We start from the raw sequence: 60,948 nt of genomic DNA on the forward strand, positions 1-60,948 counted from the left end.
CATCTTTCGGGTTTGTAAAAGACTTCTGGACGCCGTTAAGCTTGAAAGATAGCACTGCAGGGAAGTTCATCTGGAAACGAATGCCTTTCTTGTTAAGTTCAGCGCAGACTGGGTTGAAAGCTCTCCGTGCGGACCGGACCACCGGGGGGATGTCAGCAGCGATACGGAGGGGCTGGCCCTCATACTGGAGATTCCCTTTCTCTGGGGCGATGGATCTTGATGATAACAGGGCGTGGGCGACCATCCGCAGGGGCACCGGGTCCTCTGTGTGCGCGATCAGTTGTGACGCTTGTGACTGGAAACTCCAGCACTTTAGGGATAAACTCTTCAAAAAAATGTAAGGGGCTCGCTTCCCTCAACTGACTCCTTGAGATTTAAGATCCTAATATTGTCCCGCCTGGAGCGTCCCTCCAAGTCTGTAACCTTTGCCGATAGCCCTGCGTTCATTTTCTCCAACTCGGCACACTTCCCGAGCAGCGGGGCTATTCCATCTTCCAAGGCCGAGATACGCGCCTCCGATTCAGTCTGACGTGTAGTGAGAGTCGGTAGCCGCCGCCACATCGTCAACACGTTTGACCACGCTGTCGATTTTTGCATCCAGTCTCGTCTCAGATTTGGTGAAAACCTCACTGAGCATCTTTTGAGTTCGCTGGTCCTCTTCTGCGACAACGTGGGCGACGCGTTTAAGCAGAGCCTCCGACGAGATCTCAGGTAGCATAGCGCTAACGTTAGCTACAGGCCCGATGCTAGCGTCACTTGAGTTAGAATCCACTGTTGTTTCACGGGCTTGGTCCATTTTACCTTGTGTTTGGGGTTTTTGGCGTGTTAATAGAGCGTTTCAGATAATTTTCTAAAAGCTAGGAGAGGTGCGGTAGTTAATAGAAATGTTTGGCGGGGAGAGACGAAGAAAACACGGCTGATCACAGCGACGCCATTACCCGGAAGTCCGGGTTTTTTTTAATTACAATTTTATCGCTCTACCAAGTTAATTAGGAGCGAGACGCCCTAACTTATGCTAAAAGCTGCTAAGCTGAATATTCAAATATTTTGAAGATATGCGCAAATGCTTCATAAAAGATAACACATGATACAGTTAAAAGCAGCTTTTTTAAAAAATTGTTTATTTACCTATTTCTTAAAAAAACGAGAAAAATAGTGTTCTTAAGACTTTCCAGAGGATATTTGTCACGTGGGGCACTTTATGTATGCTCCTGTTCACACTGTTACCTGATTCTACTCCTATGTTCACATTTTTCTTAAAGGTTTGAAGTTTTCATTCCAATGTTAATACATTCTCAGGGTCCGCACGTTTTCTATCTCGTGTACTACCATTTACTTGGTCTAAGCTATGTAATATTGGATCATTTTCCTCAATAAATAAATCACCAAGTATCAAAGTTCGATGAAAGTAACTTTACTTTTTGTCAACATCTTGAATTTGATCCTGTAAGTGAGGAGGACTGTTTATCATGTCAAGCTCCAGTATCAGAAGATGACATTAAGGAGGGCATCATTCACTCAAAAACAATAAATCGCCTGGTAATGATTGTATCACTGCTGAATTTTACAAGTTATTCTCTGATTTACTCACACCATTTCTTTATAAGGTCTATTCAGGAAGTATCCAGAATTCCTCTCTTCCTACTACAGTGACACAAGGAGTAATATGTTTAATCCCTAAACAAACAAAAAAAACAAAACAAAACAAAAAAAATCTGCCTCTGCTGGACAATTGGAGACCAATAACTACTCAATAATGATTATAAAGTGTTTGCTATTATTTTAACTAAAAGGTTAAAGCAGACCTCACACTCAGTAATTGATGAAAATGAATCTGGATTTATGAGCGGTAGACATATTAACAATATTAGATTGGTCTTAGACGTCAGAGACTATTCTGATCTAATTCTGGACAAAAAAAATTCATATTTTTCCTGGACTTCTGCAAAGCGTTTGACTCTGTAGAACATCCTTTTATTTTTTATTGTCCAGAACGCTTTGGTTTTGGAACATATTTTTGTAATGCTAAGAACATTCTCTATGTTAATGTTAATAGCTCAGTTAAACTAAAACATGGGACAACTCAAAGATTTTCTCTACAGAGAGGGGTGAGATAAGGCTGCCCTGTTTCTGTTTACCTTTTCCTCCTGATGGTTCAGGTTTTTCCCCATTATGTATTAAATCCAGTAGGTTAGAAGGTATCTCTGTTGCTGATAATAATCTTCTTATAAGTCAGTTGGCAGACGATATAACCTTATTTCTTAAAAATGCTTCTCAGGTATAATCAGCTATAAAGATTATTGATTTATTCTCTAGAGCTTCAAGTTTATGCCTGAATTTGAATAAATTTGAGTTATTTGCACTGAAAAACTGTAATGAGGTGTCAATTTGCAACATTCCTGCAAAAGAAAAAGTAACTTATTTGGGGACTGTTGTAACTAAAAAAACCCAAGGACAGAATTACCTTAAATTACAACCCAACGATTAGGCTTATATTGCTTCATCTGTATTTTTGGATGACAAAATTGCTAATGCCACTGATAAAATATTGATGAATTTTCTATGGAAAAATCGAGTCCACTATATCAGGAAATCTGTAGTTGTCAACTCTATTAAGAATGGTGGTTTAGATTTTCTGGATTTTTCTTCTATGAATTATACTCTGAAGATTAACTGGTTAAAGTACTTCTTGACTAACAGCTCATCCATGTGGAACATTATCTCTAGAACTGTCTTCAATAAGGTTGGGGGTCTTCCCTTCTTGTTAATGTGTAATTATCAAATTGACAAAAGCCCTCTTAAACTACCAGCCTATCATAAGCAAGCCTTACTGGCATGGAAATTGATTTAAAAGCACAACTTTGCGCCACACCCTTACTATATATGAAATAACTGCAATAGTTTATACAAGCACAAGAGTGTTTTCTTTAGTAACTGGTTTGATAGAAATATTTTATTGGTAGGACAGCTGCTGAACTCTCAAGGTTATCTCATGACATATGACGAGTTTCTTGTACATTATAATTTTCCTGTAACACCCAAAGAATTCGATGGCAGCTATCCCCAGTGGTTCAATGTCCTAATAGCAAGGTACTCAATATCCTTTCCGTTATTCCTTTAGTGCGTCCAGATTAAACAATGTGTGGAAGGGATTGCTGCACTGAAACCATAAAAAACAATAAGGCTGTCCGTACTCTTTTTCATAGGGAGTTTAGCACTTCTCCATATGTTGGAACTTACTGATCCCAGTTTGATCAGAATATTCCATGGGAAAAAAGTTAGACATTATCTCATAGATATATCTTCTCACAAACAAAGTAAAAGATTCACATGTGTTATCCAGTTAAGCAATTTCTTTCTAAATGTGGGAGAGATATAAATACATTATGCTCGTTTTGTTCTCTCCATCCAGAAACAATGTCACATATCTTTTGGTACTGCCGGTATACAAAAAAACTGTGGCGAGACAAGTCAATGTTCATTAGAGAGAAGCTATTGGACAACTTTGTTTTTCATAAATATATTTTGTTTAGTTTTCCTACTCAGGATAAGAATTTGGGGAAAAGCGCTTTTGTGATTAACCTCATTCTCTTTCTGGCAAAATGTCACATTCATCGATACAAGTTTTCTAAAAGGACTCCTCTTTACAGTGTTTTCACAAAGGACTTGGAACATTACTTGCACACAATATCTTTAAGTTACAATAAGAAGGCTGTAAAAACAGTGACTTTATTCAATGATTTTTTTTGTTATGGGAACAGAATTGATAGCCTTGCTGGGTATATTACAGTTATTTTTCTTTTCTTGGCTGATTTTATTGTATCTATTTTTCACCCCCTGGCATTTATGTTCTTGAATGTTCTCATGTTTGTAAGTTAATAAATGTTGTTCAGCAAGAAGGTATTGGGTTCGAGCCCCGGGGTAGTCCAACCTTGGTGGATCATCCCGGGTCGTCCTCTGTGTGGAGTTTGCTTGTTCTCCCTGAGTCTACGTGGGTTTCCTCCGGGGGCTCCGGTTTCCTCCCTCAGTCCCTAGGTATGAATGTGTGTGTGTGTGTGTGTGTGTGTGTGTGTGTGTGTGTGTGTGTGTGTGTGTGTGTGTGTGTGTGTGTGTGTGTGTGTGTGTGTGTGTGTGTGTGTGTGTGTGTGTGTGTGTGTGTGTCGGCCCTGTGATGGCCTGGCGGCATGTCCAGGGTGTCTCCCCGCCTGTCGCCCAGTAACTGCTGAAATGGGCTCCAGCGACCCTGAGAGCAGGATAAGCGGCTCAGAAAATGGACAGATGGATGGATGGATAAATAAAATTTGCATACGCCATTAAAAAAAAAGAAGAAAAAAGAATAGGGCGTCTCTGCAGACCGGAGACTTCAGCTGCGTTTCAGCAGTGGTTTAACTCGCCCTCGTTGACTTCCTCTTGGCCCTTGCCCTTAGGGAGTCCTCGCCTCCATCATAAGCGTCGTTCTACTTTTCTGAAAAAAAAAAAACTGAAGCGAACGTGATGAGATCGACCCACCGAGTGCGGAGGGAGGGAATCGACAACGAGGGACACGCTAGAGGTGTATAACACCCACAATGCCTGCATTTATCAATTTGGTGCAAGAAAATACAGACATCGTTAGATGGCAGTAATGTACGTAAATTCTGGTTGCTCACGACTGAAGAAGACGATGAATAAATTGAGTAAGGTAGGTTAGACCACTTCAATTTATTGTCATCATACTATCCCAGTATAACAAAAACTCTTGTACACCAGTCTGTCCGGTGCAACATAAAAGCACAGTGCAGACACTGACACAAAAATACATAAATAAATAAAAAGAAACACACAGACAAATTTAGACATGAAATACAAAAACAAAAGTAAATAAAACAAAAAAATAAAAAATTAAATATGCTTTCTCTAAATCCACAAAGGCACAATGTAACTCCTTTTGACATGTCCCCCCTCACCACATCCATAAACCCCTTTGGCCTTCCTCTTTTCCTCTTCCCTGGCAGCTCCATATTCAGCATCCTTCTCCCAATATACCCAGCATCTCTCCTCCACACGTGTCCAAACCATCTCAATCGTACCTCTCTTGCTTTGTCTCCGAACTGTCCAACCTGAGCTGTCCCTCTAATATACTCGTTCCTAACCCTGTCCTTCTTCATCACTCCCAATGAAAATCTTAGCATCTTCAACTCTGCCACCTCCAGCTCCGCCTCCTGTCTTTTCATCAGTGCCGCTGTCTCCAAACCATATAACATAGCTGGTTTCACAACCATCTTGTAAACCTTCCCTTTAACTCTTGCTGGTACCCTTCTGTCGCAAATCACTCCTGACACTCTTCTCCACCCACTCCACCCTGCCTGCACTCTCTTCTTCACCTCTCTTCTGCACTCCCCTTTACTTTGAACAGTTGACCCCAAGTATTTAAACTAATACACCTTCACCACCTCTACTTGCATCCTCATCATTCCGCTGTCCTCCCTCTCGTTCACACACGTTGCTCCTACTGACTTTTCATTCCTCTTCTCGCCAGTGCATACCTCCACCTCTCCAGGCTCTCCTCAACCTGCACCCCACTCTAGCTACAGATGACAATGTCATCCGTGAACATCATAGTCCACGGAGGCTCCTTCCTGATCTTGTCCGTCAACCTGTCCATCACCATTGCAAACAAGAAAGGGTTCAGAGCCGATCCTTGATGTAATCCCACCTCCACCTTGAACCCATCTGTCATTCCAACCGCACACCTCACCACTGTCACACTTCCCTCATACATATCCTGCACCACTCCTGCATACTTCTCTGCCACTCCCGAATTCCTCGTGCAATACCACACCTCCTCTCTCAGTACCCTGTCTTATGCTTTCTCTAAATCCACAAAGACACAATGTAACTCTTTCTGGCCTTCTCTACACTTCTCCATCAACATTCTCAAAGCAAACATCGCATCTGTGGTGCTCTTTCGTGGCATGAAACCATACTGCTGCTCGCTAATCGTCACCTCTCCTCTTAACCTAGCTTCTACTACTCTTTCCCAGATCTTCATGCTGTGGCTGATCAACTTTATACCTCTGTAGTTGCTACAGCTCTGCACATCGCCCTTGTTCTTGAAAATCGGTACCAGTATACTTCTTCTACACTCCTAGCCATCCTCTCACTTTCCAAGGTTGTGTTAAACAATCTAGTTAAAAACCCCACTGCCATCTCTCCTAAACACCCCCATGCCTCCACAGGTATGTCATCTGGACCAACTGCCTTTCCACTCTTCATCCTCTTCATAGCTGCCCTCACTCCCTCGCTAATCCACCACATTTCCTGATTAACTATCCCCACATCATCCAACCTTCTCTCTCTCTCTCATTTTCTTCATTCATCAGCCCCTCAAAGTATCCCTTCCACCTTCTCAACACACTCTCACTTGTCAGCACATTTCCATCTCTATCCTTGACCGCCCTAACTTACTGCACATCTTTCCCAGCTCGGTCCCTCTGTCTAGCCAATCGGTACAAGTCCTTTTCTCCTTCCTTAGTGTCTAACCTCTCACACAACTCACTCTACATCTTTTCCTTTTCCACCCCTCTTCACTTTACACTGCATCTCCTTGTACTCCTGTCTACTTTTTTCATCTCTCTGACTATCCCAGTTCTTCTTTGCCAACTTCTTCCTCTGTATACTTTCCTATACTTCCCCATTCCACCACATCTCGCCTTCCTTCCTCTGTCCAGATGACACAAGTACCTTTCTATCTGTCTCCCTCACTATTTCTGCAGTGCTTGCCCAGCCATCTGGCAACTCTTCACTACCACCCAGTGCCTGTTTTAACTCCTCCCTGAACTCCACACAACAGTCTTCCTTCTTCCACTTCCATTTGATCCTGGCGCTGCCTTCCACCTGGTCTCTTGCACACACAGTATATCTACCTGTCTTCTTTCCATCATATCAGCCAGCTTTCTCCCTTTACCAGTCATAGCGCCAATATTCAAAGTTCTGACTCTCACCTCCACACTCTTACACTTCCTCCTTTCCTGCTGCCTCTGCACATGCCTCCCCCCTTCGTCCAACAGTAGTATAGTTTCCACCGGCACCCTGCTGGCCAGCAGTACTGATGACGGTCCTTGGTAACCTGGGCCTCAGCCAATCAGGTATGGAAATCTGATTTATTATCCGCATATTCGGTTTGGTTAAGATTTTACGTTGGATGACCTTCCTGATGCAACCCTCTCCGTGCAGCTGGGCTTGGGACTGGCCCTAAGAATGCACTGGCTTGTGTATTCTCAATGGCTGGGATGACATATGATAAATTAAATGTTTTATTTTATATTTTGGGACTTGTTTTGATTTGGGGGTTTTTTTTAGGTAAAAAAGGGTAGGCATAATAAGCTAATGCTTCAGCCTACATCTTTTGGGTCAACAATGTTTTTCTTTGTTTGATATTTTCCATGTATGTGCATTCCTTTGTACACTGTTAAAATAAGGACTGAATGAATATCGCTATTACACAGTGCAATCACCTTTTACTTCTTAATGTCAAGATATAAGCAAAACTTTAATAGTTACAGCAATATGTGAAACAATGTTATGTATGCATACAAAAACTTTTAAACTTTAAAATAAGACAGATCTTCATGCTATGACTAGAAAAAAAAAGTTGTCATCCCGATTAGATGGGTTATTTCAAGACAAGGAGCTATGCCTCTCCCCCATCATTTCCTAGTAATTTAAAAAAAAAAGTCTCACACACCTTTAAAATGTTACGGATACCAAAAACTAGCAATCTTCAACTACTATGAGACCCTTCCCATCACAGCCAAAGATTTAAATGATCACTAGCTCTTCAGGCACAAAATGGTCATTAAACTTGCAAGCTTATGTTAGTCAGCTTTGTCACCCAAGAGCTTGAATCTAAAGAATGATCGATCAGGAGATTCAGTTTTCAAAGGGGGAAATTAATTGGAGACGCGGACAAAAATGGCACAAGTTTCTGGGGCAGAGAAAATGGGGGCCCACCCAGTCTTTTGAGGACAGCAGGAAAAGAAAAAAAAAGAAAAGCACTATGACACTAAGAAGAACTCGATTAGGACGAAATCAGAGTCATCCTCCTTGTCATCGTCGTCCTCCAAGTCCCAGAGGAGGGTCATGGCAATGACAAAATCAAGTAGTTGTTGACCGTCCAAGTTTTCTACATCCTCCGTACGACTCTGGTGATAATGACAGAACAGAAACTTAAACTTGACCACTGGCATTCAGGATTTGAGTGAGAAAGTTGAAGTGATTGCAGACTTAAGGTAAATTGAAGTTTATTTACCAACTGCGATGTGCGGCGCCATTGAGATTTATCATGCCAATAAATGCATTCAGACTTGAAAGGGCAGTCTCCACGTCGTGTATAAAAAACACATCTTCTTTTACTGTAGCAACAGATTAAAAACAAAATACAAGATTGAGAATTCAGTGCATAATTGTAATCTGACCACTCCCACTCATGTTTGTCATTACAGACAAATGAGAGTGAGGGTAAAAGCAGTGTACATATTTTTGAATGCAATCATTTCCAAACACCAACTCTTTTCAGGTGGAACAAAAATCACCCCCCCCATCTATATAAAAAGGCCTAACATGACTATATCAGATTGCTAGCAGCTGTACTGCACCATTTTCAAAACAGTATTTACATTCAGCAGCCCACTAGGTCTGAAGAGTAGATACCAATTGTAGTAGTGTCCAGTTTGTGTCAATACTAGGTCTGAAATGACCCTGGAAAGGAGACCAAAGGTCATACCTGCATTTCTCTTTGAAGGTAGTAATGAGGGCTTCCTTTGCCTGGCCTTCAACCCAGTATTTGTAAGGGACATAAAAAGCAGACTTCACTCTGCACTGTGGGCAGCTCCTGAGGAACGAAAATAGCAGTATTTCAAGAACAAAACCTTCAGGGGTTTGCAGTTGATGAGCCAACTGTTGGTTTTAATCATTTTGCCAAAACCCACTTTATTACTTCCTCTTGCAAGTCCTTAGTTTTCCTCCAGGTAACAATGCATTCTAAACAGTAAGAATGATTGCAGTTTGGCAAGATGCCGAAGCGGCGTGCCTCTGGACTTGTCTTGTCATAGACCTTCTCCATGCAGATGCTACAGGTCACATCTTTACTCTGGAGGAAGGCCTCAGTTTGTCTCTGGTCAGGAGAGGAGAAAGCCGCAGCACCAACCTCTGCAGTCTTATCCAATAAAGTCTCCTTGGCACAGACAACTTTGCAGTTAAAGTCAAGTCTCTGACTGGTAATATACAACTAAGCTTAGTGTAATTAAATATATTTTAAAGTATGCACAGCAAACCTGCCGACTGCTGCCATCTGATGCACCTGCTTCAGTCGCCGAGCTCTGCGATTCCTGGAGAGCTTTTAGATTAGATTCAGCACCTGTCCAAAGAAAGAAAAAAAAGAGGAGGGGGGGTCCAATGTTGTATCATTGAGACCAAAACCTCGTAGAGTAAACTTAATAAAAGCACATGCAAATACCCTGCTGAGGTAGATGCGCTCTTGACCGCTCCTCAAAGACGTTCGTTGTCGTCAGATGTGAAACATTAAATACAGAAGCCCTGTGCGCTTGGCTGGACACCGTTTGGGCTTGAGAGAGCACGGGCTCAGACCCTCGTCGGCCGGGCAGTGCATTTCCAACACAAGAGGAGTGGATGTGGGGTGCTGAACCCCTTCTACTGGCAACAGCTGCATCACCATCAGACTGAAGGACATGGAGATATCTGAACAACAACAGTGAACGGGTTATGTAGTGTTGAGTGAAGGTCAAGTTCAAATTTTTAAAAAAAGCAACTTATTCAGGGTCAATCCAAACAAGGCAAGAAAGCAGAACCACTCACCTGCAGCCGTCACCATACCAGCATGCACCTTTCTGAAAGTATCTGCATATTTGTGTTGACGGCATCACTGAACAATCATGAAGATAACGACACCTTGACCCAAATCTGCAGTAGCCGTTCACGAACTGCCTAAATATATATATAAAAAGAAAAACTTGGTAGAAACTCCCAGATATTTGACTTGACCAGGTAACTTTTCATCAAGCGGGTGAGCCACAGTGTGTACAGGACCAGCAGACATGACAGCAACATTCATGAAAGACGTAAAGGCATAAAACTGGAGACTAGCTCGATATTCAAATCTCATTCTTAACTGCCAGTTGTGCTACCATCAGCTAACAAACAGACATCATCTAGTCCAACGAGCAGACGCACCTGCTGAGATCACTGTCAAAACCGGCACCGAAGTAAACATGTGGGTATGGACAGCCATGCCGAGCCATCTATCACTCGTCATGAGAAAACTTGGCGGAGAAGCGGTACGGGTGAATTTAGAGTAATTAACAGTCGGGACGCCAACGACCACCAGTTAAAAGCTGGTCGCTTCACTCCTTTTAATTACCTTTAAAAATCAATACGCACCTCGCGTTCCACCGCGTAACTGCACCTTACGTTACGTGATCCAACAGTGAAACGCATCACGTTTTGAAATGATACTTTACCAAATTTGCTCACCTACAAATGTCTCCCGCACGGACGGCTGGGTACTGCTCCATTGTCCGTCTTTACAATACGCCTCTGTAACGAAGTTCACTTCCTCCACCTAAATAGAACACAGGCGTTACATTTTGCCCAATTAGTTGAGGGCGCCAAATGCTCTTGAGTCGAGTTTGGTAATGGTAACGTGATGTCTCAGTTTAGGCGCCGACTACGTAGACCCGGGCGCGAGGTTTTTATTTGTCCCCCGGTAAAGCAGAAGTCGTTCATATTTAGTTGCGCACGAGCGGCGTTATTTCCCCCCATCCGTATTCCGACGAGCACCATGGCAACCCAATGTTGATTTTACCCTAATTTGAACCGTAAACACAACCATTACCTTACCTTAACCACGAATTCACCGTTTCACCCTAGTTTTAAACTATCACTGTTTAAAACTTCATCCTAAACCCACCCAATGTCAATGTATTATCGCAACAACTCGGTGATTTGTTTGCGCTGTAAATTACTCGCGTTTATGAATCATTCACGACCCTTTCTTCGCCATCGAAACGTGCTGTGATTTTTCAGGGGTTGGAGTAGACCAGGGAAGTTACAAGGTCCATCCATCCATTATCCCAACCGCTTATCCTGCTCTCAGGGTCCGCGGGGATGCTGGAGCCTGTCCCAGCAGTCACTGGACGGCAAGCGGGGAGACACCCTGGACAGGCCGCCAGGCCATCCCGCAAGTTACAAGGTCACACTGGCCCAAATGTATACTATGGCGTCCTTCCGTATATTTGAGAAGATAAGTTTTAAAAAATATCTTGACACTGGCTATGCATGTTGAGCTATATACTAAATGCCATGGGAAAGTAAAGGATAAATTATTCCCTATGATGGCAAAAAAAAGAGACTTGTTTGTCCTGTTGGCATAGTTAGGGCTATCATTTTTGTAAGATTTGTTTCCACCACTTGAGTCTGAGCGTCTCGATGCGTGCTCCAGGTGTAGAAATCCCAGAAAAACTGAATCAGTGCATGTCCAGATTAACTGATTCAGATTAGTCAGAACATTCACTTCTTTGTTACAAGGCTTGTTGTGTTCAGTGGCAAAAAAGCTTTAGTTTATTTGTAAAGCGTTGAACTTATTGTCATCCATCTCTCTGCAAAATCTCCCAACTCCGCTTTGTTCCCATGCCCTCAATTTAAAGTGGTGGGTGATCAAGAAATATAGCCTATATGGTTTAAATATGGAGAAAAAAATGCAGCACAGAGAAATCCAAATACTTATTAGCAAAACAGGGAAAATGAAATCACGCAGTTATTGTTCTCGTAGGTTTTAACTTGACTACTCGGGTTACAGATAGGTCACACGTGGTTCACGACAAGATATTCTCAGAGATTACGGACAGTTTCATGAATTATCAGTGAATCGATTACTTTCACTGTAGCAGAGGTAGTTTAACATCAAGATGTATGCTCCTTTTCATTTTTCCCCCACACACTTTGCTCGGACCATTGTACATCAATAATAAATTTGCAATGTGTACTTCTAGCAGTACAGTAGTTAAGGCAAAACTGTCAGAAATATGATCATATGGAAGCATAATGCCACTGAGTGAGGCAACATATACCATATAGAGGTAGTAAGACCAATGAATAGAAAACAAGAGGAAGCTTTCCATTTAACTCATCAATGTAGAGCTTGTTTTCACAATAACCAATCAAGTTCACCCAGTACAAAAAGAAACTGTAAAGCAAATAGAAATAGGAAATAGAAAGCAAATAGAAACAGCAAATAAATCGCTGTAAATAATAATAATTTGCTGTAAAGCAAATAGAAACAGGAAATAGAAACAGGAAATAGAAAGCAAATAGAAATAGGGGTGAAATGTTTGCTTTTGGACTCAAGATCTTGCATATTGATTTTAAGACTCTCCAAACTACAGATTTGTAGTATACTGACATTAATGACTTCAGTCTCTATGCCCAAACTAAAAATAAGAGGTTTTTTAGTAAGCTGTGACAGAAAAGTCTAGAAACTGATCTCTCATCTTCATTGGTTTTCTAGAATTAAAAACCAGCGATGATGGTACACCGCTCTTGGTCTGTCTACTGACAATGTATGCCAATTTCATATCTTCAAAAGTTATTTTTTATACTTGATCTATTAGGTGCAAATCTACAAACATGCAATATAAAAGAAAACTTGTACTCAGTATAGAAAAACAATGATAATTCAGTTTTGCTCTTACAGACGGCATCATTTCAATAATTACAATTAATTAGTAAAATAGTTACAAAGAAGAAAATTTGAGAAACCTTTAAAGTTCACGATTATTTGTTTAGCTAAAAACATGTCCCCTTCTCGAGCAACAAGTATTTATAATGTCATTAGGTTTGGAAAACTATAACTGTGCAGCACGATCTGTTCATTACAGTTAACACTTGGGCTGATGCTCTTAACTTCCTTCCTCTGACTTCGGTCAGGAACATATTCTCGCAAATAATTACAAAGTGAAAGGATATTACACAGATGTAGTCATAATGAGAGAGCTCTACACTGCTGGAGCCAGCCCAGTTTGTGATCAATTGCTTGTTAAATGCTGACAATAGTTTGTTTATCCAGGTTAATTTATGCTCGGGAAACTGAGCAACATATAGCATTTCTGTCAGCATCAAGGGTTCTGAAGTCTCAATGGCAATAAGACTTGATCCAAAATAGTATTCATTTTGGCAGTCTATATTAGCTTGCCAGCCAAACTGTGTCACAACCACGACCATGTTTGCAACAAAACAAGATTCTTGACATATGTCAATAAATAACAGTTTTGAGCTGGTAGTTTGTTGTCATAAAATCTGTCACGCCTGTCAAAAGTGTCACATGACCAAGCATAAATTAACCTTATAAAAGGTATGTGATTATGATGTAAACAAAAATTGTGCATACAAAGCTTAATCACAAAAGCATGAAAACGAACACATAACACCCTGGCTTCATCATGGATTCATCACACAGTGCAAACTGACTGCTTTTCTCTATTTCACTGAGACCATATATGTCAGAACAGGAACAGTTTTCCCTTTACAGCAAAACACACAAGAAAGGGAGGTCAAGTCCTTCTTAGGGTTAGCCATGTAGGGTTAGCTTTGTTGTTTGTATGTCACAACAGCAGCACCCAGGAGCCAGTGTTCTAAGGAAACCCGACCCCAGAACCTTTTTAAAAACATCAAACAGTTCAGTGACCGTTGTCGAAAGAAGGGACATGCCACACATGATTCCAGACACTAATCATTTACAGGACCACGGTGTAGGGAACTGTGACATCACAAGGTCTTTGCCATTTGTGTTAAGTCTACCATGTAACTTAAGTATTCAAACTTTCTGCATACACACAAATTCATGTGTGCGAAGCAGTGCTTGTACAGAATGCAGCGTATAGTAGAAATATCAATTAAGTCTGTAACTGTATTGCTAAAACCAGTCTGCGCTATAAAGCACTAATACATGTCCTTGTAGATCTCCTGTAACAGAGGGTGCAGTGAGGTTTCAGACTCTGTCTTTTTGATCTTCTGAACCAGCTGGACATTTTCAGTGACCAGCTGCCGGAGGTCAGCCATCTTCTGCAGCAGCTTAGGAAAGAGGTAAAGAGAATCTGAGTGGTTGGCCTGGAGGTGCTGGTCCAGGGCCTGTAGAATGTTGTCTTGACTCTGCTCCACCTGCTTCACGTTTATTAGCCCCGGACGGTCTGAAAGAACAAGAACATAATGGGACATCACAACATTAGCTGCCATTTATACACCATAAATAGTTCCATAGTTGTCACATTTAGCGTCATATGGATTACATCATTAATACTGTCGATAACTAATCAAAGAAAGTTGAATCAGTTCAACTGGTCACAACACTTATTGAGAGAGAAACGTTTCATCACTCATCTAAGTGACCTCTTCAGTCTCAACTGACTGCAGGTATCCTCACCCTTATATAACCCTGGTCGTTTTGGGGCATAACAACCAAAAACAACGATCAGTTTCACATGTAAATTGCCCTGAGCATTAAGTAGCATTTCAATGGCAATGTGTACTATTCACAGAGGATTGGGGAATGGTTGCAATCACAGCATTGTAAAATGGTGACAAATGTACTCCTAGCCCCCCCCCCCCAATTCAGGGAATGTTGTTCCCTCTTCATATAGTTGGCCTCTTTCACTTCCCATTCAAACCAGCATTCCTCCCTTTCAAGGATGTGCACATCCTCATCCTTGAAAGAGTGGCCACTGGCCTGTAGGTGGGTGTAGACTGCTGCGTCCTGGCCTGACGTTAGCGCTTCTGTGTTGTGCCATCCTCTTGGCCAATGTCTGATGTACAAGTCACGGCAATCCTCCCGGCACTTAACAGCATACACTATATTGCTCTGTTTGTGCCGAGGGGATCCTTGGGGTGGACCAATTTCTGGTGCAGCATGTTTTGTGGTTTGAAAGCAACTGAGACGTGATGTTTAGAAAATATGTGTCTCAACTGTTCCGACACTCCTGCCACATATGGAATCACCACTGGTTTACGCTTAGGTAGCTGTTGTCCTTCTCCTCTCTTCGGTCAGCTGGTGCACTGTTTGGGCGTCTTCCTGGCTTTAACAAATGCCCAGTTAGGATAACCACACTTAACTAGGGCCTGTTTAATGTGGAATTTCTCCCCTTCCCCAACTAGGAGTCCTGATGACTCCCAGTTTGTGCTCCAGTGGATGATGAGAGTCAAACCTTAAGTACTGATCAGTATGTGTTGGTTTAAGGTAAACAATCAAATGTCCCCCATCACCAATTACAATTTCACAGTCTAAGAAAGCTAACCTGTCATTTTTCACGTCCTCCCTGGTGAACTTGACGTGGTTGACCACAGAGTTAATGTGGTTGGTGAAATGTGGAACATCCTGAGATTTAATTTTAACCCAGGTGTCATCCACAAATCTGAACCAATCGCTAGGTGGTGTCCCTGGATAGGACATCAGAGTCCTCTTTTCCACTTCCTCCATATACAAGTTGGCTACTACAGGTGAGAATGGGGAACCCATGGCACACCCATGCTTGTGCCTATAGTATGGTCCCTGTACGTGAAGAACATGGACTGAAGAAACAGCTTCAGGAACAGACACACTTGGTCAGTGTTAAGGGTGGTCCAATTGCAAAGGAAGGGATAATTTTGTAATTTCATATGGACAATCTCCACTACTTCCATCAACAGGAACACATGTGAAGAGAGACAACATTGTATCCAGATGAACTGATTTAACTTTGACTGTCTTACCTGGATTACTGAATATGCATAAAGACATGCTGATAACCAATATTTACACCTTCTGCAACTAGAGGGGACCTGAAATTACGCTGCAATCTCACACTAGCAAGCAGTACCATAGGGTTGGAGAGTGATACCAACTTCTCAAAAATATTCCTGGTTAGTACTCAGAATGTTTGTTTGCATTTTTGTATGCATTTATTCATCCAATTAGGTTGGGAAACTTCTGTTCTGCACAATAATGTGCACTATAATTTTGTAAGACATTGTCAAATTTAAGACAAAAACTGTATATAAACTTAGCACAAAAAGTAAGGAAATTTGTGTTTGGTAGATTATTTCTTTATTGTAACAATGCTTCTTGGCAAAAAATCTTATATCAGGCACCTGACTGTCAGCACCTGGGGTACCAGAAGCTCAAAACAACAGTCAACAGCAACAGCAAAATAAGCTGTTTGGCATTGGCAGAGAAGATTTGGCAAATTTTTCATGGGTGCAACCCACATACTCAGCTCTGCTGCTCATCCCACAAATGCATGTTCCTTACAAATATGGCACCATTTAAAAGGGAAATAAACAGGATTTCCAAAAATATAATTTTTATTGCCATAAAGCATTGTTACAACAAACAAAATAATCTACCAAACACAAATTTCCTTACTTTTTGTGCTAAGTATATATATAAAACTTTGTTAAAAGAACCACCCAACGGTAGGGAAAGTGCTCAACAAATAAGGAGCAAACCAATCCAGTGAGTCAAGTAAATTCTTTATGAGACAGTACAAACCTGTTTCATGCCATAAGCAATCATCAGCTGTCAATATAGCTACACGAGGAAGAACATACCATTTACTGCCTCCTCATGCACATCACGTGCACAATGTCCAATGGGGAAGGGAGAGGTGCGACATTCAAAAATTCAAAAACACGTGATCGCTAACAGTCCAATGGGGGGGGGGTTGTATTTGTCTATTGGCATGATTTATTTATAATTACAAAATAGGTGCTTATATCTACGTCTGCAACTGCTGGCCAATTCATTCCTGTTATTCAATGTGGACATTTCTGGTTTACAAATGATAAAATATTTTCCAGTTAGACATAGATTGCACATTTTACTACTGGTTGAATATGCTTTGTTTTTTGAGAGGATTTTCCAGACAGTTGAATAACTAATGTTTCTGTCCACCAATGACCAAATATAACAGCTTAAAAATGTTACATTCTTTAAACGGTTGTTTCTAAAGCTACACGTGTGCATTAAACCTCTTTTTGAATGTTCCATCTGTTAGACCGACGTATGTCTCTACTTTGCCGTTATCATCTCTCCTACCGAACATTGTATGAGAGATGACAATGGCAAAATAGAGACATACGTCAGTCTAACAGATGGAACATTCAGAAAGAGGTTTAATGAACACATGTGTAGCTTGAGAAACAACCGTTTAAAGAATATACCATCTTTAAGCCATTATATTTGGTCATTGGTGGACAGAAACATTATGGCATGAAACAGGCTTGTACCGTCTCAAAGAATTTACTTGACTCACTGGATTTTGTGTGTATATATACACTCACTGGCCACTTTATTAGGTACATCTTGCTAGTACCGGGTTGGACCCCCTTTTGCCTTCAGAACTGCCTTAATCCTTCGTGGCATAGATTCATCAAGGTACTGGAAACATTCCTCAGAGAGTTTGGTCCATATTGACATGACAGCATCACGCAGTTGCTGCAGATTTGTCGGCTGCACATCCATGATGCGAATCTCCCGGTCCACCACATCCCAAAGGTGCTCTATTGGATTGAGATCTGGTGACTGTGGAGGCCATTTGAGTACAGTGAACTCATTGTCATGTTCAAGAAACCAGTCTGAGATGATTCGAGCTTTATGACATGGCGCGTTATCCTGCTGGAAGTAGCCATCAGAAGATGGGAACACTGTGGTCATAAAGGGATGCACATGGTCAGCAACAATACTCAGGTAGGCTGTGGCATTGACACGATGCTCAATTGGTACTAAGGGGCCCAAAGTGTGCCAAGAAAATATCCCCCACACCATTACACCACCACCACCAGCCTTAACCGTTGATACAAGGCAGGATGGATCCATGCTTTCATGTTGTTGACGCCACATTCTGACCCTACCATCCAAATGTCGCATCAGAAATCGAGACTCATCAGACCAGGCAACGTTTTTCCAATCATCTATTGTCCAATTTTGGTGAGCCTGTGCGAATTGTAGCCTCAGTTTCCTGTTCTTAGCTGACAGGAGTGGCACCCAGTGTGGTCTTCTGCTGCTGTAGCCCATCTGCCTCAAGGTTCGACGTGTTGTGTGTTCAGAGATGCTCTTCTGCATACCTTGGTTGTAATGAGTGGTTATTTGAGTTACTGTTGCCTTTCTATCAGCTCGAACCAGTCTGGCCATTCTCCTCTGACCTCTGGCATCAACAAGGCATTTTCGCCCACAGAACTGCCGCTCACTGGATATTTTCTCTTTTTCGGACCATTCTCTGTAAACCCTAGAGATGGTTGTGCGTGAAAATCCCAGTAGATCAGCAGTTTCTGAAATACTCAGACCAGCTCGTCTGGCACCAACAACCATGCCACGTTCAAAGTCACTTAAATCACCTTTCTTCCCCATTCTGATGCTCGGTTTGAACTGCAGCAGATCGTCTTGACCATGTCTACATGCCTAAATGCATTGAGTTACTGCCATGTGACTGGCTGATTAGAAATTTGCGTTAACGAGTAGTTGGACAGGCGTGCCTAATAAAGTGGCCGGTGAGTGTGTATATATACATATATATATATATATATATATATGTACATACACACACACACACACACACACACACACACACATATACAGTGCATCCGGAAAGTATTCACACCCCTTCACTTTCCCTACATTTTGTTATGTTACAGCCTTATTCCAAAATGGATTAAATTCCTTTTTTTCCCTCATCAATCTACATACAATACCCCATAATGACAAAGCGAAAAAGGTTTTGTAGAAATTTTTGCAAATTTATTAAAAATGAAAAACTGAAATATTGCATGTACATAAGTATTCACACCCGTTACTAGTACTTGGTTGAGGCACCCTTAGCAGCGATTACAGCCTCAAGTCTTCTTGGGTATGAAGCTACAAGCTTGGCACACCTATATTTGGGGTATTTCTCCCATTCTTCTCTGCAGATCCTCTCGAGTCCTGTAAGGTTAGATGGGGAGCGTCGCTGCACAGCTATTTTCAGGTCTTTCCAGAGATGTTCAATGGGGTTCAAGTCTGGGCTCTGGCTGGGCCACTCAAGGACATTCACAGACTTGTCCCGAAGCCACTCCTACGTTGTCTTGGCTGTGTGCTTAGGGTCGTTGTAGTGTTGAAAGGTAAACCTTCGCCCCAGTCTGAGGTCCTGAGCGCTCTGGAGCAGGTTTTCATCAAGGATCTCTCTGTACTTTGCTCCATTCATCTTTCCCTCGATCCTGACTAGTCTCCCAGTTCCCGCCGCTGAAAAACATCCCCACAGCATGATACTGCCACCACCATGCTTCACTGTAGGGATGGTATTAGCAAGGTGATGAGAGCTGCCTGGTTTCCTCCAGACATGACGTTTGATATTCAGGCCAAAGAGTTCAATCTTGGTTTCATCAGACCAGAGAATCTTGTTTCTCATGGTCTGAGAGTCCTTTAGGTGCTTTCTGGCAAACTCCAAGCGGGCTGTCATGTGCCTTTTACTGAGCAGAGGCTTCTGTCTGGCCACTCTACCATAAAGGCCTGATTGGTGGAGTGCTGCAGAGATGGTTGTCCTTCTGGAAGGTTCTCCCATCTCCACAGAGGAACGCTGGAGCTCTGTCAGAGTGACCATCGGGTTCTTGGTCACCTCCCTGACCAAGGCCCTTCTCTTCCAATTGCTCAGTTTGGCTTGGCGGCCAGCTCTAGGAAGAGTCCTGGTGGATCCAAACTTCTTCCATTTACAAATGATGGAGACCACTGTGCTCTTCGGGACCTTCAAAGCTGTAGATTTTTTTTGTACCCTTTCCCAGATCTGTGCCTCGATACAATCCTGTCTCAGAGGTCCACAGACAATTCCTTTGACTTCATGGCTTGGTTTCTGCTCTGACATGCACTGTCAACCGTGAGACCTTATATAGACAGGTGTGCGCCTTTCCAAATCATGTCCAATCAATTGAATTTACTACAGGTGGACTCCAATCAAGATGTAGAAACATCTCAAGGATGATCAGTGGAAACTGAATGAACCTGAGCTCAATTTTGAGTGTCATAGCAAAGGGTGTGAATACTTATAGACATGCAATATTTCAGTTTTTTATTTTTAATAAATTTGCAAAAATTTCTACAAAACCTTTTTCACTTTGTCATTATGGGGTATTGTGTGTAGATTGATGAGAAAAAAAAGGACTTTAATCCATTTTGGAATAAGGCTGTAACATAAAAAAATGTGGGAAAAGTGAAGGGGTGTGAATACTTTCCAGATGCACTGTACACACACACATACACACACACACACACACACACACACACACACACATACACACACACACACATATATATATATATATGTAACTGTTAAAATAAATACTCAACGGTAGGGAAAGTGGTCAACAAATAAGGAGCAAAATAGTCTAGTGAGTCAAGTAAATTCTTTATGAGACAGTGCAAGCCTGTTTCATGCCATAAGCAATAATAAGCTGTCAATAAAGCTACTCAAGAAAGTGGAGCAGGAAATTGTGTTCATTGTGTCTGTGTCTAGCTACGGAGAGTTTACCTCAGATTTCCTTGGATTAATTGATCTGGGTGTGAACTAAGCGTCACAGGACATAGTGAACGGACTGGAGCAGCTCTTCCATACTTGTGGTTTAGGGGATCAGTGGAAGACGAAGTTAGTCTTGGTGTGTACAGATGGAGCAGCAGTCAACGTTGGAGTTTACAATGGGGTCGTTCCCAAATAGCGTCAGATGGTGGCGATCGGGGATTCCCTTGTGCATATTCTGTGTACTGCCCACACCCTCGAGAACTGCACAAAGTCAGCTGATCGCATGGTACCATACTGTGAGACATTTAATCACTCTGTTGTCAAGTTGCTGATCTTTTGTTTACAGAGAGGGGACGCAAAAAGAACAGAACTAAAGAAGATATGGTATTGCCTTTGTGAAACTAGCGAGGTCACAACATCAGATGGTCTGCATGGAGGCAAGAGACTCTGTTGAAAATATGGAGGCTATTACCTGCCATTCAAATTCGAGTGGCTACAAGTGATGACAGTGACCTAAAACATATCCGCACAGTGTTGTCAGTGTTTTCTAGCCAACATCCTTGACACTGGAAACATTTTACAGTTCACCTCCCTCAGGTTCCAGCAAGATAAATTGGTTATTGGTGAATGCAAACATGAGCTCATGGTAGCTGCTGGACAGCTGACACTATTGCTTGACAGTGAAGGCAAGTACAGGAAAGAGACTGTTTCAAATGCTGATGCTGAAAGGGACAAGGCTGATGTATTGAGAGGTCTCACTCATGAGCTTGAAAGCAGATATGAATCCCTTAATTCATGTGATCAATTTTAAATTTTTGATCCTTTAACTTGGCCTCAAGAAATGCAAAACCACAGTTTTGGCAACACAACACTTACTAACATCCTCCAGAAATGTTTTCCAGCTTGTCTGTTGACAGTGACTCCACTGTAAGAGAATGGATGTGTTTAAAGCAAGCAGGAAAATGTTTGGCAGCCTCCTTTGTATATGACTTGGTCAACACAGTGAAGATAAGTAATCCAGATAGTTACTCCAACATTCATAAAGTTCTTCACTGTTGTCCCTTACACTGCCCTTGAGCAGTGCTGCATGTGAAAGGGGATTTTCACATCTCAACATAATAAAAAGCAAGCACAGATCCTGCCCGTCAGACTCTCGCCTCTCATCCCTGATGCACATCCACTTGTCTAAGATGACAACAGAGACTTTTGACCTGAAGCCAGCTGTTGACTTATGGCTGAGAACAACTAATCGCAGACTCAACCAGGGAGAAAGAAGTAGGCCTACATCTTCATCTGCCATGTTTGAAAGAGAGGAAGACAGTGAGGAGAGCAGTCAGGAGGGTAGTGATGATCGACAACTTGTAGGATAACCGTGCTGTATAAAGACTGAGTACCAAGCAACATTTCCAGGTTGTCCTTTGAGAACCAGACCAAAAAAGTTATGTGCACCCCTGACCCCTGCACACACACACCCACACACACACGTATGTATGTATGTATGTATGTATGTATGTATGTATGTGTACATACACACACACACGCACATATATATATATATATATATATATATATATATATATATATATATATATATACACACACACACACTCACCGGCCACTTTATTAGGCACACCTGTCCAACTGCTCGTTAACGCAAATTTCTAATCAGCCAATCACATGGCAGCAACTCAATGCATTTAGGCATGTAGACATGGTCAAGACGATCTGCTGCAGTTCAAACCGAGCATCAGAATGGGGAAGAAAGGTGATTCAAGTGACTTTGAACGTGGCATGGTTGTTGGTGCCAGACGGGCTGGTCTGAGTATTTCAGAAACTGCTGATCTACTGGGATTTTCATGCACAACCATCTCTAGGGTTTACAGAGAATGGTCCGAAAAAGAGAAAATATCCGGTGAGCGGCAGTTCTGTGGGCGAAAATGCCTTGTTGATGCCAGAGGTCAGAGGAGAATGGCCAGACTGGTTCGAGCTGATAGAAAGGCAACAGTAACTCAAATAACCACTCATTACAACCGAGGTATGCAGAAGAGCATCTCTGAACGCACAACACATCGAACCTTGAGGCAGATGGGCTACAGCAGCAGAAGACCACACCGGGTGCCACTCCTGTCAGCTAAGAACAGGAAACTGAGGCTACAATTCGCACAGGTTCACCAAAATTGGACAATAGAAGATTGGAAAAACATTGCCTGGTCTGATGAGTCTCGATTTCTGCTGCGACATTCGGATGGTAGGGTCAGAATTTGGCGTCAACAACATGAAAGCATGGATCCATCCTGCCTTGTATCAACGGTTCAGGCTGGTGGTGGTGGTGTAATGGTGTGGGGGATATTTTCTTGGCACACTTTGGGCCCCTTAGTACCACTTGAGCATCGTGTCAACGCCACAGCCTACCTGAGTATTGTTGCTGACCATGTCCATCCCTTTATGACCACAGTGTTCCCATCTTCTGATGGCTACTTCCAGCAGGATAACGTGCCATGTCATAAAGCTCGAATCATCTCAGACTGGTTTCTTGAACATGACAATGAGTTCACTGTACTCAAATGGCCTCCACAGTCACCAGATCTCAATCCAATAGAGCACCTTTGGGATGTGGTGGACCGGGAGATTCGCATCATGGCTGTGCAGCCGACAAATCTGCAGCAACTGCGTGATGCTGTCATGTCAATATGGACCAAACTCTCTGAGGAATGTTTCCAGTACCTTGATGAATCTATGCCACGAAGGATTAAGGCAGTTCTGAAGGCAAAAGGGGGTCCAACCCGGTACTAGCAAGATGTACCTATAAAGTGGCCAGTGAGTGTATATATAAAGCAGGATAATCGGTTTGGATAATGAATGAATATACATATATATTTATATATATATTCATTCATTCATTATATCAGCTGATGACTGCTTATAGCATGAAACAGGCTTGTACTGTCTCATAGAAAATTTACTTGACTAACTGGATTATACACACACACACACACACACACACACACACACACACACACACACACACACACACACACACGCACGCACGCACACACACACACACAATGATGCTCTTTAAGTAGATAAGAAATTTCCTATACTGTCACCACGGCAAGGTTGGTGACAGGGGAGAACGTAGCTAGGCAGCATCAGATGCTGGTCTGTAGGATGACTTTGGAGACCACGAAGAGTAAGAGAGTTAAGGCAGAGCCAAGGATTAAATGGTGGAAGTTGAAGAAGGAAGACTGTTGTGTGGAGTTCAGGGAGGAGTTAAAACAGGTACTGGGTGGTAGAGAAGAGTTGCCAAATGGCTGGGCAAGCACTGCAGAAATAATGAGGGAGACAGCTAGGAAGAGACTTGGGGTGTCATTAGGATGGAGGAAGGAAGACAAGGAGATTTGATGGGAGAAGGAAGAAGTACAGCAAAGTATACAGAGGAAGAGGTTGGCAAAGAAGTGGGACAGACAGAGATGAAGAAAGTAGACAGAGTACAAGGAGATGCAGCCTAAAGCAAAGAGAGAGGTGGAAAAGGCAAAGGAAAAGTCATATGGTGAGTTGTACGAGAGGTTAGACACTAAAGAAGGAGAAAAAGACTTGTACTGATTGGCTAGACAGAGGGACCGAGCTGGGAAGGATGTGCAGCAGGTAAGGACAATCAAGGATAGAGATGGAAATGTGCTGACAACTGAGGAGAGTGTGTTGAGAAGGTGGAAGGGGTACTTTGAGGGGCTGATGAATGAAGAAAATGAGCGAGAGAAGGTTGGATGATGTGGGGATAGTGAATCAGGAAGTACGGTGGATTAGCAAGGAGGTAGTGAGGGCAGCTATGAAGAGGATGAAGAATGGAAAGGCAGTTGGTCCAGATGACATACCTGTGGAGGCATGGAGATGTTTAAGAGAGATGGCAGTGGGGTTTTTAACTAGATTGTTCAACGCAACCTTGGAAAATGAGAGGATGGCTGAGGAGTGTAGAAGAAGTATACTGGTACGGATTTTCAAGAATAAGGGCGATGTGCATAACTGTAGTAACTACAGAGGTATAAAGTTGATCAGCCACAGCATGAAGATATAGGAAAGAGTAATAGAAGCTAGGTTAAGAGCAGAGGTGATGATCAACGAGCAGCAGTATGGTTTCATGACACAAAAGAGCACTACAGATGCAATGTTTGCTTTGAGAACATTGATTGAGAAGTATAGAGAAGGCCAGAAGGAGTTACATTGCGTCTTTGTGGATTTGGCAAAAGCATACGACAGGGTGCCGAGAAAGGAGGTGTGGTATTGTATGAGGAAGCTGGGAGTTGCAGAGAAGTATGCAGGAGTGGTGCAGGATATGTATGAGGGCAGTGTGACAGTGGTGAGGTGTGCAGTTGGAATGACAGATGGGTTCAAGGTGGAGGTGGGATTAAATCAAGGATCGACTCTGAGCCCTTTCTTGTTTGCAATGGTGATGGACAGGTTGACGGACAAGATCAGGAAGGAGCCTCCGTGGACTATGATGTTCACGGATGACAATGTGATCTGTAGCAAGAGTAGCGTTCAGGTTGAGGAGAGCCTGGAGAGGTGGAGGTATGCACTTGAGAGAAGAGGAATGAAAGTTAGTAGGAGCAAGACGGAATACATTTGCATGAATGAGAGGGAGGACAGCGGAATGATGAGGATGCAAGGAGTAGAGGTGACGAAGACATATGAGTTTAAATACTTGGGGTTAACTGTCCAAAGTAACAGGGAGTGCAGAAGAGAGGTGAAGAAGAGAGTGCACGCAGGGTGGAGTGGGTGGAGAAGAGTGTCAGGAGTGATTTGCGACAGAAGGGTTCCAGCAACCGTTAAAGGGAAGGTTTACAAGATGGCTGTGAGACCAGCTATGTTATATGGTTTGGAGACAGTGGCACTGACAAAAAGACAGGAGGTGGAGCTGGAGGTGGCAGAGCTGAAGATGCTAAGATTTTAATTGGGAGTGATGAAGAAGGACAGGATTAGGAATGAGTATATTAGAGGGACAGCTCAGGTTGGACGGTTTGGAGACAAAGCAAGAGAGGCAAGATTGAGATGGCTTGGACATGTGTGGAGGAGAGATGCTGGGTATATTGGGAGAAGGATGCTGAATATGGAGCTGCCATGGAAGAGGAAAAGAGGAAGGCCAAAGAGGAGGTTTATGGATGTGGTGAGAGAGGACATGCAGGTGGCTGGTGTGACAGAGGATGATGTAGAGGACAGGAAGAGATGGAAATGGATGATCTGCTGTGGTGACCCCTAATGGGAGCAGCCGAAAGTAGTAGTGGTAGTAGTAGTAGATCAACTGCACAAAAAAAGTTATAAGATCTACCTAAAATGACCATGACCAGTCAAAATGACTGTGCGTTATTTGTGCGTCATGGTTCGTGTCACGTCACTTTTTATGACGTGTGTTGGTCATGTCATTTCCTTTGCGATGGTCATTGCTCTGTCCTAGAAACAAACTAGTGTTCTGCAGTGCAGAGTAATAGTCTAAACTTGATTTTTGATTATTTCCAACATATCTGGGTACAGCTGCTGTTTCAGACGCACCATGACTACCACCGAGGAGTTGCAGTATTTACAGGCGTTGGACAGCGGCGATTTTAAATTGTTTGAAAAATAGTATAAATGTTGTTAAAATTTTCATTTTGATATTCAAGTTCGACCATGTCTCTCTGAAGTTTAAATTGTTTAAAAATAGTATCATAGTTGTTAAAATGTTAATTTTGGTGTCAGTCGTTTACTAAACAGACATGCTAACATGTGCAATGCATTAACATCTCAATTGGGTATTTATCTTGACAGAACATAGAGTTTAAAAACAGGCGGTCAATTTGACCGCCCATGGTCATTTTAGGTAGGACTGAAATCCCAGTCGTTCTAGTGTTAAAGACAACCTTCTGTCTCACCTCCACAGAGAATAATGGCAGCAACAAAGAGGGCCAGGTCGCTGTCGTCGAGCTCCAGGGCATTGAATTTGACAGCAAACTCAAATTTCGGTTCCATGATCTCATTGAAGGGACTTCTCAAACTCCGCAGAAACTCCCTGGTCACAAAACCTTTTCCATTGGCCACCAACAGTCCATCTTTGTTCATGAGAGAGGGGAGCATGGCAAAAATGGCCTCGTGCACCCCATACTTCAGTAAAGTTACCTGCAGAAACCAAAAAGGACATTCATTGACCATTATGGATTTGTTAATGTAGTCATGTACTGCTCATATTATGGCAGGTTCTGAATATAGAAAAATCAGATGGAACAAAAGAAAAGGTTATGCCATACCTGGTCATTGAGGAAAAGGTCTACAAACCCTGGAATGCTCTTGGCAAACTCCGTGAGCTCTCGCACAGTCTCCACGGTGGTGCACTGACAGCGGTAAAACACATGGACTCCAATCTCCTTGGTTAAGGGTGCACCTGGAACCAACTGGCTCCATACTAAACCACTTTCCGCCTGCCAGAGTGTGTCCATATCGTAGATCACAAAGGGCTGAAAGGAGAGAGAGCATCCACTCATCATCAATGGCCATCCGTTAACTTCACAGACTTCAGACTAAGATACAAGTATTTCTGGCATGACATAATGACATTTTCAAGAAGAAAGACATTCGTGCACGAGCATAATACACAATAACAGCATTTGCAATTATGAGGCACGTTCTGCTTTTACTGCAAAAACTGATATCTATCTGTCATCATTTACATTACTTGATAAGTATTTGGCCAACTCTATCGAAATCAAATTACAAGTACAACTGTGCATTAAGCCTGAAACCATAAATCACTAGAATTAACAGCAACCAACTGTAAAGACTACAAGGGTCACAGCCCTGACACCAAGATGTGATAAAATAGTCCTGTGACCCAAGGATTCTGGGTAAAAACATAAACCAAGAACAGAGGAAATGAAGAAAATGTACTTATGAGATGTACGGCCCTGTCTATCTATATCAACCAGATTGGGAAATCTGAGAGGAGTGATTTAAAGACTGTGGTGTACCGAGGAGCTGCTGGTCTTCCCAGTTAGAATGCTACGAGCCTTTTTTTTGGTCATGCTGAGGGTCTTCTGGTAGGCTGTGTTGACACTCTTGGCCAGGCTCTTCAAGTCTGAACCACCGGGCTTTGAGAGGTTCAGCTCCTCTGCCAGCAGGCCTGCCACTAGCTTCTTCCTCTCTGCCTCTGGCATACGTCCATATCTGATTGCTGGACAAACGTGCGTGTTTGTCTTGGTATTAGTTGACACGTCTGGACTAAGTCACTTTGTCAGCACATTAACTTAATGCTCAAGGAGACACTCATGCATTTGTGAACAGAATGAGCTTGCTTCTGAATTATGTGAAATAAAATTACCCTTTAAAACTCAGTTAAGGGCATTTGTTTGTTTGTTTGTTTTCTCACCATCATGGGACATTCCCAAAGACAGGCACTTCTGGAAGCGACAGTATTGGCACTTATTCCGATTCTTCTTCTGAATCCTGCAAGTGCGCTCGCAGCGCTCATACTCCAGTTTCATTCTGATGGTCCGCCGAAAAAAGCCCTGGGTAACAAAAGTAGCATCAGACTTGGGCAAACACACAGCAGCCAATATCAGGATTTCTTATCTGAAGCAAATATACTGTGATCCCCTTATATTGACTCCGATCTATTGTTTCTTTGTGGTTTTATTGTTTGGTATGCATCCCCATCAGTGAGCAAGAAAAAAAAAGAAGTTCCATAGTATAGTAAACATGTGTAGTAAGACTGCTGGTATAAACTTTAGCCCAATGAAATCAATCTACAAATCTCAACTGGTGAAGAAAGAACAGGCAGCTATTCGAGATGTGGCACACCGTTTATCAGGAGCAAACGAACTAATGCCATATGAACAGGCCAAAGCTATGGGATGCTTTACTGCCGAACCCATCAGGCTCACAGATTTTTCATACTCATAAATACAGCTCAGCTGAAAAAACTTTACAACAATATCGTCAAGTCCCTGAATGTGTAAACACTGTACTATGTTTGTCAATTGTATCTTACTTCTGCGTGGGGCATAATATATGGTATATACTTTGTGATTATTTGCTCTATCACTTCTCTGACATCTGTGTCCCACAAGCTGAATTTTCTAACGTGTTAATTAAAAGAAATCTCTAATCTAGAAATCTTACCTTGCAGCCCTCACACGCATGGACACCATAGTGGTAGCCAGAGGCCTTGTCTCCACAGATCTTGCACTCCACACTGATTCCACTCCCTGTGCTGTCATCTCGGCCAAGACGCAACTGTTCTGACAGCGAGGGAGTTGAGGTATGGGACAGGTCTGTGTAGCAATATGTGGGAGGATATGAATGACAAAGCACTTTCTCAGTTTATCATAATCAACATCAAAAGTGCCTGAAAGCCTTTTATTAACAGATTGGCTCTCTGGTGTTTTTTTTTCAAGGATCATCAATAGAGGTGGTCTAGTGACTAGTTGGTCTTGGGGAAGGCCATTTTGGAAGCTGGGGTGTTACAGATGAGACTTTGTGTTATCTAACCTGTGTAGTTTGTAGAACCTTTGCGGTTGTCTTTCCTGCTATGATTGTTCACATCCTGCCCCTGAACCTCTTTCTCTACATCGTGCTGGTCCCCATTTGGGCCTCTGGATGAAGGTGAAGCATCCCTCTCCTCATCCTCGGATCCATCTGTGGCTTTCAGGTCTTGCAGGTTGGGTGCCTTCAGTTCACTTATCCCCCCACCAGAGTCTGAGGCTCCAGACTCCCCTTCTAGTACTGTCCATTTAACTGGAGCTGTTTTCTTGGGGGAATTTGGCTCACTACAGCCATTTATCCCTTCATCCTTCTTGATGGCAGGTTTCTCAAAGCCATCCATGGTTTCTTTTCAGGCTGATCCAGCGGTTGTCCTCTTGTCATGTAGCCTGCATAGCTCCCCTGTTTAAAAAAAAAAAACAAAACAAAAAAAAATAAATAAATATACTGAGTGTGTGCGTGTGCATGTGTAGAATAGCTAATGATTCATAGAAATTAAAAACACAAGTTTTTTTAAAGCCATGCCTTCTAGAAATCATCTACTATATAAACAAAAACAAATAAATAATAAATAGGCTGATTACTATCCCAGAGCTTAAATAAATTATAATTATAATTCCTAGGTTGGTTGTTAATTGAATCACAATATCCCATCTCAGTCCGCTTATTAGTTAGAAACGGAGTTGTAGCAGAAGGGTTTACAGGGCTCCAGATGACGACTAAAATGGTCGCCAATGCGACTAACTTTTTTATTTTGTGACCATTTTTTTCCTGCCAGTCGCCACCATTACCCACAAGCCAAAAAAAAAAGGCCATACATTTTTTTTGTTGTTGTTGTGTGTACTGAACTCTCCTATTGCGCCTGCATCTACCTGACCTATCCCATGAACTCCTGTACAGTTTCCAATACATAAACTTATCTGCACTCCTGTCCTACGGTGGTTGAAGCTTCGGCTGTACAGATGAACAAAAACAGTGCGTCACGTTTATCAGGTTAAAAACGTGAAGTGTTAACTTTATGAATTGTGTTTAATTTAGTTTGATTGAGTTTGAATTTAGAAGTTAGATGTAGTCATCTGTGTAGTTAGCTAACGTTAGCCAGCTAGCAAGAAAACGAAATGCGCATGAAAAATATCAGACTTTTTCTCATTCCCTGCCTGTCCAAACCCAGCCTCCTCTACATCAGATGCCGACAATGTCGAGACCAACTCAGCCAGTTAAAGTTCTCAAGTGACAGTTGAGTCATCCCAGCCCAATTCAATCAGTGTGCAGTCCTTTAGAGATGATGATAACCAAGCGCAGCAAGTGGAGTCTTCCTCTTTCGTCCCTGCGGCTCCCATCCCTACAAGACAGTTTAAACCAGCTTGGCTACAAGAGTTCACCTGGTTACGTTATGACAAGGGGAAAATGTAAAATGTCATTTTAAAAAGGAAACCGCAAAGAAGCATGGTGACAGTAAAAAACAAGAATGCCAGGGATTGTGTCATTGCTCGGTCTGCCCCTCGTGCCATCCCAATAGTGAAAGTGCAACGTGCTAGTGATAAAATTGCAGAAAAAGAGATGAGGGAATTCAGAATGAAGAAGTACCATTCACAAAGTTTAGCTCTCAGATTCTATTGATGCAGAAGAATGGCATGGATGTGTCAAAGACATATGATAATGATACAGCATGTGCAGATTTTGTAGTCTGCATTGCAGATGAATTGAAAAGCAGTGTGCTTGAGGGGGCTTTAAAGGCAAATTACATCTCTGTTATAACTGATTGGTGGACAAATGTCTCAGGAAAAGACAATGTTATTGTATACTGCAGGCACTTATTTGATGGAACAGCTGTGACCCATCTAGTAAGGTTGGCCAAACTTGATCACAGTCATGCAGAAGAAACCCTAAATACTATCAAGTCACTGCTTGAAAATGCAGAGCCACCCAATCCAAACTGGTGGGTACACAAAATGAGTGCGTTTGGAGCGGACAGCGCAAGCGTTAACATGGGTGCAACAGGGGGAATAGGGGCTTATTATAGTTTAGGGTTAGACTACACTGGCTGGCCAAGTCACACTGACATGGTGGTGGGAGATATGGACTCTGAGCCTGAATAAGCAGGAAACAACTAACTGCACATAGTTGAATAAAAAAGTGGGGGGGGGGATAAAAGAAGATTGGACATTTAAGTATTTATGATTGTGTAGACCAGTGTTTCTCAAACCTCTCCTGGGGGACCACTTGTCCTGTATGTTTTAGATCGCTTCCTGCTCCAACACAGCTGATTCAAATGATCAACTCGTTATGAACTCCTGAAGCTGCTTAATAACAAACTGATCATTTAAATCAGCTGTGTTGAAGCAGGGAGAGCTCTAAAACATACAGGGCAAGTGGTCCTCCAGGTGACATTTGGGAAACGCCGGTGTAGACTATGGAAGGCACAGCAAACAAAGGCAGACAGTACAGAGGGGAAAGAAAAGGCAGTCCTTTAATAATGTAGCATAACACCACTAAATTTGGCTCCTAAATATTTTGGGTTTATGAGCTTTTTTTGTTGTTGCCTGGAGCTCTGGTTTATCCTTGATGGCACACTTACACGGAGGAGGCCACTATGTGGCCATAACCAATCTGAAATTGGTGTTCAATAAATGGTAAAATGACTGCATTTATATAGTGCTTTTCTAGTCTACTGACCACTAAAAGCACTTTATAATGTATGCCTCATTTACACACTGATGACAGAGGCTGCCATGCAAAGTGCCAACCTGCAAAGTGTCATCAGGAAGAGTTTAGGGATTCAGTGTTTTGCTCAACATTTCGACACGTTCTCTTGGAGGAGCTGGGGATCGAACCAGCGACCTTCCGATTAATACATGACCCACTCTATCTCCTGAGCCATGCCGTCTTAATGTGTGTCCTGCAGCCGTATTGAAGGATGTATTCCACTGATCTTCATTGCATGTTAGTGTTTCCAACCTCTACTAATATTGTCCTCCAGTGTTAGTTTGGCATTGCAGCTGCTGTTTGAGCACATATTTGCAGTCATTTTACATTTCTGAATAATACACATCCACTTATTTGTTTCATGTTAGCCAACTTGCCCCAGGGCCTTAGTACTAGTTTTAATGTTCTGTTCTAACGTTTAAACGCCTCGACATGTTCGAGAAGATTTTCCTCTTCAATCATATTTTTACCATTGTATTACTCATTTCTTTTTCGATCCACCTTTCTTCTGCAGCAACAATACATTCACGGTTACATTCTTCTCGCACCAATCTTTTTCGATTACCTTTACAGCTGCTGCAACAGTTCATTTATCCAGCAGAGATCGTTGAGGTTAACCTAATCTAATTCCACATGAATAGGATAAATGTACCACAGAGCAGCCCGAATCAAACTTTGGCTGACATAGAAAATCCTGTTGTGGGGACACGGTGCCTGATAGCTTCCAGAGGAGAAAGGTGGCTTGTAATGTTCAGACTTGCCGTCCAGCGAGCAACCTGTCACACTGGTTTTGGTTTTGAAAAGATCTGCTACTCCAGTTTCCTACAAGTAATTCTGTGAAGGATTGGCCCTGTGACTGGATACACGGAGGCGTAGGATGAAAGGACCGATTAAGAATGACAGGCAAACCGTGAAACTTTTTTTAGTTCGACTGTTGAAATAATAGCCAAGCGCGTCGGTCGGCCATCTAAGTACCACTAGCTAAGTTAACCGCAAGCTTAGCTCCTAACCTTGAACGCTGGCTGAAATTCTCCCAGCCAGCTCGATCGTTAACGTGGCTGACCCAAATTCCACTTACGGTGTCTTTAAATAGCCAACTTACCAAGTTTGCTTACCTTCCTCAGCGGTGCTCGCTGGTTTAGACGTCTCAGGCCACGAGAAAATACCACCGGGGTTGAAAGAAACAAAAAATACAGAGCCGCCACCGGCGTAACGAGTCCCGTCCACGGCTGACTGTTGACAAGTTGTGGGCACTAGCAGCAGTTAGCATTGGAAGCTAACGTCGGATTGCTAACAACACTTTCAGGAGAAGCGCTGCCCGTCGTGACGCTACGCACGGACAAATCTCTTCCGTCGGCAGGGAGAGAAACAGTTCCCTGTTCCTCCGCCTGCTAACATGCCCGATAGGTTTGGGGGCGAGCAGATAGACAAAAACTTGACTGATACCCTTCTCCGACTCTCCCCCCCCCCCCAGAACCAACTCGTCCCCAGCTTTGCTTCACCCTCTCCCTACGGTGTGTAGCTACATACGGGAAAAACAGCGCTCCCTCCGTCTGGTCGTGTAACAACACGCCCCCCCCCCCCAAAGTTAACGGAATTGATTTTTTTTTAACTGAAATCACATCCATATAAACAAAAGAAACCATCCAAATGGATTAAACGTTAAAAAAACTACACGCCTAAACTTTGTGTAGAAAAACTGTGATCACAAGTGAGTAGAAAAGGGAATCTTTGTCTAATGCAGACGGGTGCTTTGCCTTTTCAGTCAGTGGATGTCTCTGTTGACTCAGATGTGCGCTGAAGCGAGCGCGTCAGGGTTGTTTTGTTTTTTTTGCTCCGCTAACTGGGAAATGACGTACACCTTGAAGTAGATGTGGAAACTGCAAACTCAGCGTCGGGAACGCCAAAGCTGTGACATTTTAACGCTGAAAATACATATAATATCAGCAAATACAAAACGGAGTTTAAACATCCGGAAATCATGCATCCGTTGAAATTTTATTACAAAAATCAGCGTTACAGTTCACCTGACTAACAGGTTAGATTTTACAGTTAACTGAGGCACAGACAAAAACCTCTGATGCGTTCTAATATTTACAAGCCTGCTAACCGATAATAGAAACAGGAAGTGTACGAGACTTGTCTCAGGCTCTTTCTTTTTTCACCTTTTTTCTTTTGTAGCGAGATACTGTTGGGATGACATTGTGCTATCAACAGTGATTAAAATCACGTTATGCAACAAAAAGTTTTTTGCTTAAAAAATTGAAATACATATACAAGGATGGACGTTTTCGACCTGTTTATAATACAGAACAATATATTCACATCATAGTCACTGAAAGACAAAAATGGCCCTCAAATTTTCAAAACTGTCACACTTAAGATTTGATTTCTTCACTGTGAGGTATCATTGTAATGACAGCAGGCATCACTTGGGTTGAAGTGAAATTAGTTTTGAAAACAACATCATTAAAACATGTTCAAAATCATTGCTGCCTGCAAGAAGATGTGAGTTTATCCGACTTTTAATACAAATGGCAATAAAGTCTGTCTCCGTCCGTTTCCCTTGAGCTATTTGCCTTGCAGTCCTCCATCCCACAGCAAGAACATAGTTAACACAGTGGACTTGTGTTCTTCACAATGCCTTAAAGTGTGATCATAGACGAACTTAACAAGCTATCTGATTGAAGTTCTTTACGGGATATCCATGTCTCCATTGGAGGCCTGGGAGAGGCGTTTCTCCCCTTCACACCCTGCACTCTTGTTAACGTTCTCCTTGCTCCACTGATCCTGCTCCTCAGACTGCTTTCTGAGACGTAGTCCAGGGTCCTGCTGTGTGGGGATTTGGAAAGTGGGGAGAGAGCTTCGCAAGGACGGTCTTTTCTCTATAAGCATAAAAAAAGAAGACATATACAAGTCATCTCACAATTAACACAAGAAATCGTGGATAAATTTGTAATCACGTAAAAGTCTGCATCATGGTGCATTTGAGATTAATACACTGAAACGGATTAGAAACTTTTTCTCTGGTGGCTTAATGCTTGCTCAATGATCCAGGTAAGGAAATCTCTCTGGTGGCAAATAAATAAATAAATAAATAAAAAATACATTAAAAAAAGGAAAGTTCAGTTAGTAAGTTTGCAAAAAGTGGTTGAAACAAACTTTGAATCTTTTTAACCCAGTTGGCTGGGAGAGAGGCTTAAAGAAAGTTGCAGTGCAGTCCATGAAATTACAGACCAAACCACAAAAAGTAAAGGGAATTCAAGTCACTTCATGGTCAACAAAAGAAATTATGGGCTGTATGGGCAAATATGTAGTCCCATTAAAGTCTGCATGATGCTACATTTGATATGAGTGTGTTGCAATAGAGAAGAAAAGCCCCGGTGGCAAAAAGGGAGAAACACACACACACACACACACGCACAAAAATGTCAGTAAATTAACAAAAAGTGGATTGAAACAAAATGTGCTTTGTTTCCTACTCTTATTTCCCCCATAAATTGGGAGAGAGGCTTCAGGAAAGTTGCAATGTAGTCAATGAAAATGGTGCTTGCTTTGTACACTGTTAAATGCCAACAAAACCACAACATGGTGAAGTGACCTACATATCGAAGCAAAGCAACTGCCCAAAATTAACAGCAAAATTGCTGTTGTCAACAAAATTTTAGCCATTTTTTGGAGGGGGGGGTGGCTTTTTAAAGATTTAATCGCTAATTCAACAATGTTGACAATTTTTAAAAAAACAGAAATGGCTGTATCTATACTTGTCATAATATAGAACATAGTGTCTACATTGCAGATGTAAAGAAAAGAGAATAAATCTTATCATGCAGGTGGGACACATACCTCCTGGTCCAATTGGACGCATCAGTCTGTTCATCTGCACATTCCAGTGCTTGACATTGGTGCTGGCTTGGCGGAGTTTCCTCTGAGCAGCCTATGAGAGAACGAGAGCAATTCAGTAAAACCACTGTTGCTCTCAAACAATGCACTCTAAGCAAAACTGTTAACCTTAGTAGCAATTTAACCCTAATGACGGCACTAACGCCATTACTGCTACTACTGCTACAACCATTGATACTCCCACTAACTATCTTTATTTATTCATTTATCTCTATTAACAAAGTTTTAAAGAAAGGCTAAGAATTATCAGAGGATGAAAGGTAATGCAACAGTTAATGAATGAAGCACAGCACATTGGGCTTAAAAGTCCACTCATTCATTATGTGTTTGCCAACATAAAACTGAAGCCAAAATGACAGCTGATGTTGCGGGTTTATTAGGCCCACTCAGTAAATTAAAAACAAAACCAAACAAAACATATTTTCATCTACGGTGCTATGAAAATATTGTTTAGTTCTTAGTTAGGAGCAATGTTGTAAAAAATTAGTTACATCTACAAAGACAATACAGGATTTACTGATTGAATTTCTAGCAGGTTGTTCAGAAGTTCCTTCCACACAAATACACAGGTTTTTACCTGCATGGAGAGAAGAATGTGTCATTTCTTTCAAGCTTTTTGGAGATGAAAATTGCACTTTTGGGGTTTAGTTTTTAGAGTTTTTCTGTTGAAAAACTGTCTCTGTCTGTTGTTGTTTGTCTGTTGTCTGTTGTCTATGCTCAGGCTGAAACAAAACTGTGTGATCAATTAATTAAGCTTTGACTAACTACAGTCCTGACAATAGGAGCCAGCAAAGAAACACATAAATTGAATGCTACTGTCCAGAAGTGCTGCTATCAATTATCACCAGGGAAGAACTTATCACAGAAAGTCATTTGTATGAATATATTGCAGTCCATGTTGAGCAATGAAATGTGAATTGTTTTTGTCTTGTTTTTTTTTGCTCTTACCACCACATCCTGGTCAACTCTGTATCGGTTGGCACGGACCTCCTCCAACTGTCTCTGGGCCTCCTCCAAGGCCCGGGACTTGTTCTCCATCTCCTGCTTCAGCTCCTGCTTCTCCCGCTGGGTCTTCAGAATGTACTCCTCTTGCTCCTCCTGAAGGGCCATCAGGGCCTTCATTTTCTCCTCCTCCTCACCCAGTAACCTGGACACAAATGGAAACACGATTGGCATTTTTATTTTTTTTAATTATCAATCAATCAATCAGATTTTATTTGTATAGCACTTTTCATACAAATAAATGTAACACAAAGTGCTTCACACAATAAAACAATGAAATCAATAAATCTCCCCCCTCACAATAAATAAGTAAATAAAAGTACAGGCAAATTTTAGAAAAGTACAAACAAGTTTCAAACTGAGTAAGTAAAATAAACAAAAGTACCATAAACACTGATTAATTAAAAGTAACAACAGAACAGAATATATAAAAATAGCAAAATATAAAAACACACACACACACACACACACACACACACACACACACACACACACACACACACACACACACACACACACACACTATGAATTTAGCTGTAGGCTGTTTTAAAAAGTAAGGTTTTTAACCTGTTTTTAAATGTGTCCAGTGTGGGGGCCTCTCTCTGACAGTGTAAATTACTTCCATCATTTAATTTAAAACATAATTTTTGTTTATAATGACGGTACAACATGGCCAGGTAGTCAAATCAAAATAAAACTTTTGAAAATGGTGGTTGAGCTTAGATCCACTTGAGCTTTATTTTACTTGCAAACACCGACACATGCATAAACATCCTGACGACAGATCTGAACGATTGCAGCTCATGACAGGTTCCTCTGTAAAACAGCTATACTTCCTCAGGAACCAAATGCAACATGACCTTCTTTTATCACCAAACGATCAGCTTTAAATCACATTAGAGCACATCACCTTATCTGCTATGTGCAGAAAGAAACTATCAATTACAAGCTTCTCATTTCAACATTTTCCTTTCTGATCTTATGGTTAAACCGTGAGCATGTATGCAAGTGCGTGTTAGTGGAGAGGCGTGGTTGAAATATAGCTGCACTTTTGGTTATCAGCTATCAATTCTATTTTACTTTTTTGTTTAAAAAAAATCAGATGTAAATGCATCTAAAAGATGGTGGGTATTGGAGTGTAAACCAGCTTGACAGGTGGTTTGAGATACACTGTGGCTTCAAGTTCTCTGAGTGTAAGTAATACTGTTTCTCCCAGCGACATACATTTTCCTGAATCATGTTCCGAAACAAAAACAGATTAAAAAAAAAACATACGCTTTTTTCAGGAGGAAGACTTTTCTTATCATGTGGGAAAGGGCTTGAATTTCCATCCAGCACCAGAGATTAATTCTGATAACAGGTGCACTCTGGAAACAAGTCGCATAAAATGCCTACAAATTCTCACCCAGCCTGAGCATAGCGAAAGGCCTCCTCATCCAGCCTGGCCTTGATCTCCTGCTGTAGTGCCTCCTCCAGGCGCTTCTGCATCTCTTCCAGCTCCTGAATCCTCCTCCTCTGCCTCTCTGTCTCCTCCTCCTTCAGAGCCATTTCTGCCTGCATACTGGCCCGCGCCTTGAGAAACAAAACATGATGTAGCACAATATCAGTTAGCCCACCTCAAATCTGCAGGATATGACTGTCATTCTCACCACTCTGACAGAGCCACTAAGTAGTGGCATTGCCTTCTCAGTAAGGTATTCTGTTTCCTAGTTTTGCCGTTTACCATTCCCTACTCTTCTGTCAGCCACTTCGCTTACAACCTCTCACCTCCTCCTCTCCTTTCCTGTCAATGTTCACATAGCTTTGTACATTCATAATGCTATTTATATATATTTTTTTAAATCTATGAGAATATGTGAGAATCAAGTGTCCTATTTTGAACCAAAACTGTCCCACGCAGTTTGTGGTTTCTTTATTGAGGAGACCGTTTTGGAGTACATAAGGGCTAGTTCTCTTATCCAAAGGCAACTCACAGTGATCATATCGGGAGCGAAGAGCGCTACTCATTCACTTCGCTCAACCACATTTTCCCCAACTGGTGACATTTTGTTCACAAACCCACTCGTCTAACCTGAACACCACAAAATCTTCTATGTCCTCCCTCATCCTCCAGCTACCTCACCATTTGCCTTCCCAAAAAGACTTCAACCCCCCCCGTTTCCCCTCACCTCACCTCCTCAGCTTCACGAAGCTGGACCTCCAGGGCCTGCCTCCTCTGCTCATGTTGCTGGCGCCTCTTCTCCTGCTCCAGGAGGGTCTGAGTCTGCTTCTGCGCCTCCTTCAGGAGCTCCAGCTCCGCCATCTTTCGCTCCCGTTCTTCCTGCAGGGCTCGTAGCCTCTGCAGCTCTTCTTCTTTGGCCTGACTCCTCTTTTCCCGCTGCTCTCGCTGCTCCCGTCTCTTCAGCTTCAAGTTCTTGTGGAGGGACGACTTTCCCTCCAAATGCAGCCTGATGGCTGTTTGTATAGCTAGTGTTGAGAAAGAGGGTTTATGATGATTGGTGGTGTAATGTGACCTGACATAAATGATTTGACTTCTAAGATCGTCCGTTGTGAACAAATGAAATCTGTAAAATGAGCAACATCAGTTGAAATTTATAAATTTGTGAGCGATTGCGGAAGATTAAGGGACCCCCCCTCCCAACCTGTGGTCCATTCTTTTCTTTGCTTGGTGTCGGAGGCACTCATTTCATAGGTCTTTGAGAGGGTTTTTAGACAGAACATGCACCTCTTCCCATCTCGGTCTGGTAGCACCTGAGGAAGAAAAGGCAAACTCATTTGAAAGATCAAGATTTTTTTGCACAGTAACACACAAACTGACTTTACTCACATCATTATTAACTGAACAAAAAAAAAAGATTTATTGTATTTATCTAAACAGTAGTGCAAAAAAAACTTCTTGGCTAGTATGTTTACATGATACAATATAGCAAAAATAATTGTTTCTTTTGGCCAAAAGAAACAAATCATTAAAACATTGACACCATGTCACAAGTAAGCAACGCAGCCCAATAGTGTTGACCCAATGCAGCCTGACTTCACTTTGAACATGATTCCATTCACGTGAGCTTGGTGGGAATTTTTATAAGGAAATGTGATTGGGAATGTAAAAGCTTGGTAACCTTTGTTGTGTTATTGTCCAAGTTCAAGTATGAGCAACACATTTCAGCCAAGATGGCACTGTCTGTGTAGCCAACTTAACATGAAGTTGACCTTTAATTTAGTTTATGCTATATTGTGCTATTATATATATTCAATTCAATTCAATTCAATTCAATTTAATTCAATTCAAAACTTTATTGCAGACTCAGGGTCCATAACAGACAAAGACAAATAGGTAAAAGACAAATCCTAGACAATACACAGAGTAAACACAATAAAATAACATAAAATAAACAAGTCAGTGTCTTAACAAGAAGGCAACTATACCAGTGGTCCCACTGCCGGGATTGGTAGCGTATGGCACTGAATCTTATATTAGTTAAACCCTTATACATGTTTCACAATGTAAAAGAATGTCTTTTTATATACAAACACACGTAGAAAACTAGTTATTTAATTTGCTCTGTACCCAACTTTTGAAGCATACAATCTTTGAAATGGCGGTAAGAGCAGCTGCAGGGGTTGTCCTTTTTTGTGTGCCTGCTAACCTTGTAATTTGACCTGAATTTATAAAAGGCTCTTAAGCTGCCTACCTCCACACAGCAGTTTCCGTCTAGAACTATGTTGCCTTGACAGTCTTTGCGGTCTTCCCCGGTATAGTAGGCCAGGTTGCTTGGTCTTAGGGTGAACCACCGTTCTTTCCAGTTCCTCCTCAGCTGGCCCTTCTTCCACAGATATCCCTGGGTGCAAAACCCCACCACACATAATATTACTGACACTAAACACGGATCCATAGGAATCAGATCACAGACTATTAGTGGCAGAGAGGATTTTGTAAAGGCCCCTACCTCTTTGAGGACATCACCAACTATTTCCCTGTAAATTTCCTCAATAGCCATGCTGATAATGCCTCGATCTGTTCCTCTGGTTAACTTCCCTGAATTCATCATCTCCAAGAATGCCCAAACTGTGAAGCCATTCTGCTGCACAGCATCTTGGGAGATGAAGTCGTCTAATTCAACACAGTTAAACTCAATACTCATAGCCATGCATATCTTTTTCAGTAGATACTCCACCTGAAGAGAGATGGGGGTGGGGGGTGGGGAAACTGTTGGTTACATTCAATTTTTCAAGCATTTAGCAGAGGAATCATCTCCATAATTTGTCATTGCTGCATCACCTGCCTACATAAACGCCAAGACAACATCAGATTCCAGTTCTGTAAGTATAGCATACATGGTACTTTCCCTTTAAAGTTAGTGCTTAATATGGCAGCCTCTGCTAGCTGCAGTGAAGAAGAAGAAGGGGAAAAAAAACAACACAACAGGAAACCAGAACGCATGCTGCAAGTGAAAAACCGACCTGTACTGCTGTATACATAAAACACGGTGCTCCATAGTGGCAGAAAAGACTTCAGCCTATATTTGTATGGTAAATAATCATCATCAGGTTACACACTAGGGATAATGTGCTCCAATCTGTATCAAATCAAATTAGTAAAATACATAGTCTAACACTGTGCCCTGAAAAACTCCTTACAGTATGAGTTTACGTACAGCAATTTAATGATTACGGCCATACAAGCTAGTATGTGCAACCAGTATCAGGCAGTATTTGCCTCAAAACATGTCTTGGATAATCCAACAAGTAATCACCCATTCTTTAGATATCTGTAATATGATGTTTTGTTGTTAAATGTCATGGATTACAGTCACTGCATTACAGATTATTGTCGTATTTTCATCACTTTGAATGAATTGAAGATGAACGCACCTCATCTGGGACCATGACCAAAGGGTATTTGTCCTCAGACAGAAAGTTGAAGAGACACCAAAGTCGAAAAGCATCTTTCTCTGGCAGTATGTTGCTGCTGTTCTTGTCTGGATGGTAATTTTTCTTTGCTGTTAGAGTCCAACAGAGCTCATCCACGTTCTCCTTCTTAAAACAGCCCTCTTCAACCTTGAGACACGAGTCATGATTTAGCACCGTGTTAGACATTGCCTACTTCATAGATGTTGTACTCGATAATGCCACATTACATCCTAAGTGTTTCATATGAACCTACCAATTCAAATTTCTCATACATGGAAACTTGTTCAGCTAATAAAGCAGATTCTGATTCTGATATTTGACACTTAAAGAAACAAAAACAACAAATAGAAATAATTGCACGGTAATACTTTTTGAATTTGAATGTAAGAGAGTGCATAGATAGGATTAGTGTTCATCACCTTGTCCAGGATATATTTTGTGAGGTAAGGCATGTAGCCCTGGCTTGACACGGGTCCATCGTCATCATCCCTAAAGTGTTCCTCTAAAGCAACTGGGTCATGTGGAATACACAGAACTGTGCAAAGATTGTGGGACAGTACCTGGAAAACACAACCAAGCCATGCAAATTCAGAGATAGAGAATATAGGGGAAAAAAATCTGAGAAAAAAAAACTGATGCACTTGTGCAGAGCTAAAAGGACTGTTTAAAGGACAGACCTCCAGTACCTAATCCAGGTTGTTACCCGGGCTAAACCAGTTTGGTTTTCTACAGACAACATGTAAATTGAGAAATAGACCTAACCCACTTATTTAAGGAACTGAAACATAAAGACTGACTTGCTGTGGTATCATAATTTTCAATGAAAGAAGACTTTATGGTTAAAGCCAACAAGCTATGTTTCTCTCAGAGAAACTGTCCACCATTTTAAGGTGCAGTGTTTCAAGGATGAAATGAGGTTTGAAAGTGGTTCCAAACAGAACAATATCATCATAGTTCTGCACAGCCTAACAACCAACTAAGTAATTAAGGATTGCTATAGTCAAACAAGGTAAGCTTAAGAGTTCACAACAGTTAGTCTTTTACACCGAGAACTTGCACCTAACTGATGCATTTTATCAGACAAGCCTCCATGTTTTGAAACTTAGCCACATCCTGTCCCTGTCTCCTCTGATATAGCTTCAAGGTGATTGCGCTATAGCACTTGGAGGAGTGTGTTAGAATGTGCTTTCCGGGCCATCTTGCACTCCACAGCCTGCCTGCATGAGATGGATAAGCCTAGTCATGAGGTTCTGTTGTCAAACGGGGGGCAGATTGCTAGAGCGTGGAGGTGGCTGGACTGGATCTGACCCAGACAAAACACAAGTGACATAATGATGAAATCAACAAAACACAGCGGTTCCTTTGAAAACCAGTGGTAAGGACGAGAGCGAGATATTCAATCAGCAACATGTTTCTTCTTACGTAGGTCTTCATTTCCAACTTAGAAAGCAAATATAATAATTTTAAACACAGCAAACAAACATTACATGTTCGAAAAGGAGCAGGCGGAAGTTTCTGCTTATAATATCCTGCCCCCTCTCTGATGCTCAATCTATACAATCTGATTAATAAACTTTTCTTTTACACATCAGAGTATGCCTTACTCAATGACTTAACTTGTCAACGAGTCAAAAAAACAAAAAACAAAACAATAGTAATGATGGAAATTAAAAATGGAATAAAAAAAGAAAAATAGTGGAAATATAAAATTAATTTGTGTGTTTGTGCGTGTGTGTGTGTTTGTAAAAAAACCTAGACAATAAAAGCAACAATAATGGTGTCCCGTTAAACAAAGAAAGGTGACAGCAGGCTCTCTGTGTTAACAATATCCTTTTGATTTATATGACCTCATATGCTGAACATACTGTGTTCAGCAGGCAGAGCTCGGGTCGAGTCCAGTGTCAGAGTGCCCCTTGCACTACAACTTGTTAAACCATGGCCCAAGCTAGGCAGAACTCAAGCAATGAGGGCTCCCATTCATATACAGACAGAGAACAGACTGTTATTCTCTTGCTGGACACAGCTACATATTGTTTGTCATTTTCCATTATCAAGGGAATTTTATACAACATAGAAAGTAAAATCAGCAAATTCCTTGTTAAAGAGCATAAAGGATATGCAGCATAAAATTAGTGATTCACTCAGAAAAAATATATATATACATATGTGTGTGTGTGTGTGTATATATATAGTATATATTTGTGTGTGTGTATATATATATATATATCTTTATAGCTCAAAGTTGTTAAATGGCAGAACAAACTTGTTTCGTGCTCAATGCACTCATCAGCTGCCATATATATATATATATATATATATATATATATATATATATATATATATATATATATATATATATATATATATATATATATATATATATATATAAGTTATCTGACTCCGAGCAGGACCGCGTGTTGCAACAGAGATCGAAAGCAAGGTCACACAACTGGTTAGGTTGGAGAACCCACCCAAATTGGCCCGAAAACTTAATCAAAACTCCTGCGGTCAGAAGATCCTTCACTCACCTTAAGCTGAGACTTGGACACTTTTCCACTCTTCTCTAGATCCAAAGCTGTGAAGCCATACCAAATGGACTTCAGCAGTTCTGCGCGAAGGTCCATGTCTGCGGCAGGATTCATTTCTGGTGTTCTCTCAGTTTTTTTTTTTTTCGTCTACCCTTTGGTTTTGATACGTCGCCTTTTAAGAGCTGCCACCCACACCCGACGTGTTACTACGACCAGTGGTACCCTGAGCTTTCACCAGTTTAGTCTCTGCGCCATCTGCTGGTGCAGCAGAGGGATTTCAGCGCCAGAGTTGTATGAGAACATTGCAGGAATTCATTTCAACCAAACACTACATCAGACTTGTGCGGTTACCTGACTAGACTAGAGCACCTGTTGGGTGTTTTGAAAGACTTACATATAAGAGGGTGTATTGTTTGGTTAGAAGGCTTTCACTGTAAGCTTATAGCTAGGGTTGCAGTAGTGCAATCTAATTTATCCATTTTATTATTGTTATTGTTATTGGTAGTAGTAGTAGTAGTAGTAGTAGTAGTAGTAGTACTTCATGTCTCTGAAACATTAGAATCTGAAATATGCTTTCTTTCGTGTAGAAAAAAAAAGCCTAAATAATTATTACAAGGTAGTGAAATTTTGTGTTTTACTACAATGGTTAGTTTACTACATTTACAGTCATGGCGTTTAGGTGGACTTGCAGTGTTCTGGTGTCGGACTTGCAGTGTTCTGGTGTCAGGCTTGACACGAGTTGGAGTCGCCAACTTAGTTTTTGGCCTTGACTTGGAATCGATAAGCTTCAGTCGGTCCCCCAAAAGACTTGGTCTGGAATTGGTCTTCTCTTGGGTGGTTTTCATTATATCCATGACACATGGTTGCCTGCTGCGGATCAAAGGGGGCGGTCAGAGGAAGGACTCTGGCAACATCTTTTACACAATGCAGATTCTACAAAATCATTTGCAAGAGTAATTTTGTCAAATCCGGGGTTCCACCCATATTAGATTGGGTCATTAGCTATTCTCCATCAGCCTCCTTGAGGCAAATTTGTAATTTGTGATATTGGGCTATACAAATAACATTGACTTGATTTGACTTGACATAGTCTCTAAATGTTAATGAATAAAAACAGAACCATGTCAACATGTCTTGCTTAAGAACATTTGTGGATAATGGGTTCAGGGCAGCTGTCAATCCAACTCATCCTGAGTAATTATCCCCCTAAAAGGGTCTACTGGCTCTCATCCAATGACCTCTTTCTTCACATAATTTTCATTGAAACAGAAAGTCTCCTTTTCTCTGAAAGATAAAACTGAAAGGTTGGGAAATTCCACCAGATGTTTTGTTATCTATTCTTCGTTTTAGAACTTCATTGCTGCTCATAGTCGCTATTCTGACACATACAGGCTTTTTCATTTACATGTGTATGTGTACAACATAGACGTCCATTGTCTGAGCTCCCCTATGTTGCAAGACCGAAGCCTATTTTAATACTGAAAAGCGTAAAAAAAAACTGCCCAGTAAATTTTTCTCATTTAAAAAAAAGAAGAGCCAAAATACTGCCAGACAAACATGATAAAGCACTGTGTGTATGCAAATGAGACATAATATAGATGAGATGGTTAGGGAGGTCAGCCAAATCTCGTCATATCATCACGTGTGGACAACTTTCGCGTCGTTGCCATAGGAATGTTTACGAAAAACCGTAGCTCATTGGTCGAAAATAAATATCGACCGAAGCATGGCGGTAATTGGTTAATATCATTTCCCACAACCAATCAAGAAGCGCGCTTTTTCAAACTGCTGTGAGGCCAGGAAGTCGGTAGACCACTGTGGTGGGAAAAAAACGAAACAAGGGGAACAGAAGCTGTTTAAACTGTTGGGACATTTACTAAATCAGACAACAAGAAAAAAAAACAAAAACGTTGTGGACGTGCAGAAGGAGCTTGCGTACACGCTTTGTATTTTTAAAGTAAGTACTTTTGTAAAACATTGCTTTTTATAACGACAGCATGTTCATAATCGTGCCATTTCAGCGTTAACAATGTTTACAATGTTTTAGCGTAACAGCGTTAACCTTCAGCTAAAACATTGTTAACATTCACTATTAAGTGTTTGTTAATGCTGGCTGCCCCCCACACGCCAATACTGTGCTGTTCTGACTAGTTGCAGTCGACAATATACCGTTTCAATTTTCAGTGTTTTGAGACCTGTCCGGCTGTATTAGCGTACGGCAGCATGTAACTGTCCTCTCTTGCTTGCTGTAGTTCTTTGATAGCTTTGGATTGCGAGTCATGGCAATGTTAGTAGCTTTGTAAGTTAAAAAGAAAATGAGGGTGTCTTTTGCCGGTATAAAATGCCATTGTTTTTTTTGGTTTTTTTTTTTGTGATGAGGGGTGCATGTACCCAACTATACTTGCATATTTAAAGCCTATCTGCGGAAAAGTCATGTTTCTTGATATTTAAATGTATTGCATGATACCTCGTCTTCCTAGCTTCAGACCTTCAAATCCCATCTAAAAACGTACCTTTTCAAACTGGCATATTCAGTCTGATACACGCTTCATTGAGTTTTGTGCAGATGATGATATTATACTTATCTGTTGTATTAACTTTTTATTGTCTACCCCGCTGTTTTGATTTTATGCTGTCTGATACAGTGCTGCTTGTATTTTACTGTGTTCTGTAAGGTGTCCTTGGGTGCTCTGAAAGGCGCCCACAAGTAAAATGTATTATTATTATTATTATTATCATTATTATTATGTCGATAGGGATTAAGACACCCAGCTAGATGGTATGCTAAAGTCAAGTCAAGCTAAAAGGGTTCCTTTTGCAAGTAGACTGCTTTGGTTTTTTTTTTCTAGAGTGGCGCATGCATGTACCATAATTTGGCTTCACTTATGTCTTGTTCATCGCTATCAAGGGATTAATGTTCTGTTTTTCAGATGTTCTAATATTTATTTTTGCTCTCTTTATTGTTGCAAGCTTTTCCTCTGTCCAGAAGTTCTTGCTTATATCTTGGCACTATGGACTCCTCACCGGTCCTGCGTCACCATAGCAAGAAAAAAATTGACAGTGACCACAATAGGTAAGATGATTGGGTTGGGGAACAATTAATTTTTGTACAAGCTTTAACTGATTCTCTTAACTATCAACTCACTCTCCCGACACAGGATGAAGAATGAACATAAAAAAATACCTGCAGACCCCAAGCATTCTAAATACCTGTCTGTGCCTCATCTCTCGAAACGAAATATTGAAAACCATGACCCAGGATGCTTACAAAATAGCCAAAAGCCTCCTGTAAAACCAAGTAGGCTTCCTGTGCTCGCAAAATCCCTGCAATTTAAGACTTCCATGGATTTTGTGCAGTCCCACAAGAAGTGGGAGGAGAAACTCCAGGCTGTGAGTATTCATCTCCCTTCCTGCTGATGTCAATGAATTTATTTCTCTTTAATTGCTTCATTGTTGTTATTTCCTTCACAATTTGTCAATTGTTTTGTAGGGTAAAGCAAAGAAGAAGAAACCATGTACCAGACCTGAGCCTTTCAATTTATCTCAACCTAGGAGTGCAAGAACAGCATCTAGAAATCAAAAGCCTTCAACATCTGCTTCATCAAAGATTGGTGCTCAAACTACGCAACATGAAAAGATTTTACACTCTGTCAACCCCAAAATTAAGACCATAAACACAAAACTGTCCAGTGCTGTTACAAACTCCAATCATTCAGAGCTGGCCATAGATCTTCCAGTTCAACTCTCTACTGCCCAGTACTTGGTAACAAGAAAAGGCAGTCTGCCCGTCATATCACAGAGCAATGAGGATTTAACCCAAATAACCGAAAAGCCTCAAGGAAATCAGCCTTCCAGTACAGCCTCTGTGATGTCTCACCTCCCCAAACAAATATCTGCTGCAGCCAAAGCACTTCATGGGCCAACAAAGTCGGTACATTTCTCACCGGATCCTGCTGCTCTGATAAGTATCCTTCAGAATGAGATGGTGAAGGCTGATGGGGCCCTGGGGGCCATAACCTGCAACTCAGTCTGTCCCGCAGTCAGAGGCTCCTCCATCTACATGGTAACTACAGATTAATTTTATTTGCGCTTCTTTTTTCTTCCTTATGTTCATTATGCTGTCGCACGACAAGCAGGGCTGTGGGGTCTTCTCTAATTCCTTGTGTTTGCTGTCATGTGACAAAAGGGGTGGGGGGTTGCCTTTCTGGTTTGACACTGTCCCCCAATCATAGAGTCTTAGGTTCAATTCCCACTACAACTGGTGTTATCATTAAAGTTCCATGTGATTACTTTTTTATGGTAATATATTAACTTTTTAATTCCTTGTGACCCTGAGAGCAGGATAAGCGGTTTGGATAATGGATGGATGAATTGTTATCAATGTTGTTATCATGCTGTTTGAGATAGAACAACACATTCAGCTTAACTTGGGATCCTTCACTATTGCCTGTTATAATTGCTGGTGTACTGGCAGGAAATGTTAGTGTCACATGGATAGTGAAAAAAAATCATAAAATCTTGTTGCCCTTAGCAGACACTAGAGGCCTGCTGGACTCTAATGGTAATGTCTCAGTTAATTTAGACCAAGGAAATTCAGAGATTTGCTTCTAAACATATTATAAATGTTGGAAAACTTTTGAAAATGTGACAAGATTGGGAATTATGTAGTATTGGATTGTGGAGTTGGACCACTTTTCCATTTTCACCACTTTTGTGTTAAAGATTTTTAGGGTGAAATCATAGATCAATGACGCACTGGAGCAATCCTTAGCATGACCCCTCCCCTGTACGATTTTTTTTTTGTTTCCTAGGATGTCAACAGAAGAATTAATTGACTTAGCCTGCATTCAATCTCTACACCCTTTCCCTAATCTTAGCAATAACTCATTCATCATCAGTTCTGTAACCTATGGGTAGGAGCACAGCTGATGCCTCAACAAGTCTCTTCCATAATCCCCTATCCACCGCAGCTCTCCCCATCTCCGGTACACTCATCTGTAGCCATTTTCCAATGTTGTTTACCCAGGTTTTTATCGGTCTCCCTCTCTTGCTAGTCCCGTCTACCAGGCCTTGCAGGATGTCCTTTGCAAGTGTCCTTTCCGTTCACAAACGTGCCCAAACCAGTTTAATTTCCTTTTTTTTTACCATTGTCAGTAAACTATCATGGTGACCAATAATGATAATAATAATAAATCAATCTTATATAGTGCTTTTCTAAAAAAAAGTCGCTTTACAATAAACGGGGTGAAACAAGACAAAAGATAAACATAGCACAAACATACAGGGGTGGATGGGAAAGAGGGGTTACGAGAGGGAGAAGCGGCAGCCACACACGATGCCAGCAGTACTTTCCGACTTAGACAGATACAAAAGGGCAAGAAAAACAAAAAACAACAGCACTGTAGACGTTGATTTTCTGTAGGGGTTTACTCCCATAGCCTTTTCTTCTCCCGAGGTATCCACTAGGCAGTGGCACTATTTAACCCATAGCTGGGGGCTGGTTCGTGGGCATCAGGGAATATCCACACACCGGTGGGCCTGCGTACCGCACGTCTAGGGGACAGACCTCCGAGTCCCTTGTAGTTCAGCCAGTCCAAGGTGTACCCAGTTACCGTGTGTCGCCACGAGGAGGCACTACATAGGGCTTGCTGTCGGAGAGGCTATGTACTGGCAGGGAGAGACTTACCTGCTCAGCTCTCTTTTTCGCATTTCTGCTTGCCAGCGGTGAAGTTTGAGAGTGAGACGTGTAAGGCACAGAACACTACACCAACACACTAAATGCTTCACAACAACCCCACTTCTTACAGAAGAATGTCAGGCACACCTATAGCTTCCTTAACTCTGTTCAGCAGTTCAATGTTGGTGATGTGCTCTGTGTATGGGATTTGCAATATTCTTCTATATGTGCTAAGTTCAAAGGCTTTTATTTTTCTCTACATAGCTTTTGTTAGGGTCCAGGATTCTGCACCGTATAGAAGAGTTGCTATTATGATGGTGCGGCACAGTTGCGTTTTTGGCTTCATTCCAAGGTTTTTATCTTTCCAGATCATGTTGAGCTTGGTCATTGTGCTTGTTGCGATGGCAATTCTGCTCCTAATTTCCTTTTCCGGTCTTCCATCTTCGTTACTCACAGATCCGAGATATTTGAAAGACATGACTTCCTCAAGTTTTTCGCTGCCAACAATGATTTTCATGTTCTACTCTTCAGTCTCCCTCCTCGTGTGATCTTTTGTTGTCATGATTTTGCTTTTTTGAGTACTGATCAACATACCCATATCCTTAGATATGGGTATGTTGACAGTATGTAGACAGAAATAACCAGAAGACAACCAGTCTTCTGGTCATTTCAGCTAGTTCTTCCCTGTTGCTGGCGATTAGATCTATGTCATCTGCAACGCGAAGTTTGGTGATTTTTCTTCTGCCGATTGTGAGAGTTTGTTCAAAACCCTCCATAGCATTGGTGACGATCTCTTCAAGGAATACAATGAAAAGGCATGGTGAACAGTAAGGTGACAGTAAACAACCTTGTCTCACTCCTACTGTTCTAGTGAACCAGTTGCTGAGTGTGGTGTCCACTAGCACTGTACTTTTTGAATCTTTATAAAGAGCTTCGATAACTTGGACAAGGTGTTCGTTGATGTTATGTTTTCTCATGATTTACCATAGAGCCTGTTGCCACACTCTGTTGAAGGCTTTCTTAAAATCAATAAAGTTGTGATGGACTTCTCGTCGATAGTCTATAAATTTCTGACAAAGAACCCTCAAATTGAAGGTTTGCTCTGTTGTGCTTCTTTCAGACCTGAAACCAGCTTGTTCTTCAGCAAGCATCTGCTCAACTTGTGGTGTAATTCTCCTGAGAATGATCCGGAGCATTACCTTGCTTGCTCACATGGCTAATTAGACTAATGGTTCTGTAGTTGCTGCATAATTTCAGGTTTCCTTTCTTTGGAAGTGGAATCAGTACCACAGTAGTCCACTGTGTAGGCCATTTCTTCAGGCTATAAATGTCTATAACTTCGTCGCCGCCATTTTTGATTGGTTCCGCTGGTATATTGTCTGCTGCTGGTGCTTTTCGTTTTTCAAACATTTGATGGCTTGTTCAACTTTGCATCTTAAGATGTGATCTTCGTCTTTTGTGCCTTTGTTCTCATCAACTATCAGTTGGTTGTATACTATCTGATTTTCATTGAGGTCACAATTGTAAAGGTCACTGCAGTATTCCGCCCACCTCTTTGCAATCGCTTTTTTGTCTGAGATCAGTTCTTCATTTGCATCGTTAATAGCATATGTCTATACGTTTTGTTCTGTAGTTAATTTCTTCACTGTTTGGAAAGCCATTTTAGTGTTGTTGTTATCAATACTTCGACATTCTTGTTCAATCCATTCCTCCTTATCCTTCTTCATCACAGCTTTCACGTCACTGTTATATTTTCTGTATTCTTCCCTGCATTATTTAGAGCTGTACTTCAGAGCCTTGGCTTTGCATCTTTTGTCGCATAGCTTCAATGTTCTATCTTGAATCCATTGATGTTTCTTGGACTTCTTTTTACCTAGTATTTCTAGCGCAGCTTTGTTCATTTCTTCCGAGAACTTTTCGGTCACTTCTTCAACATTGTCTAAGTTCCGGAGAGCAGCAAAACGTCCTCCAATTCTGGCTTGGAATTTGTCTCTAACGTTTGCATCTTTTAGTTTTTCAAGGTCATATTTGATTCTACCATTCTTTTCTCTTTTCTGCTTTTTCAGCTTTATGTTGACAGTCATCACCACCAAATCGTGGTTGCTTCCTATATCAGCTCCAGGAAAGGATCTTGTTTTATTTCTTACAATGCTTGATTGAAACCTTTTCAACATTATTATGTAGTCTATTTGGCTGTGGTTTATGCCATCCGGTGAGTGCCATGTAGTTTTCCATGAGTTCTTGTGAGGGGTGGAGCGTGTTTGCCAGAACCAGCTGCTGTTCACACGCAAACTCGAGTAGTCTGAGACCTCTCTCATTAGTTTCTCCCACACCAAATTTCCCAACGTTTCCTCTGCAGTTCGTGTGTGTCTCGGGGCCTACTTTGGCATTCCAATCACCCTGCACAATCAAAATATCTTTGTTTTTGTTTTTTGATGCAATTTCTTCATAGAATTCTTTGATCTCCTTGTTGGTGTGATCTGTCATTGATGCATAGACTTGGATAAAATTGATGTTGCAAGGTTAAGCTTTTAGTCGCAGAGTGATGATCCTGTCTGAGATTGCTGAGCATTCTAGTACTGAACTGACTGTGTCTTTGTGCACCATAAATCCACCACCTTGGACATGTTTGAGACTGTTACCACTGCGCCAGACCTTATGACCTTTGTCAGTGACATTCTCTCCCATGTCTTTGGTGAAGGACGTGGCCGTTGTTAACCCAGGCCTCGACTGATCCGGTATGGTGATTGAGTTTGGTTGAGTCATCATTGTGTTCACAGAGGAACTCATCCGCCCTTTGACAGATTTTGTTTTTAGTCCTGCGGGGTGTCCACACACCCTCCTCACAACAACCCAAGGGTTGAAGTGGGGGTGCCAGTTTAGCTGCCGACGACCCGACAGTTGCAGTTTAATGTCGTACCCAGGATGAAATAGATTAAATTTTTCTTTATTGAATAAGCTAAATTTTCCTGTTTTGATAAGAATAATTAATATATGGAGCCAATTCTTGTCACGTATCTGGAAAAACCCAAAAGCAAATGGGACAACCAGGTAAGGGAAGAAATCAAGTCTTTATTGAAGTGGCCGATCCCAGGGGTAGAGCAGGAGTTGGCTCAGTGGCAGGTAGACTCGCAGGCTGAAGTCCTGAAGAGCAGAGAGCAAAGAATCAGACAGGCAGGCAAGAATGCAAAAACTATGAACATCAGAGAATGCAGGCTAGGACTGGGACTGGACGTGCAATAACCTTTAGGCAACAAACCATGAATGGCAACGTTCCAGCGAATACTGGTCCACAGTGGAGGCTGCTTAAGGGTGAGGGCGATTGCTTGATGGCCAGCAGGTGTGCCGGGGTGAAGGAGGGGTGAGCAGGTGTCAAGGGAAAGGGGGGGATTGCTTGATGGCCAGCAGGTGTGCCGGGGTGAAGGAGGGGTGAGCAGGTGTCAAGGGAAAGGGGGGGATTGCTTGATGGCCAGCAGGTGTGCCGGGGTGAAGGAGGGGTGAGCAGGTGTCAAGGGAAAGGGGGGGATTGTGACAGTACCCCCCCTTTGAGGGGCGCCCCCGGGCGACCCACCAGGCCCATCAGGGTGTGTCCTGTGGAAGTCTCGGATGAGATTCGCGTCCAGGACAAGGCGACGAGGGACCCAACACCTTTCCTCCGGGCCATATCCGTCCCAGTCAACGAGATACTGCAGGCCACGACCGCGGTGACGAGAGTCCAGGAGACGACGAACAGTATAAGCAGGATGATCGTTGATCATACGATGAGGTGGGGGTGGGTGGGCCGGAGGAACTAGAGGGCTGGTAGAGACAGGTTTGAGGCAGGACACATGGAAGGAAGGATGAACCCGGGGTGTGCGGGGCAGCTTCAGACGGACCACAGAGGGGTTAATGACTTTGACAATGGAAAAGGGACCAATATACCTGGGGGACAGTTTTTTAGCGTCCGATTTCAAGGGTAGGTCCTTGGTAGAGAGCCATACCTGGTCACCGGGGGAGTAGTCCGGAGCAGGGTGCGATGACGATCCACCAAGCGCTGGTAATGGCCGGAGGCCCTGAGCAGTGCAGCACGGGCTCGCTGCCAGGTCTGACAGCACCGACGGACACGGGCCTGGACAGACGGAACCAGAATGTCTACCTCCTGAGAAGGAAAAAGGGGAGGCTGATGGCCGTAAAGGCATTGAAAAGGGGACAACCCAGTAGCAGACGATGGCAAGGTGTTATGGGCATATTCTACCCAGGGAAGTTGTGAGGACCAAGAGGATGGGTTGGCAGACACCAGACAGCGGAGAACAGTCTCCAATACCTGGTTGGCCCTCTCGGCCTTGCCGTTGGTCTGAGGATGGAACCCCGATGACAGGCTGACGGTGGCACCGATGGCAGAGCAGAAAGCCTTCCAGACAGCAGAAGTGAACTGAGACCACGGTCGGACACTATATCACGGGGAAGACCGTGGACCCGCAAAACCTCCCTGACCAGCAGATCCGCAGTCTCTCCGGCCGAAGGCAGTTTAGACAAGGGCAAAAAATGAACAAACATACTGAAGCGATCAACAACAGTCAGTACAACTGTGTTACCGTTGGAGGCAGGCAGACCAGAGACGAAATCCAAGGACAGATGCGACCAGGGACGGTGTGGAACAGGCAGGGGGCGCAGCAGACCGGCACTGGCCCGAGTGGAGGGCTTATTCTGGGCACAAACAGGACAGGCAGAAACAAAAGACCCAGTATCCTCCGTCATGGAAGGCCACCAGAACCGCCTACGGAGGAAGGCTAGGGTATGGGTTACTCCAGGATGGCAGGCAAGTTTGGAAGAGTGAGCCCACTGCAACACACTAGATTTAACAGCATCTGGAACAAACAAGCGCCCCGGGGGACCGTTACCTGGGTCGGGCTGAGTCTGTTGTGCTGCCACAACCTCCCTTTCAATGTTCCAGGTGACAGCCGCAGCCGCAACCACACAGGTAGAGGGAACGATGGTGTCAGGTTGGAGCTTGGGCTCAGACTCCTTCCCATGCACACGAGACAGAGCATCGGGCTTGGCATTCCTGGAGCCAGGTCTGTAAGTCAAAGAAAAATTAAAACGACCAAAAAAGAGCGCCCACCTGGCTTGGCACGCGTTGAGTCGCTTTGCTGACTGGATGTATTCCAGGTTCTTATGGTCAGTCCACACTATAAAAGGAAGCTTCAACCCCTCCAGAAAATGTCGCCATTCCTCCAGTGCCAATTTCACTGCCAGGAGCTCACGATTCCCCACATCGTAGTTCCTTTCAGCTGGGGAGAGACGGTGAGACAGGAAGGCACAGGGGTGTGTCTTGCCATCCTCACTGGATCGCTGAAAAAGGACCGCCCCCACCCCAATCTCAGAGGCGTCCACTTCTACAACGAACTGCTTGGTTGGGTCTGGCTGTATGAGGATAGGAGCTGTGGTGAAGCGGTGCTTGAGGGCTTGGAAAGCTGCCTCTGCTACAGGGATCTACAGGAACTGTCTGGAGGTGGAGGTAAGAGCGGTTAGTGGGGCCGCAACATGGCTGTAATTGCGGCTGAACCGTCTGTAGAAGTTGGTAAAACCGAGGAACCTCTGAAGCTGCTTACGGCTGGTCGGGCTTGGCCACTCAAGAACCGCTCTGACCTTGGTGGGGTCCATTCTCACCCGCCCATCGGCCACGATGTAGCCCAGGAAGGTGACTGAAGGAGCATGGAATTCACACTTCTTTGCTTTCATGAAAAGGCGGTCACCAGAAGCCGTTGAAGGACTTGGCGGACGTGCATGACATGCTCTGACAGGTCTCTGGAAAAAAATCAGGATATCATCCAGGTAAACAAAAATGAAACGATCCAACATGTCACGTAGGATGTCATTGACCAGACTCTGGAAGACAGCTGGGGCATTAGTGAGACCAAATGGCATCACCAGATATTCAAAATGCCCCGGGGGGTGTTGAAGGCAGTTTTCCATTCATCTCCGTCTCGAACCCAGACCAGGTGGTAAGCATTGCGGAGGTCTAGTTTAGTGAACACTGTGGCTCCCTGGAGAGAATCAAAAGCAGAAGTCATGAGGGGCAGAGGATACTTATTCTTGACCATGATGTTATTGAGGCCTCTATAGTCAATACACGTCCGAAGGGTCTTGTCCTTCTTGGCCACAAAAAAGAACCCCGCACCAAGGGGTGACGATGAAGGGTGAATAAGACCAGCAGCCAAGGAGTCCTTGATGTACCTCTCCATTCACTCCCACTCAGGCTTGGAGAGGCTATATAGACGGCTGCTGGGGAGGGAAGCGCCCGGCAGCAGGTCAACAGCGCAATCATAGGGGCGATGAGGAGGCAGGGCGAGAGCTTGCTGTTTGTTGAACACGGCTTGGAGGTCATGGTACTCTGGAGGCACCAGTGACATGTCAGAGGTCTCAGGGCTTGACACCTGACAGGGGACAGACTGAGGCAGAGCAGACTGGAGGCATATGGCATGACAGACGGGACTCCAACTTGAAATTCTGGCCGATGACCAATCAATATGGGGACTATGTTTAACCAGCCAGGGATGACCAAGTATAATGGAACAAAGGGAGAATTGATAACAAAAAAACTTAACTCCTCTTGTTGGTTTCCCGACAACAGGAGGCGCACAAGCTCGGTCTTAGAGGTTATCCGGGCCAGGAGACGTCCATCCAGGACATTAGCTTCAAGAGGCTGGTCCAGACTCACAGTGGCAAGACCTAACTGCTTCACAACACTTGCATCCAAAAAGCTTTCATCAGCTCCAGAGTCAATTAAAGCCAAAAGTTTAGTGGACTGACCTTTAAAACTGATGGTAGCTTGCAACTGGGTACGTGGATGAGGAGACAGAGGGCAGACAGTTGGGCTTGCGAGGATCCTCCCCCTCCCTCGTGAGCCTGCTAGTTTGACGGACGGTGAGGGCAGGAGGTGAGAAAGTGACCAGGCTGACCACAATACAAGCAGCTGTTCTCGGTAATGTGGTGTTGACGCTCCTCCGGGTTGAGCCGGAAGCGGCCGAGTTGCATCGGCTCTGAAGCTGGGGAAGAATCATGCCTTGGGCTTTCTCGGAGGACGTCAGCCTCAGTCGAGCGAGCTTGGCCCCCAGAGTTTGGAGGTGTGGACCGTAGAAAGTTGTTGTGACCAGGAAAGCGGCGCGTCCTCTCTCTCCTCCGCTCCCGGAGACGGTTGTCCACACGAATGGCCAGGGTAACCAATTCCTCCAACCCTCCAGGCTCAGGGTAGGAGACCAATTCGTCCTTTATGGATTCGCTTAGACCGTTGGAAAACCCGGCCTAGAGGGACTCGTTGTTCCATCCGCTCTCCGCTGATAGTGTACGGAACTCAACTGAGTAGTCAGCGACACTGCGGGAACCCTGGCGGAGAGAGATCAGTCTTTTTGAAGCTTCCTTTCCCCGCATGGGATGATCGAAAAGCAGTGGTGAACTCAGCGTAGGATGAGGAAGTGGGGGCCCGCATCTCCCACACCGCTGTAGCCCAATCCAGAGCGCTTCCCTGGAGAAGACCCATGATGTAAGCGACTTTGGCTCCATCCGTGGAATATGACTGGGGCTGCTGGTTAACACAATCTCACACTGCATCAAAAAAGGGTGACAAAATAGTCCGCGGTGGTGTAGCGGTCTAAGCATCGGCTTTGTGTCGATGCAGTTGCCCACTGGGGACTGGGGTTCGCGCCCCGGTCTCGTCAGATCCGACTATGGCCGGACTCGATGAAGCAGCAATCATTGGCAAGGCTGTCTTTGGGAGGGGGGCGGAGTCGGCTTGTGTTCGTCACGTGAATGCGTCTCTGTGTGTGTCGGAAAGAACAGTGCTTCGGCCTGGAGTCGCCTTGTCACGAAAGTGGGGAAGCGTCTCCTTTGAGACTGCCGGCCAGAGAGATGCAGTTGGCGAACGCATGCAGTACGAGGGTGGGTGTTAGAATTAAAATAGGGATCGATTGGCCACTAAATTGGGAGAAAAAAGGGAAAATAAATTTATAGAAAAAAAGGGCGACAAAGTCCAAAATCTCCATCATACTTATCGGGCGGGGCAACCCATGGTTCCTTAGCCGAAGTTGATGGCGCTGAGGGTGGAGGAGCTGGAGGGGCGGGTCCCGGGCTAGCGGAGGCACTAAATTGGGTCTGGATTCTGGAGATCTTTGAGCTGAGCTCACGAAGGGCGTCAGCCATCCCGTGTAGCACCTGGCTGTGCTGGCCGAGGACCGATTCCTGGTTGGCTATAGCCTGGCAGACCGTGGTCAGGTCTGTGGTGGAATGGTCTGCTGGGTCCACAGTGGCTGGAACATACTGTCACGTATCTGGAAAAACCCAAAAGCAGACGGGACAACCAGGTAAGGGAAGAAATCAAGTCTTTATTGAAGTGGCCGATCCCAGGGGTAGAGCAGGAGTTGGCTCAGTGGCAGGTAGACTGGCAGGTTGAAGTCCTGAAGAGCAGAGAGCAAAAAATCAGACAGGCAGGCAAGAATGCAAAAACTATGAACATCAGAGAATGCAGGCTAGGACTGGGACTGGACGTGCAATAACCTTTAGGCAACGAACCATGAATGGCAACATTCCAGCGAAGACTGATCCACAGTGGAGGCTTCTTAAGGGTGAGGACAATTGCTTGATGGCCAGCAGGTGTGCCGGGGTGAAGGAGGGGTGAGCAGGTGTCAAGGGAGAGGGAGTGATTGCTTGATGGCCAGCAGGTGTGCCGATTGAAACCACAGGCAGGTGTGCCAGGGTGAAGGAGAGGTGAGCAGGTGTCAAGGGCGAGGGGATGTGACAATTCTTGTTCAGCTGTCTCGTATTATGTAGTATAGTAAGCATTTTATCAATGTAGGGGTCAGAAAAGTAAGATAGCATTTTTTAAGCTTTGTCTTATACTTTGGGAATGATAAATACTTAAATTAACATTAAGAAAATAATGTTCGCTTAAGCATGATTCTCCAAGCAAACCTCATTTAACCATAGTAAATGTATCACACAATAATTGTAGGCTACAGTATGTTGAGAAAGGAGGGTTGAAATGTGGTGATATTTCAAACTGTGCAGATACAAAATGTGCACAGATTATTATTACTTGTTTAAATGTGGTATAAACAGTTCATTAGTTACTACCCTAATAATGACTACAGATTCATTAGTACAGCTGTTGGCTCAATTATTTGTAAAAAATAAATAAATAAATAATGGAGACGTTAGAGCAGAGGGAGATACATGAGCCCTCTGGCAAAGCGAGGAGACGGTCCGAATACCAAAGCCCAGAGCAGAGCCGCATCCTATACGTGCTCTTTTAAAAATGAATGGTCACAAAAATGGCCATTCATAACAAAGGGGACACTAAGTGCACATTATTGGTGTTCCGTAGAAAATGCTTGCTACCACCAGGGGATAGCAGATGTTACTAGGCACATATAAAAAGCAAAGGCCATCAGGAAAAACAGAAGACACTGCAATCCAGCAGTGGAACCCAGCAGTACAGTGCCACTTCCTTCTGTTGGGACAATGACTGCCCAAGAAGTGAAGGTTGGTAATGCACAGTGGTGTTATGGTTATGTAGTGGAGGGTAATGACACTATACCGTCTAGATAAGCTCATTTCCTAAATGGAGTTTTGGCTTTTTGGAGCTGGCATAATCTATTACGTGAATTAATTGTGTACATTCGTATCATTCAAAATCTAACATCAATGCAACTGGATCTTGTAGACAAGCAGGGGAGAATTAAAAATGGCTGTGATGCTGTCAAATCATCTGGGCCCACTCATAAAAGACTGCTTTAAAGATTCAGCTACTGCACAGGAGTACAAATGTGCTGAACCATAATCCTAACCCTAACCATAACCCTAACCTCGCAAAGCTGCCGATACTACCAAAATTGATTGGATCGGTGTGAGATATTGAGCGTATCTTTCCTAACACCTAAACTTGGTGTGATTAGGGCCCCAATTTGGTGCAACAGGTAAAGAATAAGGGGAGGACATGATTCCAGAAGGCTCCTTCCACCCAGTGCTGGGCATCAGAAGCGGCCGTATGGTTTCACGCTAACTCTGAATCGGTGTCGAGGCGCGTTCTTCTTCAGGGTTGTGGCAAATAAGTCACGGACATGGGTCAGTGCCTTTTCCCCACGAAAAGTTACCTTGCAAATTTGTGCGTATTGCTGAAATTGAAGATGGAGTTGGTGCGAGATATCAAGTGTATCTTTCCTAACACCTAACCTTGCCAGAGCCCTGGAATTCTGTCTGCCAATAAAGCCCATTGAAGGAGAAATTCTTCCCTGAGGTCAGTGACAAAATGGCAACAATAATAATAACAAATATAGTTGCAAGCAGCAATGATTGGAGTCCAAGTGGAATGCACAGTTTTACAGAAAAAGAGAGCTAGAAAAGCTTGAAAATTATTCATTCATTCATTCATTCATCTTCAGCCGCTTCTCCGGGGTAGGGTCATAGTGGCAGCAAGCTAAGTAGGGCACTCCAGACGTCCCTCTCCCCAGCAATGCCCTCCAGCTCCTCGTGGGGGATCCCAAGACATTCCCAGGCCAGATTGGACATGTAGTCCTTCCAGTAAATTCTGGGATTACCCTGGGGTGTCCTCCCAGTTGGTTGTGCGAGGCATCCTAATCAGATGCCCGAACCACCTCAACTGGCTCCTTTCGATGCGAAGGAGCAGCGGCTCTACTCCGAGCTCCCTCCCAATGTCCAAGCTCCTCACCCTATCTCTAAGGCTAAGCCCCGACACCCTACGGAGGAAACTCATTTCCTATGGAGGAAACGCATTTCACTGCAGGCTGGACATCTTAATGAAATTTAAAAAATGGCCACATAGCCCACTACAGGCAAACCTCTTCAAACCACAACAGACAACAAACACTGGAACCCACCGACCGTGCACAAAATACCAAGGTACTGGCAACAAATACTGCAATAATATTAGTTGGACTGGGAACATTAGCTGGGATTTGATCACCCCAGCTGACCTCCATGAGTGAGTGTCTAGTGTGTAAATGGCCAAAACACTCTTGATTCTGTGGTGTCACTACATATGAAATGTTCCTTACCTAAAAAGCTCTACAAAATAGGAACAACCTAAAACCAAGGTAACAAAAACAAGCCAGTGACCACAAAAACTAGATAGCGTCTACTATGAGTTAAAAATACCAAACCA

The 60,948-nt window shown here is 42.9% G+C and overlaps 3 protein-coding genes across 3 annotated transcripts; all 3 read right to left on the bottom strand.

Annotated features, from left to right (window-relative positions):
* Window positions 1-8,036: 8,036 nt before the first annotated feature.
* Window positions 8,037-10,654, bottom strand: LOC130129137 (E3 ubiquitin-protein ligase makorin-2-like). Its single transcript, XM_056298949.1, has 8 exons — window positions 10,531-10,654; window positions 9,856-9,984; window positions 9,497-9,738; window positions 9,315-9,397; window positions 8,970-9,214; window positions 8,765-8,872; window positions 8,291-8,393; window positions 8,037-8,207 (listed from the first exon to the last, which is right to left on the bottom strand). Exons 1-8 carry the CDS (start codon window positions 10,569-10,571, stop codon window positions 8,037-8,039), a joined length of 1,122 nt encoding a protein of 373 aa, XP_056154924.1. The 5' UTR covers window positions 10,572-10,654.
* Window positions 10,655-11,642: 988 nt separating this feature from the next.
* ppardb (peroxisome proliferator-activated receptor delta b) lies at window positions 11,643-33,280 on the bottom strand. The gene is made up of 8 exons (XM_056275159.1): window positions 32,888-33,280; window positions 29,076-29,468; window positions 28,707-28,858; window positions 27,955-28,093; window positions 27,557-27,759; window positions 26,840-27,046; window positions 26,468-26,711; window positions 11,643-14,240 (listed from the first exon to the last, which is right to left on the bottom strand). The coding sequence occupies exons 2-8, from the start codon at window positions 29,407-29,409 to the stop codon at window positions 13,993-13,995; spliced, it is 1,527 nt and encodes a 508-aa protein (XP_056131134.1). The 5' UTR covers window positions 29,410-29,468; window positions 32,888-33,280; the 3' UTR covers window positions 11,643-13,992.
* A 478-nt stretch (window positions 33,281-33,758) lies between these two features.
* Window positions 33,759-44,288, bottom strand: LOC130107401 (differentially expressed in FDCP 6 homolog). The gene is made up of 11 exons (XM_056273996.1): window positions 44,117-44,288; window positions 42,008-42,148; window positions 41,550-41,735; window positions 40,625-40,852; window positions 40,370-40,516; window positions 39,320-39,428; window positions 38,851-39,143; window positions 38,083-38,249; window positions 36,624-36,822; window positions 35,619-35,709; window positions 33,759-34,657 (listed from the first exon to the last, which is right to left on the bottom strand). Exons 1-11 carry the CDS (start codon window positions 44,228-44,230, stop codon window positions 34,467-34,469), a joined length of 1,866 nt encoding a protein of 621 aa, XP_056129971.1. The 5' UTR covers window positions 44,231-44,288; the 3' UTR covers window positions 33,759-34,466.
* Window positions 44,289-60,948: the final 16,660 nt, after the last annotated feature.

Source organism: Lampris incognitus, chromosome 2 (genome assembly GCF_029633865.1).
Source record: "Lampris incognitus isolate fLamInc1 chromosome 2, fLamInc1.hap2, whole genome shotgun sequence".
Classification (NCBI taxonomy): Eukaryota; Metazoa; Chordata; class Actinopteri; order Lampriformes; family Lampridae; genus Lampris; species Lampris incognitus.

Excerpts from the sequence above, each read along its gene's own strand:
- LOC130129137 (XM_056298949.1), bottom strand. The coding sequence starts at position 10,571 with ATGGAGCAGTACCCAGCCGTCCGTGCGGGAGACATTTGTAG. Across the intron at positions 9,398-9,496 it reads AGCGCATCTACCTCAGCAGG|GTGCTGAATCTAATCTAAAA; the intron begins GTATTTGCATGT and ends TTCTTTGGACAG. Across the intron at positions 8,873-8,969 it reads TTGCAAGAGGAAGTAATAAA|GAGCTGCCCACAGTGCAGAG; the intron begins GTGGGTTTTGGC and ends TTCGTTCCTCAG.
- ppardb (XM_056275159.1), bottom strand. The coding sequence starts at position 29,409 with ATGGATGGCTTTGAGAAACCTGCCATCAAGAAGGATGAAGGGATAAAT. Across the intron at positions 28,094-28,706 it reads ATGCGTGTGAGGGCTGCAAG|GGCTTTTTTCGGCGGACCAT; the intron begins GTAAGATTTCTA and ends TTTGTTACCCAG. Across the intron at positions 27,760-27,954 it reads TTTGGGAATGTCCCATGATG|CAATCAGATATGGACGTATG; the intron begins GTGAGAAAACAA and ends ACGTTTGTCCAG.
- LOC130107401 (XM_056273996.1), bottom strand. The coding sequence starts at position 44,230 with ATGAATCCTGCCGCAGACATGGACCTTCGCGCAGAACTGCTGAAGTCC. Across the intron at positions 35,710-36,623 it reads GAGTTGACCAGGATGTGGTG|GCTGCTCAGAGGAAACTCCG; the intron begins GTAAGAGCAAAA and ends GTTCTCTCATAG. Across the intron at positions 34,658-35,618 it reads GCGTCCAATTGGACCAGGAG|AGAAAAGACCGTCCTTGCGA; the intron begins GTATGTGTCCCA and ends TTATGCTTATAG.